The following is a 71,610-nucleotide window of genomic DNA, read 5'->3' as shown; positions in this document are numbered from 1 at the left end:
AGCCTGCTTCTCCCTCTCCCACTCCCCCTGTTTGTGCTCTCTCTCTCTTTCTCTCTCTCTCTCGCTGTATCTCTCTCTCTGTCAAATAAATAAATAAAAATCTTAAACAAACAAACAAACTGTAGCATACTACTGCATGGAGAATCAGTTTAGCCAGATTCCTATTAATAGGCTTTCAGGCTGTTCTCAGTCTTCTGCAGTGTCCAACAATTTTGTAATGAATAATTCTCTGCATTAGTTATTTTGCACATATATGAGTACATCTGTAGAATCTTTAGAACACAACTAGATCAAAGGCTAGGGGGATTTGTCATTTTGATATTGCCAGATTAGTCTTCAGAATTCATTATTAGCTATTTTCAATGTTTCATGCTTCCCTTTAGGAAAGCCTGCTACTCTCTCTGAGTTAGTACTGAGAAGGGAAGTAACTGGTAAGGTCCCAGTGGGAAACTCCATGTTCATATGCATTTGCTGGTCTCTGCAAGGGGAGTGGATTGTGGACATGGCGGTTGATGGTGATTGGGAGAGGCAGGGGTTGTAGTCCATGAATTACGATCTGTGAAAAGCACAAAATGAGCATGGAGCCACAGTGCGTGATGACCAGCTGGAGGACCGTGAAATGCACAGGTGCAGTGCTCGGCAGATCCCTGAAGAGGGGATGTGATTCAACCCCTCCACTCCACCCCTTCCTCAACAGATACACAGAAGAAAAACACAGCTTTGAACTATTAATAGTTGTTACCTCTGGCCTATGGGATTGGAAATGGGAAGAATTCAATTTCAAATTCAATTTCTACTTGTGTACGTTTCCAGATTGTCTATTTTTTTGGCAAAAAAAAAAAATTAGTACTTTGATCCTGATGAGGTAAAGTGTGCTTAAAAAAGCAAAAGGAAGGGGCACCTGGGTGGCTCAGTGGGTTAAAGCCTCTGCCTTCGGCTCGGGTCATGATCCTGGGGTCCTGGGATCGAGCCCCACATCGGGCTCTCTGCTCAGCAGGGAGCCAGCTTCCCTCTCTCTCTCTGCCTGTCTCTCTGTCTGCTTGTGATCTCTGTCTGTCAAATTAAAAAAAAAAAAAAAGCAAAAGGAAGATAAATTCATAGAGACAGAAAGTAGAATGAAATGTAGGGGTTAGGAGGGGGAAGTGGGAGACTGTTTAATGGGTATAGAGTTTTCAAGATAAAAAGTTTTGAATAATGGTTGGACAGAAGTGTGACGATATTTAACACTACCGAACTGTACACTTAATAATGGTTAAGATGGTAAATTGTATGTTATGTGTATTTTGTCACACTGTTAAAAAAAGGTAAAGGGATTTTTTTTAACAAGTCAAGATGCAGAAGTTATTTATTTCTTTTAAAAGATTTTATTTATTTGACAGAGAGAGAGAGAGAGAGCACAAGTGGGGGGCAGGGAGGGGATAAGGGAGAAGCACACCCCCCACTGAACGGGGAGCCAGAGAGACATGGGGCTCAATCCCAGAGCCCTGAGATCATGATCCAAGCCAAAGGCAGATGATTAATCGACTGAGCCACCCAGGCGCCCCTGAGAGGCAGAATTTAATTCACCGATGGACTGTAGCCAAGATCCAGGTAAAAACCCTTGCAAACGTTTAATAAGTATATATGGTCTGGCTCTGGAATATCATAATCATCTGAAAATTGGGACCTTTATATTTCTCAATGAGGGAAAAAGAGCCAGTGAAAATATTCCTGGTCATTGTTCATGAAAACGCTGTTTGATACTGATCACAGTTTTAGGATATAGAAGGCAAAAAAAGATCTAGCATTTGTTCCTTAACATGACTCTCCAACAAAATGCTGAAATCATTAAATCAGAAAAGCTCTCATGTGCAAAACTTCTTATAAGCTTATTATTATGATTAACCTACTAAGTAGATTTCTGAGCAAAGATTATATTACCAGAGATAAAGAAGGCTAAAGGTCATTTGTAATGATAAAGAGGTCAACGACTCAAGAGGATATAATAATCTTAGATATTTCTAAGGGTCGTGTGTCTATCCCTGATATTCTAATTGGGAGGGAGCCTCCAACAAGTGGTGAAGGTTGGGGCAGTTCTTGCGAGACTGGAGAGGTCAGTAGAAAACACAGTAGATCCCCATTACAAAGACACTGGGTTTGCATCCAAGAATATATACAGAGACATGGTGTAAAATATTTGACATTGGAATGTTCTGGAAAGTCCAGAGGATGCCTTAAACAAACCGGTACAACATCCTTGCCTTTCTGCTCTCAAGGATATTTATTATTGGCATTTGCACAAGACTAGAAGCTGTCAATTACACCTACAACATAGACATTTTTATTGATTTAAATTTTCAGGGACAAGCCAAATCCTTTTATGATAGAAATATGGCTGATAAATGATACAGTGCATCTGGTAAAGCTAATACGTTTTTCAAAATATACATTTGTACATTTACTAAACAATAGACAACATATTTTCTACTACTCAAGGGAAGTGACCTTTTGCAAAGTATAGCTTTTTGATACTTGATTACTTCCCATTTCCATTACTCTAAACCTACAGCTTCTAGGCTTGGTTTGCACAGCAGACTGAAGGGAATACACAAGTGTGTAGTAAAACAAAGAGGGCAAAAAATGACATTAGGTTCTATCTCTGCATTTGTCTTACAACGATTGCACAAATTTGTCTTTTTTTAAAGATTTTATTCACTTATTTGACAGACAGAGATCACAAGTAGGCAGAGAGGCAGGCAGAGAGAGAGAGGAGAAAGCAGGCTCCCCGAGGAGCGGAGAGCCTGATGCAGGGCTCGATCCCAGGAACCTGGAATCATGACCTGAGCCGAAGGCAGAGGCTTTAACCCACTGAGCCACCCAGGCACCCCTTCTCTCTCTTTTTTTTAAAATTAAAATTCAGTTAGCTGATACACAGCACATCATTAGTTTCAGATGTAGTATTCAACAATTTGTCAGTTCCCCTTAACACCAACTGCTCATCACATCACGGGCCCTCCTTAATGTCCATCACCAAATTACCCCATCCCCACACCCACCTCCCCTTCAGCAAACATCCGTTTGTTTCCCATGGTTAAGAGTCCCTCATGGTTTCTCTCCCTTTCTCATTTCTTCCCATTCAGTTTTCCCTCCCTTCTCTTATGATCCTCTGCACAGTTTCTTAAATTCCACATATGAGTGAAACCATATGATAATTGTCTTCTCTGACTGATTTATTTCACCTAGTATAATACCCTTCATTTCCATCCATGTTGATTTAAATTCATCCTTTCTGATGGCTGAGTAATGTTCCATTGCATAAATGAACCATATTTTTTTTTAATCCATTTGTCTTTTGAAGGACATCTTGGCTCCTTCCACAGTGTGGCTATTGTGAACTTTGCTATTACGAACATTGAGTCACAGGTGCCCCTTCGGATCACTACATCTCTATCTTTGGGGTAAATACCCACTGGGTCATGGAGTAGCTCTATTTTTAGCTTTTTGAGGAAACTCCATGCTGTTTTCCAGAGTGGCTGCACCTGCTTGATTACCCTCTTACACAAATTTGTCTCTACATTAATTTCTCTGCCTTTAACATGGCTTCATACATCATACATGATCCCTTCATAGTTTAATTCAAAAGGTTTTCTGCCACCCCATGTTTGAGGAGGCACCAGGCTTACCCCACGGGGATCTGGTAGAGGAAGTGTGGGTCTGATTATAGACTCTGATGTAAGGGTCCATCATCCATGCACAAACAGGGTACTTAAGGAAATCCTCTGCATCACCCTTGTGGAATTCTAGTTCACAGGAATGATCTGGAATCATTTTTATATTTCATATTTCCTTGAGGGTTTAATGGATCCCTTGGGAAAAATTAAGAGGAGGTATTTAGAACTAAGGGCTGGACTTGGAAACATTTGCTTTCTTCTACAAATACTTTCTGACTCTTTCTCTTTTTTTATAAATACCCCCCCCCTCCCCGGTTCCAAAATAGACTATTTGCCCTTGGGGAAAAATTGTCAGAAAAGTTTGATTCACCGAAGCAAATGTTTTATTTAGAAAAAAAAAAAAGTTGTCTCGAAAGTGGTTTCAGCCAATTTCCATCCTCTCTAAAATGATAATAAATTTTTGGCAAAACCTCTTTTTTACCACTTGGTCACTTGCTGTCTTTGCATTATTACAGAGCTGTGTCAGGCTTGTGTATATTTTGCTCTCTAGCTCCAGGGGAGAAGGTGGATTTTATTCTCTTTGAATATCCTTCAGTGTTTAGTACATTAGCCCACAGATAATATATATGCAACGAGCGTTTGCCAAATGATTGAATAAATGGATGAATTAATGACTGCTGTGAGAGTGACTGTCTTGAGTTTATCTGTCAACTGTTTCGATTTACTATGAATTAACTTATAATTTGTTTTACAATAAAGTAGTCTTTAAGGAGACGCCACTGGCGTCTCATGGTTAGGCATCTTTACATCTTGCAACTATTCATGACAGGACAGAGGCAGGACAAACTTCCTGGACGAGGAGAGGCGGGGTCTCCCAAGTAAAAAATGTGAAGAGTCTTTGGGAACAAAGGTGGAAAAAAAGAAAAAGAAGCTTTTCATTTATTCATTTATTTTATTTAAAGATTTTGTTTATTTGACGGAAGGAGGGACTATGCACAAGCAGGGGGAGCAGCAGAGAGAGAGAGGAAGAAGCAGGATCTCCACTGAGCAGGGAGCCCAATGCGGGGTTCAATCCCAGGACCCAGGATCATGATCTGAGCCAAAGGCAGGTGTTTAACCATCTGAACCACCCACGCGCCCAAGAAGCTTTTGTGGGTGACCAACAGGCATGGCACTTCAATGATGGGGAGGGACCGCATTGACCTGCTGCCATGTGCATTTTAGTGGACTCTACAAATAACAGGAAATTCCACTGGGTCACAGTGGCAAAGGAACCTGCTCTTTGCTTCCCAGGAAAGCCCATAAAGAATGGTCTTGCGTTAAATGATGACAGAAGCAACTGGATACCTAGGAAGTAACATGGAGAATTTCCATAAAGTCCTGATCGTTCTGTTAATTTATAGTATCACAGAAATTCAGAGGTAGAAGAGACCTCAGAGGTCATTGTAATGTAATCCTTTGTTCAATGGGGAGAAAATGAAGGCAGATTAAGGTATTGTAACTTCCTCAAAATAACCCAGACAGCACCAGACCTCAGCCTATAGAGTCTAAGTACTTTGAACTCCTTGTTCAAAACTATCTTCTCTATACTGGGTCTCCTATGGGGAGCAGCAAAATCACTTGGGCCACTGGCTAAAATTCAGGTTCCTTCGTCCAGTACCCAACTTATTGAATCCTTATTTCCAGGCGTGGCTGCTGGGAATCTGAAGGCTGACCTGGCCTGGAGTAATGCTCTGATGGAGGACCCGAGCTGAGAATCATGTATGCTTTCCTCAATTCCAACCTGCAGGACTTTCTGTCCTGAGATTTGATCTACACGTCCGCTGAGTTGCTTTCATCTCCAAATGGCTGATGTATGGCAAGGTGTAGGGCCAAGACAATGGCATGGAGGAGGATGAGAAAGAGTACAATGGGTCAGAGCTAGTATCCCAAGGTGAAAATCTGAACAGTAGAAGATTCTTGCTCTTTCGGCTGGTGGCAGTGGGATATTACTACCGAAGAATGTTAAGGAATGTTCCATTTGGGGCTGGCCCAACCTATTTCATTAAGACCTGTATCAGAATGGTTTTCTGCTTCCTGACCTGTAGCATCATGGGTTGCATGCACACTGCTGGGAAAGGCCTGTCCCGGTGGGCTCTACCTTACCACTGCAGCTGCCCGACCTGGCTGAAGCTGACATCTGATGACATAAGGAGCAGATCTACAAACTGGCCAGGAAGGGCCTGACTCCCTCACAAACTGGTGTGATTCTGAGAGACTCACATGGTGTTGTTCAAATCTGTTTTGTGACAGGCAGTCCAATCTTGAGGATTCTTAAGTCCAAAGGTCTTGCTTTGCTCTTCCCGAGGATCTCTACCATCGGATGAAGAAAGCTGCTGCTCTTGGAATGCATCCTGAGAAGAACAGAAAGGATGCTAAATCTGACTGATGCTGGTCGAGAACTGTATTAGCCATCGGCTTGATATTATAAGACCAAAGAGTCTTCCCCTCCAGCTGGAAATATGAGTCATCAACAGTCTCTGTCCTGGTTGCATAAATTTGTCTATATCCTTAAGCAATAAAGTCATTGTCTAACTAGAAAAAAAAAACCTATGTTGAAATGATTGCAATTCTTATTTTTTTTAAAGATTTTATTTATTTATTTGACAGACAGAGATTATCAGTGAGATCATAAATAGGCAGAGAGGCAGGCAGAGAGAGAGAGAGAGGAGGAAGCAGGGTCCCTGCTGAGCAGAGAGCCCAATGCGGGGCTTGGTCCCAGGACCCTGAGATCATGACCTGAGCTGGAGGCAGAAGCTTAACCCTCTGAGCCACCCAGGTGCCCCTGAAATGATTTCAATTTTTAACCATAACACTCAGTATGTTGGCCACTGACAATCAGATGTTTTCAGGAGGGAAACAAAGCAGTAAAAATTTTAGCTTGACTTATGGATCTTTTCCCTGAAAGCAGTGAGATGAACTACTCTATGTCTGGGACATACACGATGATGAGTAGGAGCTTAGCTTCTCCGTCTGTCTTCCCAGTAAAAGCAGTCATAAGACTTTTTTTCTCCCAGAGCTATAATGTTTCCGCTCTCATTTCAATGTGAGTTGTTTATTTCCTCATCATTTATTCTCCATTATTACTTTCTGAGCAACTAAAATGCTAGCAGGTGTCAACATTGCTTGGAGGCCTGGTATTTATGGGATAATTGGAAGAATTTGCATCTTGAGGGAATGCGGAATTTCTTTAATGAGAAATTAAACTAATGGACTTTTATCTCATTTGCCTGGTGCAGTGGTCCCTGAAACTGTTGATGATCAGAATGCTCTGGAAAGCTCTTAATATATTTTCACTGTTGATTAATTAATTCCAGAATATAAGAGTTGTTCGTGCTCTTCGTTAGTGTGATAATAATTCAAAGAACTGTGCCAAAGGGTAAAAGTGGAAAGTAAATTCTGTCTCTTCCTCTTTGTATTTCCTAGAATAATCCCACCATCAACATATTTTGTGTATTGTCTTCCAAATCCTTTTACACGTAATACAATCATATGGATGCTTATATCTATTTTTCGCAGATGTGATCATTTCTGTATCTATGGACCTATTGCTTGCTTTTCCTGGCTGCAGTCTCTTGGACACCTTCATATGTAAAAAGTGCAACTACACTTCAGTCTTTCAAATGGACATGTTTTCCATTAAAATGACTAATTCATTGGATCAGGTGAAGCCCAGGGATCTGTACTTTTTCAAGGAAGCTCCTCCATTATTTCTGACGTAAGTTAGTCCCTGAACTCGCATTTAGAAACCACTGTCTTAGCTCATGTGGCAAAATATGTTTTAAGGATTACCATTGCCGTGTTTGGCTGGAACTTTTCTTCATCAGGATTAGAAACTGTGTTTTCCTTCCGACTGTCTGATAAGAATGAGAAATAAACAATTGCCCACAACTTTTTTTTTTTTTTTAAAGATGATAAAATTCTCCTTTATGCACAAGGCAGGAAAGTTCCATTGGTAACTGGTGGCAAAAATGGAAGATAATGTGTGAAACTTATCATAAGAATAAGGCAACATTTCTACTGGGAGAGTGGCAGAAAGAAGTCACCTAAACATGGTACTTATAGGTCTGCAGGAAGCACCCAAAATAAACACCTGATGCTAATAGATAAAGAGATGAAAAATGGCAAAGTTGTTAAAATTAAATACCCCTCCCTCTCCTTTCAAGCTGGAAGTATGTATCTTCTGTCAAAATCAACTTTACTTTGAACTTGAGTCCTGGTGAATTATCTTAACCATTTTTTTTCCCCCTATCAAGGGATAAAGACTTCATTTTTGGAAAATGCTATCCAAAACCATGGGGGGAGAGAGAGGGAGGTTTTGAATAGTCTTCTAGGAAACAATGACAAGTCAATCAACCTGCCAGGGAGCTTCTGGGCCTATCAGCATTTAGCAGCTTGTGGTTCCCCAGCAGTAAACTGTGTTTTTCTGTAGGATGAATCTTGGCTGGTCAAATGAAACTTGCCAAGAACACTACTTAAAGTAATACAAGTTAGAGTCTATTTTATCCCTTAGGAAAGATTACAAATGGTGTGGGGCAGGGGACTTGACACAGTGGGTCTATGAAGTTCCTTAGCTTAGAGGAAGGGACCTGCCCCTCCAACTTGAACATCTCTCCAGTTTGTGACAAGTAGCAGAAATGATGAGCTCCCCAGGCGTGAAGATTCAACTTTATTTGAACCACATTCTATTTCCCAAATGAAAAACAGAATAAAAAAAAACTCATAAGACCTTTTAGGCATATATATATATATATTAGGCAAATATATATATATATGCCACACACACATACACACACACACATATATATATATATTTATATATTTGCCACATATATATAGTAACAACTGGAATAGAAGTTGATTTTTTTTTTAAGATTTATTTATTTTAGAGAGAAAAAGCATGTGTGAGTATGGAGGGGCAAATAGAGAAGGAGAGAATCTCAAGAAGGCTCACGTTGAATGCAAACTGGGACACAGGGCTTGATCTTATGCCTATGAGATCATGACCTGAGTGGAAAGAGACTGTGAGGTGCTCACCCAAATAACTGAGTCACCAGGTGCCCCAAAGCTAAAGGCTTTCAAAGTTAGACATTCCAATTTGGATTTTATCAGCTATGGGACTATCCTTTTGGAAATTATCACCTTAAGAAATCAAACTGCATTTGAATGCCTATTAAACCTTTGAGCTTGTACTTTTAAGATGATTTCCAAAGGAGCATTCATCGATTACTACTTTTTTTCATCACTCTATCGGTTACATTCCTTTGGTTACAGACACAAACCAAGTCAGGTTAACCTAAGAAAAATGGGAGGTCCTGAGAGGAGATGGTATAGTTCTACAAAATCCAAGGAGGAGTTTGTCATATAATAGATAAATAATGGCAAAGTAATTAAAATTAAACTTTGTTTCAGGTTAGAAATATTATCTTCTTTCAAAATCATCTTTATTTTGAACTTGGGCCTTTGTGAACTGCTTTAACAGCAGCTAATATTTTAGTTAACAGTAAGCCTTAGGAAAAGAGTAACCAGAAGAGCTTTGGAGATTCCATGAACAGGCTCTTTTGGACATTGCCATTAGGGTGACAGATTCAACTGCTTTTTACATTGTGTCACTCTGCTCAAGGGTCAGAGTTATGAGAGAGGGTTGGATTGGCCCAGTTTGGGCCAAAGTCTACTTCTCCACCAATCCTTATGCTTGATGAACTCTCACGGCTCACAGTCCTATCAGGGCCACAGGAAATAGGAAATAGAGAGTTATCAAAGGAAAGTCAGATTCTTATGACAAGAAAAAGAGGGAAGAAATGCTAAGCAAACAAAAATCAGAGCAGCTCCCCACTGTCATCTGCTGTACTGATTAGGATGAGTTCAGTGGCAAGTAGCAAAACCTAACAGTATTATGATCAGGAGACCAGGAGTGAGACAAGTATAAGGTGTTTCACCACCTTCCAAGAAGTCTAGAGGTTGGTGGTTCCAGAAGATCCTCAACACATACTCAACAAATACCCATGATAAACAGACAGGGAGCTCGTGGAAAGATAGGAAGCAGACCATACCCTGGGGAAGTAAGAGCAACTAGAAGGAGCAGCAGGGAGAGAATCAAAAAGTAGAATTTATTTCTATAATTGGGAGAGATCTTTACATTCTCAAAGCCAGTGAAGAGGTGAAAACCGATGTTCCTTGTGGGAGAGATTAGAGGAATAAAAGTGAATTCTTTTTTTGGTAGCATGGAGTGGAGTCTAAGATTCAGGTAGTGGGATACCCACTTGCAAAAAAAAAAAAAAAAGTGGGATGGGGTGACAATGCCTATTTCAATTTTTCATGGTCATGGCCACCTCTCAGCACCATGCAGTGTGTGATCTGAGGGCCAGGTCCCTGCTTCCTTCCTTCCTTCCCTTCCTCCCTTCTTCCTTCCCTTCTTTTTAAATAAGAATTTTATTTATTTGACACAGAGAGAGAGGGAGAGAGGGAGAGAGCAAGCACCAGCAGGGAAAGCGGCAGGTAGGGGAGAAGCAGGCTCCCCCTGAGCAGAGAGCCCAATGCGGGGCTTGATTCCAGGACCCTGGGATCATGACCTGAGCCAAAGGCAGCCACTTAACTGACTGAGCCACCCAGGAGCCCCCAGGTCCCTGCTTCTAATTGTAGAATCTGAATTGATCTCATGTATGTTCCTGGCAAGCTATGGAGGGTAAGAATAGATGGAAATCGCTTCCAACTTATTGTGCAGGAAATCTAGACCATGATCTCTAACAGCTGATGAGAGCTCACCGGATGGCAACAGAGGCTCAGATACGAGGACTATACATTTCATGGGGACACGGGACTCCCAAGGGGTAATTTCTTCCAATTCCTTTTTTCCTATCAGCTGTACATTTCAAAAGCAAGCACTTGGGAGACTAAGGAGAAAGAAGGTCAGAAATGGTGCCTGATCTTCCCCACACAAAACTGCTGTGAACAATTTCTGCTCTGGTAGACTGGTTCCTTCCTCAGCAAGCTCTGCTTAAACTAACTCTGTGACTCAGTGAGTATTTGCTCTGCGTCCTTCGGAGAAATAATAGCTCCAGTTTATCAGGAGCTCACCACGTGTTTGGCTAAGCCCTAGGAATGCAAAGTCAAATAAAACCTTGACCTTGCCAAATTTGTATTATAGTGGGGGCGTGGGGGGGAGGGGGAATAAATAAGACATAATGATACAATGTGTTAAAGAGTGCAGCTAAGGTAGAGGGAGGAGGAATTATTTCTTCCTGGGAAGAGAGGAGTAAGATTTGTCAAGGAGGGGACATTTGATGGGCCTTGAAGTTGGGGTGCGAAGGTGCAGGACAGGGGATAGAGGAGAGGGAGGAAGAAGTGCCATACAGGGGCAGCTGCTGAAAGCCAGAGTGGAGTGCTCAGAACACAGTGCTCATGAAAAGGAGGGGCTGCAGATGCTTTAACAAAGCAGGTAGGGTCAGATGATTAAAAAGGCTTTGTTCAAATGCCCACTGGAGAGCTTACCCTTTGTCACCTTGGCAGTGAGGGGCCAAGATGCAATGAGAAGGAGGGAGTGACAGGGTCAGGTGTGTTGGGACAGATAGACCCCCTGGCGGCCCCGTGGGCGTGGCTGCTTCTTCCCCTAGAAAGCCCCTGGACTTCTCCATCTGGCTGGCACTGCTCCTGTTTAAGAATTCAGCTCCAGGGTCTTCTCCTGCAGGGAGCCCTCCCTGATCTCCCTGCTCTGGAGGGAACACGGATCACAGCACTGGAGGCACCGAATCATTGCACATTCGTTTCCCTGCTCCCCTGTGCGTCGTTGGGAAGTGGCCTCCGGCCTCTGCTTCTCCGTGTAGTCCGCACTCAGCCCAGTCCCCAGCCGCTCACAGTTGCATGCTGGAAATATTTATTGTCCCATGAAGGACAATGAGCATCCCAGCCTTGGTAATTTCTGAAGCAGTGAGAGACAGTAAGCACAACTGATTGAATACTTCCTCTTTATGAGGCATTTTGTGATCTCCTTCAGTTCCCATACAATTATTTGATGACAGTGACAATAACATTTCTATTACTACTGATTTTATCACCACTACAACAACAACAACTACTGCTGAAATCACATATGGCTCTTACCACGTACCAGATACTGTTATCAGTTACATATATTAGCTCACAGCAACCTTCTCATACAGGGGCCATTATTCCTTCCCCCCACCGCCCTTGTTTTTGTTTTTGTTTTGTTTTGTTTTTTACAAATAAGGATACTGAGACAGAGAGTGAATAAGTAACTGGCTGGTAAGTGATGAATTAGATTTGAATCCAGGCAGTCCGGCTTTAGAATCTGGGTGCTGTCTGTTGATTGGATTGCATACAGAGCATAGGTTTGAAGAAGTCGGGGGGCTCCAGGCTCTTCGGTGATCAACATCAGGAAATGACCCCATCTCTATCTGGTTCCTGAGTCCTAAAGCTCCAATTCTCTGCCTTGTTCCACGGCAAAGATCCTATGAGTGCTCACCGGGGTCATTACTAAGACACCTAGAGAACGGAGTGTCTGCAGAATTAAACACAGCATTGTAGGGAGATGTCTGATTCATGGTGGGATTAGAAGCAGCCTCTTGTGGGGGCGGCTGGGCAGACTCGAGGTGGGTGGATGGAGAGTCAGTAAGAAATTGGGATTCAGAATGCAGCTTGGATCTAGGAAGTTTCCAGCATGAGGCACTGTGTCTGAAATCACTGTTTAAGATCTTTAAGCTAGGAACAAGTATATGAGTTTAATAAAAAAATTTTTCTGTCATCCGTTGAAGCATTTAAGATCAGAAAGTGATGTCCTCATTATCTCTCTGACTCCTGGCGGATTTTCTCTACTAAAGGAGCTTGAATCTGGAAATCACTTCCTTTAGAAATCCCTTTGAGTCCAGCCAGACACAGGAGTCCAAATTCCATGTGCTTTAGGTAATGATTAAATGCTGCCTTTTTTACCTTTCAGTTTCCTCCCTCTTTTCCAGGCAATTTAATCTTAACTGTTCTTGTGTCTTGTTTAGTCAGTCATGGCAACGAAGCTGTTTGATCGACAAATTAATAACTAAATTTAGACACGATATTGACAGTCCAGCTGTGTTGGCCACAGTTTTGAGATCCTAATGTAAGGGTTTAACCGATCTTCATGCATTGACAATGCACTTGGAAATGATGGTGTGGTAACCAAAGAAGTTTCTTTGAAGTGTGAGAATACATCATTTTGGCTTTCAAATACATGTATAAAGCAATCACAGGGATGAAATGTAGCTCATCTGGTTTCAGAGAAAGCAGTTTATGAAAAAAATAATCGCGAGGGGAGAGGAATTCCTTTTGAAGAAAAGAACTTCTCAGGAAAGATGTGGATTTCAGAATTTCAATATCAAGCTTCCTTTTATTTTCCTATTGAGAGAAACAAATATGAAGTTGTTAAAATCCCATTTTTAAAATTGAATTTATAAAATAACAGTCTGTTGCAATGAAGACTTCGTATATAAACATCTAAACCATCACTCCTGGTTTTCCCTAAGACTTGATTGTATTTCATAATTTAAAATATGTGATCTTCAGCATAATTCAAGGGAAGGAGCATTTACAAGTTTAACATTAAATTTGTAAATGAATATATAATATTACAAGACTCTTTCAAGCCATCAAAGATGATTCAGCCATGTTTCAAATGTTCAAAAATAATATGTTAAAAACATACAAAGGAGGCCCTGGGTGGCACAGTCAGTTAAGTGTCTGCCTTTGGCTCAGGTCATGATCCCAGGGGCCTGGGATCGAGCCCCTCATCGGGCTCCCTGCTCAGTGGGGAGCCTGCTTCTCCCTCTGCCTGTGGCTCCCCCTGCTCCTGTTTTCCCTCTCGCTCTCTCTCTCACTCTTGCAAATCAATAAATAAAATCTCGTTTAAAAATACAAAAAGACAATTTCAGGCAAATCATTTCCTGCTCGTGGTTTGAATTCCCAGTTGAGCTCTCACCAATCCATCATCCACTCCACACAGGCCAAAAGATGTCTTTCACATTCTGAATGTTGTTATATCCAAGGAAAATGCTCTCTGTTGCCCCAAGGAAATGAGGCTCTTTTAATAGTTTGCTTCAGAGAAAAGGACATGACATTATTTTTTTCACATGCGCGTTCGACTTTCATCATAGGGCTGATTAGGTACCAAGCAACAGGTTTGTCACTTGCCTGCTGTAAATCTCTTCCTTGTTCCCCCTCGTTATTGTAAATAACCACTGACTTCTGAATAAAGCCTTTTATCCTAGATCTCAGTTACAACTAGCTTGTCTCTAAGTTCACGGGAGCACGAAACAAGGTACAAGCTTTGCTAATGTAAGAATACTCTGGAACCAGCCCCAGTTTAAAATGCAGTCACCTCTCCATTTGTATGAAATATCCCGAAAAGGCAAATGCGCAGAGACAGGAAGCAGATTAGCTGTTGCCAGGGGCTGGGCGTGAGGGTAGGGAACTGGGAGGGACCGCTCACCAGTGCAAGGTTTCTTTTTGGGCTGAGGAGAACGGCTTGGAACGAGATCGTGGGGATAGAAAGGCTAAATGCCACTGAATTAAATGGTTTAACATGGTTTATTTGTGCTAAGTGAATTTTACACCCTTTTTTTTTTTTTTTTAAATGTAATAGCATCAAGTTGTGAGAGTTGGCAGTGATGAGTGGTGAGGGAAAAGGGTGCTTTACAAGGAAATTGAAGTCACTTTTGGCTTCCCGTCCCTCCACCTCCCTTTAAAAACAGCAAACTAGGGGTGCCTGGGTGGCTCAGTGGGTTGAGCCTCTGCCTTCCACTGGGGTCATGATCTCAGTGTCCTAGGATTGAGCCGGGAGTCCGGCTCTCTGCTCAGCAGGCAGCCTGCTTCCCCTTCTCTCTCTGCCTACTTGTGATCTGTCTGTCAAATTAATAAATAAAAAAATCTTTTAACCCCCTCCCCCGGCAAACTAACTAGATGTCAGTCCAGAGAAAAGGGAGTGGATACATTATGTGAGTCCTACCATTGGGTCCCACCAGAAGGGCCCTGGACCACATTTCCTGGGGGTCCATGCTTGTTCTGAAATCCTAGGAAATGTACTGAAATTCCCCCTCAATGACTGGTTCCTGGAGGAGCAGCAGGTGAGGGAACCCTGGCTCAGTCAGCGTGACTGTGGGGCATTTAGCGGGAATTATGATGGGCTTTCTATTTGGCCTTGAACCTCACTCAGCACACAGGAACAGCTGCTACAGCTGCCTCACCAGCATGAAGTGAAGAGTCAGTCGGCTGCTACCAGGGCCGATGTATGGGACCTGAGAATGAGGCCAGGCAAGAGACGGTGCAAACCTGAGTCCTGCTGCCTTTCTGTATCTAATCAAAGCATGGCTAGAGTTGTCCTTGCTTATGTACTTTCTGATTGCATGAGCCAATGTTTCCTGTTTTGCTTTTGCACACCCCAAAGAGGTGAGGGCCGGTGGGCAGTTAGGGGAGCATGAAAGCAGTCTCCATGGGTACAGGCCCACCTGCTGCTTTAGGACTGTGGGAGAGACAGGAATTCCTGATTCAACTACTCCTGCCAAGCAGAGCAGACCTCTGAAGTGGAGCGGGAGAGAAATGGTCCCCACTGCCTGGGAAGATGTACTTTTGAGGATCTGAAATTATAATCTAGTTAGGAGAGTTGGTGTGAATTTACCCTTCCTGGGGCTCGAAAAGGTACTTTTGTCTCTAAGGTTCCTAGTAAGGTTCCTTTTGGAAGCTTGGGTCTACTCTGGCTGATGTGAAGGGGAAAGGGAGGGAGTCAGGGAACCAGAAAAGTCAGAAAGCCATGGAAGCTGCAGGATGGAAAAGCAGGGGTGTGGCAGCCACTGAGGCCAGGCTTCTTCTCCAGGGAGATGTGCCTGTGGCCATGCCCGGGGAAGGATGTGATCATCCTTCTCTCCCACCCAGGGTGGGGGCACCCTGCTGAGTACCTTTCACCACTGCCTCCCCAGCCAGGACTCTGGGCGTCTCAACCAACTCTCTAGGTTTTCAGAGGCAAAGCCGTCTCCCAAACTAGATGGTTATTTGACGTCTGACGATTGACTTTCCACAATCTCTCCTTCTCCCAAAGGAAGAGGAGAATCTGCAAGGGAGGAGGACAGTCAGGGAGATGCCCTTGGCTCTGTGTCTTTCAGGACTCTCATCGAGAGAGGAACAGGAAATGAAAAGCTATGGGTTTAAATTCTTACTCTGATAACTAATAATGGAGTGGGAAGCTAGGTCTGTCTGCCCTGTTTCCTCACTCTCTAATGAAAGCATTGGATTCAGTGTCCTTAAATCAAATGCTTAACATGTTACAGTGGATAACTGCCTTTAAATGACCCAGGAAGTGAACCCTCTCTTAAGTTTTGGAAAGATCCCCTGCTGTTTTAGTCCCGATGGGAAGCAGAGTTCCCCACTTCTTGCTCAGCTGAAGAGAGGACAGCCTCTCCTATCTCTGACCCTACGTAGCATTTGACCTTGGATCTTTCCCCCTGGGGCTTTGGATCTTGACAGAGGGACCCATGGTTCAGTGAGGGTGGGGTTAGATTTGGGAGAGCAGCAGTGGCAGGTAGAGGCAAGGCAGGAGCAGTGGCATTGGTGGACAGGCACCATGCACTGTGGCTGCTTTGTCCCCAGTGCTGAGTCTCCCTGCTTCCTGAACACCTTACAGGTGTGGTTCCCAGCCTTCATAGTAAGTCTGCAAACCACGCAACAGAACTGAAGCCCTGGAGGTTTTATGAGGATTAAATGAGATAATTCATCGAAGGAGTCAGCATTGTGCCTGACTCATGGGAAGAGCTCAAAACATTCATTATTCTTGTTTTCAGAAAGATGATGCAAATTGTCCTGAAAAACCAGCTCTGGGATTAATAATGGTTGTTGAGCTAAGAAATGTTTTTATGATTCTGTCTCTTACTTCTCTCTGTTTATACACACACAATGACATTTACTTGCTCTCCTAGTGCAGTAAGGAAGGGGAGTTTAGGACACCATCCCTATCCTCAAGGAGCTAACAGTTCAATCAGAGATACACAACTTATGTGTATTTAATGTTGTCTGTTGAAAAACATTATTTGTGAGCTGAATAATAACACGTGCCAGAAGAAAATGTGTTGAAACATGTTCAAATGTTAAACATGCAGAATGGCAGCGGAAGTCCCAATACATCTCTGAGCATTAATTTCAGGGCAACTCTCTCCAAGAGCAATGAATATCAATAGTAAAAATATGGATACATTTAAAAAAGAAATTCACTTGGTAACAAAAATGTCCTCAATGATTCATGGGTTAACAGGTAACAGAAGTTGCAAAGAATTTATAACTGAACAACAGTGAAGTTAGTGAAATATCAAAATTTTGGATGTAATATAAACTGTATTGAGAAGAAAGAAAGGAAGGAAGGAGGAAAGAAGAAAGGAAAAAAGAAAGAAGGAAAGAGAGAAGGAAAGAAAGGACTTCAATGATTTTGGTGTTTAACTTAAGAAATTCTATAAGTAAGAGTAATCTCAATGAAATTAGAAAGAAGAAAATAATAAAGATAAGGACTAAAAGTAAACAAATAGAACATAAAACAAAAAGATGGTCAAAAAATTAAAAATGGATTCCAAAACTCCAATAGAATGGACAACTCTATAGCACAAGAAAGAAAATATGGAAATCAACAGCAAAGGAAGGCAGAAGGGGGCACCACCACAGATATGAAAGAGATAAAAATCACCCCGAGAAAATACTGTGGTTAATTTTATGACACTTGAAATTAAATGAACATGAAAGATGTCTGTCGTCACAGACATAGGTGGCTGTCACCTCTGTGTTAGGATCCACTGTGAAACTGACTCCAACATAAAATGAGTTGAGGTGTTATGGTATGTTATGATGTTAGGACGACACATCTCGGTGCTTATGCACAACAACATCTCAGTGGCTTAACATAACAAAACTTCCTTTTTCCCTTATGCTTTGGTGTGACTTAGGGATGTGACTTAGGGATCCAAGCTGGTGTGACTTAGGGATCCAAGCTGATGAAAGCTGCAATTCTTCCACACATGCTTCCAGGGTCCTGGAAACTGGAGAATCTAGAACTCTCAGTCAAGAGCTTCTCCTGGTGCGGAGGGGTTGGTGATGCCCCCGTTAGATCTCCCTTGGAGAGAATGTGCTGTGAGGAGTGGAGTTGGCTGACAGCCCCCAACTGCTGACACTTTAGGTCTGTTGTTGTGTTCTAGCTGAGGCCAGGCTCTCTCTGGGCAGCTCACAGCCCAGCCATGGTACTAGGACCATGTCTGCCCAACAAGAGGCTATCCCACAGGCAATCTACATTTGAAGTTCTGTTTGGCCTTGGCCGAGACTTTTCAGAGAGGCTTTATTGTCTGAAGTTCTTCCTACCCAGTCCTCTTTATATATTCTTCTTCTGATTTCTCCCATGGGTATGAGACCTGCAAGGCAGCCTGAAGGTTTCCCCTGCCTACCCCCGATCCCACTCCCCTGGATCTTTCAGGAAGTACCCATACCAAATCTCCTGTACGCCCATCTCCTAACTGCCAGCAGACGGGAACTCACAGAGCCTCTGAGTCATCATTTCGCTTTTGTTCACCTTTCATTGGCCAAAGCCAGTCATAGGTCTGTGCCCATCTCCAAGGGGGTGGGAAGCCTAATCCAGAAGAGAACTAACTCAGAAGAGTTAGTACAAAAGGGCTCATATGTACTAGGACTATGACTATCTGGTTAAACAGCTACTAATTGCCTCCCTTTCCTCCCGGGGCAGAGCCCCAATTTGTTCAGGTGTCTCTCCTACCCTCCCTGTCATGACTTGGGGGTGAACTGGAACTTGCCGGAGCCAATTACAGCACTCCTCTTTACCTTCCCAGGGACCGGGTCAGGACAAGCCGCATGATCCAAATCCTGGCCAAAGAAATGGGAGAGGAAGTGTTCCCAGTGCCTCTCAGCTTTCAAAAGGGACCCAAAATGCAGGGGGTGGGGGGAAAGATCCCCCTTTGTTGCTGAGTTCTGCTGTGTGTGGAAGAGCTACCCAGAGCTGAGGCAGCCATCTTGCAGCATGTCAACAGGGAAAAGGAGAAAAACAAAAATTAAACTCAGGCTGCCAGACACTTTGTGGGGAACCCTTTATGGAAGAAAAACCATGAAAGCTGAGACTTATTTAGCTCCATGTTCTCCTGTGTCTTGGTTTCCTTTCCTTGCCAGATCAATTTCAGTCATGCATACCGTGTCTCTCCCTCGTACTGTATCAATTCTTGTCTGAAGAATGAAAACAACAGCTCAATGGTGTGATTTAACTAGGACCAAGATAGAAGCCCAAACTGACCAGTCAGGAAATGAGACATGCATTAATGATTTTTCTTTTGACTCATTGTTTTTGAAAACACCCAAATGCAATTAGCTGTTATTTATAAAAATAAACTAAATTCCTAAAAAGGAAAAAGGAGATGCTAGACTTCTTCTTCTTCTTCTTCTTCTTCTTTTTTTTTTTTCTTCACTCCACAACAGGGAGAGGACTGACATTTATGGGGCACTTACTAGGAAGTTTGTTAGGAACTTTGCATACTTTGTCTCATCAAATGACTTCTCATTGTCCTTTGAATAAAATTTTAACTTCCCACAAAGCCCATCATACCCAGTGTGATCTGTCTTATCTCCCCAACTGCCCTTCTCCATCTTTGCTCTAGTCCTGCCATCCTGGCCTTTTCATCTGTTTATGAAACATACTCAGCATGTTCCTGCCCCAGGGTTCTTGCACTTGCCAGATCTTTGGCCTGGGATGCCCTTTGCTTGGCCTTCAGATGTTTGACTTCTTCTCAACAGTTACGCCTCAGCTAAAATTTCCATTCTTCAGGGAGATCTTCCTTGATGCTCCTACCTAGAATAGTACTTCTCCTTCTACCCCTCATCACTTATTTCAGTGCCAGGCTTTGTTTTCTTATCTTTTGCTTGATTTTGATCTGTCTCCTCTCACTAGATTTTGCCTCTGTACCTTGCTCACTGCTCCATCCCAAGCATTTAGAAAAGTGGTTAGCACAAAGGAAACACTCAATGGTGTTTGTTGAAAGAATGAATAGTTAGCACATTCTATAACCTTAAAAAGCTGAGTTCATGTCATTTATGAGGGTCAGTGTCCTCCTGCCAAAGACCACCAGGAACATGCCAGTTAGTTAGGCAAGTTGGGTTTATTAATTTTTCAGTGAAAGAGAATGTGCACTACAGGAAATCACGAGGTATTTCATTCATGAGGTGTTAGAAAAGATTCTATAGAATTTGGGCTCAAGTTAGGTGGTTATGGTTGGGGTTTAAGAAAGCAGGACAGCTTTTTTTTGCCTGAGCCGGGTGTTGGCAGGAAGCACGGACAATTCTATGGTGGGAGAGTCTTAATAAATTTCATCTATGAGGCAGGGATCCTGGGATGAAACTGTAACTGGTTAAAACAAAAACAAACAAAAAAGCAGATCATTCAAGTTAGCCAGGATTGAGTGATGCTCTGTGGTTTGCCAGTGAGCTTGTCTTATCAGACAAGATTACGAACTGGTATTATTTCTGGTATTTTAACTGGTATTATTTCTGGTCTTTCTTCCTCAGAGTCAGAAAGTGGCCCTGTCTGAGATTGGTCTTCTGTGTAGCTATGAACCCAAAGGCCTCACGGTGTCAGGCTGCTGACTGGATGTCAGGGTCTGTTTTTCTTTTTCCTCCAAGTCTCCTACGGCTGGAGTCCAGTGTCAGCCCAGAAGTAAGCAAGAGTATTTTGTTTGGTTACTTGATAGTCTTCCTCTCTTACTCCCCTTACCCCCCCCCCCACCCCTACCTCCAATTCTGGATTTGTAAGAAGGGAACCACTGAGCAAAGATGGTGGAGGCCAAGATAGAGAATCAGGGCTTCTAGAAGTCAACTCGGAAATACCCTTATTTGCCCAAGAACTAATTCTTATCTCAGGACATGCCCAGATATGTCTAATTTTCAAAGGAGGGATGGTGTATCCTGAATGAGATTACCCCGTGCTCTCCATTGCCCCAAAGGTCATGATCAACAGTTCACCAGGGACTCGGTTCAAGTCAAGGTTTTCTCCAAATACGACTGTTTTGTTTTAGAAAAGTCTTTTAACTGGGATCCCAGCATCCTCTGGGCTCCTGGAGCACCCTGTATTCCTTTGTTAGCATCCCTGCTATACTGTAATTAATTTGTTTATAATCCGTCTGCCTGGTTAGACTGGCTCCTACATGTTTGTATCACTGGAACTTAATTTTAACAAAGGACTTGGCACAGGCTAGGCTCTCTATAAATATTAAATGGATTTAAAATGGAGATTTAATTCCTGGCTTGTATTCATCTCACAAAACACTTACTGAGTCTGTACTATGAGCCAGGAGGACGCTAGGATAAATCAGATAGTCCTTACCTTCAGGGAATTATGTTCAGTTCTAAGAGGACTTAAGAACAAGAATGGCTAGCATTTATTTGGGATCAGGCACTGTGTTAGGTGTTTCCATGTGCTCGAGTTATTACTGCCATTTAAAAAAAATTAATTATCTTTATGAACATATAATGTATTATTTGCCCCAGGGGTACAGATCTGTGAATCATCAGGCTTACACATTATTACTGCCATCTTGCAGGTAAAACAACGGATACACTAACGGGTTAAGGAACTTTACTGAGGTCACGCAATTGTTAGGGGCAGAGCAGGGGCTATAACTCAGAGTCTGACCGCAGTAACAGCTGCCAAAGTGTTAGTTTGAAAGGTGCCAAGTGAATTCACAGTTCCGTCTCTAAATGAGCGAAGGTCCTGCAGGCTATTGAAATTGCAGCAAATGCAATTAAAATGGGGTAGGCTAGTATGACCGACCTAGGGAAGACTTCATGCTCTTTCCTAGCAAAGTGTATCGGGGAACAGAGCTCTATTAGCTTTCTGTTAAGGAAGGAACGGATTTTGGGGTTGACTTCAGATCTGAATATCATTCGATAACATTTACTGGGCGCCCATATGCAAAAGAGGTGTTTCCGCCCCCTCCACACCTGCCCACATCCTGAAGCAGGGAGGGGAAGCGGCGAAGAAAAGGCAAAGAGGGCCTGGCGGTGGGTAGGTGGGTATCCCCAGACCTCCGCCTCGCCCCATGCCCGCGCCGGCCACGCCCCCAACCTCGCCCTCGCCCCCAAACCCACTTCAAACTCCCGCCCCCTCTTCACGACGACCAATGCCCGGCCGGAGAGCCCGAAGGAGGCCGGGGATTGGGCGTCGCCGCGGTTGCCGAGGTGACGGGTGGGTCCGGCGGGGACCCCGACCGCAACTAGCAAGAGGGGTGCCGGGCGGTTTCCGTCCCGGTCCGCGCCCGCCCGCCGCGCCCTGGCCCACACCCCCCGGCGGCTGGAAGGGGGAGGCCCCGCGCACCGCCCCCCATCCCGCCCCCGGCCCCGCGCGCCCCCGCCGGCCTCCGGTTCGGGGCGCGCCGCCCTCCGCCTCCGTCTCCGCCCCCAGGACCAGCGGCAGCCAGCTCCGGAGCGCGGCTTCCCGGGCCAGCAGCGCGATGGGCTGCGGGAACTCCACCGCCACCAGTGCGGGCGCCGGCCGAGGTGAGCGGGGGCGCGGGCCGGGGACTCGGGGGCGGCGGGGAGGTCTGCCGGGCGGGCCGCAGCTGCGGAAGAGGCCCGGAGAGCCGGCGGGGACCCGGGGAGGGAGGGCGCGCAACCCCGTCTCCCCGTCCCCATTTTCGGGACGGGGGTGGGTGGGTGGGCCAGACTGCCCGCTTTTGGAGGGACCCGCAGCGGGGCATTTCCCCCGCGCGGGGGCGGTCACGCCTGGACGAGGGGAGCCTGCAGGGCGATCCTGCGGAGGGTGCGCGGGGAGGACGCACGGCGGGGCTCCCCTGCGGCGGGGCGCCCGGTGCCCTCACGGGGGCGGGTGGGGAGAGGATTCCCGGCAGTGGCCCGCATGCGCTCCCTCCCCTCCCACGATCGCCCCGCAGACCTCGGCGCCAGGCCCTCGGAACCCTGACGCTGCAACAGGAAAGTGCGGCAGAGCAATTCAGGACTTTTTTGGTGGTGGCGGCCGTGGTTGTGGTGGTGGTGGTGGTTGTGCCAGTGGGGTTGGGAGGAACTGCGAGCCGGGCTCCAAATTCATCTGAGTCTGTCCTGATGCCTGAGAGCGGCTGGGCTGCGTGTAGGATTTCCTCTGAGAAGCTGCAGTATTAAGGATGTTTTAGATAAGTGTGACAGAGTTATATCAGCAGTGATCTGTTCACATGTTTTTCATTAGAAAAATAGACTAGAACTTCTTTTACACCACTTCATTTTGTTGATTGGCGGGCGAGATCTCCTATCCCCCAGTCGGCCAGGCTTTGTGTTAAGTGACTTACTCCAAAACTCAGCCTTCTCTCTTAACCCAGCTCGTGTCTCCTGATTTAAGAATCAGGGTCAGTTTTGAGTAGGATCTGCTGGCCTCTGTTAGTATCCTTTCGGGTAAAGAACTCCCATCGCCTCCAACTGAGATCAATCAGATGCGGCGTCCTATTCCCACCCCCAACCCCCCAAACCCCAGCAAAGGCAAACAGCAGTCTCTTGCTGCAGTATTTCCTAGCAGACTGGCATGGGTGCCCTCTCAGTCTTCGTGACCTTGGACCTGTCACTTCCCTTAACCCAGACATCTGTGGAAGATGGAGCTTAACATTCAAGCCTTATTCGTTTATTTATTTTAAAGTTTATTTTGACGTTTACTTAGTGGGGTCAGATGTGGAAATCTGCTCTGTGGTCTGTGAATCCGCCAAGTTTCTTTTTCCTCTTTGTCTGTAACCACACAGAATATTTTGCTTTTCCTGAGAAGACACTAAAATATGTGGGGTTCTGGTCCTAGAGCTGTGAATGAACCCAGGTGATGATTCACCAAAAAGTTGATCTCTTACAGATAATCTTTATTATCTTTTTTTTTTAAAGATTTTATTTATTTATTTGACAGACAGAGATCACAAGTAGGCAGAGAGGCAGGCAGAGAGAGGGGGAGGAAGCAGGCTCCCTACTGAGCAGAGAGCCCAATGTGGGGCTTGATTGGGGGCTTGATGCGGGCTTGATGCAGGGCTTGATGCAGGGCTTGATGCAGGGCTTGATCCCAGGACCCTGAGATCATGACCTGAGCCGAAGGCAGAGGCTTTAACCCACTGAGCCACCCAGGGCCCCTAATCTTTACCATCTTGAATGAAATTCTCCTCCTTGATATATGCAGAGAGCCACCAGAGAAGAAATCCTTTCTGTTCACTTAACAGTGAGATATGTTGGTTATCATGGTTGGTGTCTTATGCCAACAAGGGCAAACGAGATTCTGAGAGCAGCCAGAAAGCTCTGCATGGAAACCTACACCAGACCTCGTGTTTCTCAATCTAACAGACACTGGGGTCCTACACCATCCACTGCAATGGGTACCCTCTCTTTAAAAAGGCTAAGAACAGGGGTTCCCCGGGTGGCTCAGTGGGTTAAAGCCTCTGTTTTCGGCTCAGGTCATGATTCAGGGTCCTGGGATTAAGCCCCACATCAGGCTCTCTGCTCAGCAGGGAGCCTGCTTCCCCCCTCTCTCTCTGCCTGCCTCTCTGCCTACTTGTGATCTCTGTCTATCAAATAAATAAATAAAAACCTTTTTTTAAACAAAGGCTAAGAACAGTTATCCATATTAAAAAAAAATCATGGGAAGGATTTGTAACATTTCCTTTCAAGTGGAGCTAGGTTAGTTCATTTACATTTTTATTTATTAATGAATTGCTTGTCAGATCTGGGGATGGAAGGGGCACTGTTGCTAAATCAGTGATGATAAGGTAATTTGGAAATGGTACTATCAGAAAATGAGAAAATCAGGGGCTCTTGGGTGGCTCAGTGGGTTAAAGCCTGTGCCTTCGGCTCTGGTCATGATCCCAGGGTCCTGGGATCCAGCCCCACATGAGGCTCTTTGCTCAGCAGGGGGAGCCTGCTTCCTCCTCTCCCTCTCTCTCTGCCTGCTTCTCTGCCTACTTGTGATCTCTGTCTGCCAAATAAATAAATAAATAAAATCTTAAAAAAAAAAAAAGGGAGAAAAAGAAAATGGGAAAATTGGATTCTCCTTACAGATATTTGGTTGACCTTTTTTTTGTTTTACTCTCGAAATGCACATCCCTTATACCCTACACAGTTGCGTTGAAAAAAAACTACTCCAAATGCATGCCTTCTTGTTGGGCAGCCTGTTTATGAAGGACAGTTCACAGAAGAGCGTGTTGTTGTGTCCTCTAGCTTGCTCTTGGCTAAAAATTGTGTTTTGTTCAGGGAAATGGCAGATAGAGAGGGCAGACTGTGAAACATTAAGGAGGGAACGTGATGAGTGGGGGACTTATCACATCACCTCGTTGAAGGATCTGCCCTGGTCTTTGAGAGGTCATTCCCTAAACATGCCCTACTAGGGTGCAGCTGGCCAGCTGTGGGATGCGGTCATTGTTATTTGGAAATTTTTCTGTCAGCTCGTGGTAGGACTTTAGTTTCAGAAAGGAAATATGTAAAATGAAGAAAAGTAAGCCACAAGGCAAAGGTATTTGAATATTTTTCAGTTGTGAATGTTGACATCAGCATGAAATATGCTGTTGACCAAGTTGCAATCGTGTGGTCCTGAACCCAAGCAGCATGAAATAAATGCATTAAATAGATGTTGTCACAGGGTGCCTGGGTGACTCAGTGGGTTAAGCATCTGACTGTTGGTTTATGTTCAGGTCATGATCTCAGGGTCCTGGGCTGGAGCCCGACATCAGGCTCCATGCTCATTGTGGGGTCTGCTTGTCCCTCTCCCTCTGCTCCTCCCCCTCCTCCCCCGACCATAAATAAATAAAAAATCTTAAAAAAAATAAATAGATGTTGTTCCTGTTCTCCAGGTATTTACAATGCCCAACTTTCGAAATTTCCCAGGATCATACAATTTAATAGTTACACTCAAGCTTTTCAGCAATCAGTGAGTCCATCCAGCCAGCCAGCCATAGATACATGAATAACAAAATACAAAGAGAAGGTGGGAAGAGCGCTGAACTTGGAGCCCGGAGAGTGAGGCTCAAGCCTTGACTTCAGTTCTGGGCTTGTTGCTAGGAGCATTTCGTTTCACATTTCTGAGTTACAGAGGGAAAGCGCTGTGTAAACTGTAATTATTATAGAGTAGTGGAATAGTACCATGTTGAAGGTGAAATGGCTTTCCCTGATCATTTTTCTCCAAGACCATGGCATATCTACTTCCAAGGGTGCATCAGGACATTATAATATGACCCTTAAACCTGAAATCTCTATTATAAGCCCTGTTTTACTCTGTAAGAAATTCAGGTAACATGAGATCATTGTTTGCCCTCTCCCTGAGCGATCTGAACAACTGCCTTTCTTGGCTTTCGTCTAGAGAAATTGGTTAATATGACAAACGGATATTTAGTAGTGTGCTTGAGTAAATTTAATTCTGTATGTCCAATAGGTGGAGAAACTGATCTGCCGTAAAATGATCCAACAGTCGTAAGAAATCAGCCCCAGATCACCCAGACCCTAGATAATTCTGGTTAGATTTCTCCTGAAGATTTCTAACTGTAAGCTTACACCCAGTCGACCTCTCCCTGCAGAGAATGGCACTTTGCTAAGAACTTGTAAGGCAAGCCGTGGGCAGCCACCAGTGGGTGGTTGAATGAAAACAAATTTTTCATGCTCTCGAGAAGCCGATAGTCTAGGTAGGAAGATTAGCCATTGGAGAACAGCGGCAAGGCAAAGTATGACAGAATACGCAAGCGCCCGGGACATGGTGAATAATATTGTTCAATCAAAGGAGGCTTCGGGGACGAGTGGAGCTGTAGGTCCAGATGAGGTCTTGAGAACAATTTCCATTGCATGAGAGCTCTCTCCATTTTCTTGTTTTAGTAAGAGCACTCTTGCAACCTAGGAATTTGATTTCCCCAACCTAGAACTGTAGTGGGAGGATTTCTTATATTTTCCACTCAGTGAAGATTCAATATGTTTGTCCTGAATAGATTCTGGCCCCTCCACTATAGAGAAACATCTGGCTTAAATACCCAATGTAAAAGTGTTCCATTTTCTGTATCGCAGGGAGTTCTTAATCTATTTCTCTCTGCTCTCCAGCGCCCCCCTCCCACTCTCTCTCTCAACAATCAGATTCTCTGTCCCCTGGTTTTTCCTTGAACATAGTTTTTACCTAGGCAGAGAAATGAGCAGCCCTGTGTTTGAGCTAATGATCTGAACAGGGCAGCCATTCCCTTTTATACCTCATCCATACAGATGGGTAAGCAAGTCTGTAATGTAAGCCAGACGATCTCTTTTCAGGTAAATCAGAAGATCCCTTAAAAAGTTTGGATGGTTCCCAATATCTACAATAGCCTGTATCAGTGCAGGCTAAGGCTGTAGACATTCTTTGCAGCAGAAGACTTACTTCAGAACTGTTCTACTCATGATAGCTAACTAAATTTTTTAGTTGTAGTTTTTCTAGCAGGGATATGTAACTGGCAACTGTCTGATCATAACTCCATGGCGGTTTATTATCAGAATGTTTCTGTAATGGTTCTTCTGCTATTTATATAACAATAGTCTGAAGAGGAGGATTTTAATAATTATTTATCCTATTTTGTCAGTGTACCCAGGGAGTTAGTACAATCCTTTTGGGTCCAATTATTTAGATTAGTTTTCTTTTCATCTTCAATTAGGTAGATAATTGCATTCCCTTCTTTTGCTGTAGCTCTGTGGTCCAGCCTTAATTTACATCTATAAATGGTTTTGTAGGACCGAAATGTTGCCACGGTGCTTAGCATGAGCTGAGGACATAGTATAAAATTTTGTTGATAGCATCCTAGGAGGCACGTGTGTCTCCTGCTACTTCCCTGCCACTGCCCCCAGACTCCAACCCCACCATCCTTCTTTCAGTTCCCCGAACTGTGCTGAACTGACTCCTGTTGTTTTCTCTGTTTGAAACTGTCTTTGCTGGAGAGCTGATTTTGTTTATTTATTTTTCGCCTCTTCTGTTCCTTTCCTCCAGATGCCTCATTAGCTGTACCCTCAGCCTCTAGACTAGGATCCAAACTTTCAATGGAATTTCTGGCTTGCAAACAATTTTTTTTTTTTTTTTGTTGTTGTTCAAATAAATGAACATACTGGGGAAACAAAGATGCAAAATGAAGTCCTAAATTGTGTCATTGATATAGCAATGGAGAGAATAAAATAAAACTTCAAGCAGTCAGGGCAGACTGCTTGGAAGAAGCGGCACTTGATTTGTTTCTGAAGAATAGGTAACTGTTCAGATAAGCAGGTAATGGAAGGAAGGACATTCTTAGTGTTGTGTGAAATCACAGGGACAGAAATGGGCTCTGTTTATTTCAGGGCAGTAGGTCTGGCCTGGCTGGCTTTAGTGGTTCATGTTGGTTATAGGGTGTTGGGAAGGAAGAGAGGGTAGAATGGAGGGTGAGGTGGACAGACAGGCAGGAAAGCCAAGCCTCGGAGTTGAGGGTGGGTTCTGGTACCAAAAGACCCAAGTTTGAATCCTGCTTTTGTCATTTATCAGCTGTGTGACCTTGGGCAACTCAACTTGAACTATATGTTGGTTTTCTCAACTGTAACTGGGGGAGTAAGAATAGAATTGACTCCAACATAAAATGAATTTATGTAAGTAAAGTGCTTAGAACAGTGCCTTGTCTATTTTGTGAGTACTCACTATGCTGTTTATTGTAAATATAGGGGAAGACTTTTGTAACTAGTGTAAAAGGAAAGAGTGGGCTTATAGCAGTGGCTGTCTGGAGTCAGGGCAGTAAGAATGGCCTGGAAGCATTGATGCCAGAGACCCCTAGGACAGCCAGGCTTAGGATGGGCTGCATGGGAGGGTGAAATAAACATGAACCCAAACTAATGCCTCATTAACTGGAAGATTCTGCTGCCTCTAAAGGGAAGGTAGGAAGAGGCAAGTGATCAGTACACTCTTGGGGGTTCCACATTGGAAGTGACTGTGAATGACTGGAGATGTGGAAAACCTCTGTCCAGGCACTTTTCACTGGTGAGACAGGATCAGGACGTTCATGTGTCCCAGCTCCCCAGAAGTGACCTTGTGCAGGGGTCACGAAGGTGACCTCTTGGGGCCACGTGCAGGGGTCACGAAGGTGACCTCAATGAGGTATTCAGTTCAGCCACAAACCACTTACCGCTGAGTATTAGACGTGGCTGGAATTATAATATAGCAGCCAGATGTCACTACTTTACCTTATGCCCGTCCTTCTGTGGCTGTCTTTATTTATTAATTTTTAGCTCCCTGAAGTGTAGCTGTTCAATAAGAACAACCTGCAAATGAAGAGATTTTTCTGCAAGAGCTTCCATATTCATGAACAGAATTTTATATTTCTAGGACACATTGACCTGAATTTTTTTCTCCTTTATTGAAAAGAATGACTTACAAATCTAGTTCTTTTGTTGGCTTCTTGAAAAATAACTTTGCTTTGGGTGAACTAAGAGCTGTTGTTGTACTTCTTTTGGCCAAAGTGAGACTATGACATCGTTTTGGAACTATTATGGGTCAGAGGAGACATCATGAGCTGTCAAAATTAAAGAGAATTTTGTTTATTGTTCTGTAGTTAAGTTTATACAGTTCTCAAAGGGCCTTTTCTTTTCTTTTACAAAACAAATAGAGTAGGACATTCCTGCATATTTTTATTATTTCCCACAAGAGCCACAATCATTTATGTTTCTGATCATTTATGCCAAGAGAAGAGTGATCTGAAAATCTTTAGTGCTTTTTAGAAACTCTCCGTGTACATAATTTTATCTTTTGACGCATGTGTTTAAATTATCACCACTCAGTCGGAAGATAGAAATACAATTTAATATGTAACTTAGCAATTCATTTACTTGTGACTATTTCCAGTCTATTACATAAATTCAATATAGTGCAACAGGACCGTGATGAAGAAAGGCGTCAGAAGGCTAGTTTTTTCAAGTGTAGAAACGGATGTGTCCTTTCTTTTAAGAAATAGATATCTTTTCTTTATGTTAGACCTTGGCATGTGGGAGGAAACTTGAAATGGTAAATGTACAGATCGGAACAGTACTGAAAACCTACTGGGCACTACAGCTCACTCTTCTTACTTTGTAAGAACAATTAGATGGCAAAGAGACATCTTCTATAGAAGCCAAGATGTTCTCGCTATCCACCTAAAACTACTGACCCTGTGTAGTGTTGTTGTTTTTTTTTTTTTAAAGATTTTATTTGTTTATTTGACAGAGATCACAAGTAGGCAGAGAGAGAGGAAGGGAAGCAGGCTCCCTGCTGAGCAGAGAGCCTGATGCGGGGCTTGATTCCAGGACCCTGGAACCATGACCTGAGCTGAAGACAGAGGCCCCAACCCACTGAGCCACCCAGGCCCCCCCCCACCCCCGTGTAGTGTTTTGAAACTGGTTGGCTTTATCGTGCACTAGGAATATAGGTTTGCCTATGTTTGTGGGATGTAGGATATGTTACATTAAATTTAATGCCTCCCCCATATTAATTTTTCTATATATTTCTTTTCAAAAGATAATTTTAACTTTTGGAGGGATGGGGGGGCGGGGACCGGGATAAGAAGGTTTAGCGGGCTGAATGGTGGCCTCGAAACAGAAGTTTCCGTCCTCATCCTTGGAATGTGCGGAATCTTATCTTGTTTGGAAAAAGGGTCTTTGCAGATATAATTAAGGATTTTGAGATAATCTGGGTGGGCCCTAAGTCCACTGGTAAGTGTCCTTACACAGAGAGACAGCGGTGGTCGGGGGGACATGGGTGGAGCAACAGTGTGCACTTGTGGCCATGGGCCAGAGACTGCCAAGGAACGGATGCTAAGGGTGTGTGGCAGTTTGGACCTGCGGACCCTTTGTTTTTATGCATCTGTCCTCCAGAAGGCTGAGAGCATCGGCTTCTCTTGTTTGAAGCCACCTAGTCGTCGGGGATTTCTTACAGCAGCTGTATGAAACTACCACAGGTTTTCCTGTAGTTCTTTGGGAGTGGGAGGTAATTAGAAAATTTGGAAATACAGCTTACAGGCTATACCCGGGGTGCAGAATGATTTGCTGAAGCAAGTGCTGTGCAATCCTGTCTTGGTGTGTGATTCACAGAGCACGTCAAGGTTTTTTGGAGGCTCAGTGACTTCTCAGGACACCGCATTTTCATAAAACACGTTAAAAAACATGGAGACTATCTGCGAGGTTTTTTCCCTCCTGATACAATCCAACTTTCCGATTCTCTGACACCCGCTGGGAGTCGCACAATCTGCTTCACTTCTGGCACTACCTGGAGGCTTAAGGACAAGGTTGCGCAAGGTGGCCTCACCTCTGACACCGGTCGCGAGCACTGGGTCCCCAGATGACTCCCACTTCTATCCAACTTGGCAACAAATCTGGGGGTTCCCACAGCACCCTTTCTCAGATTGGATGATTTGCTAGAATGGCTCAGAATTCAGGAAGGCACTTTACTTTTGGATTTAAATTCACCAGTTTATTTGTAAAGGACACACATGAACAGCCAGATGGACATAGAGTGATGTCTGGAAGGGTCCCGAGCGTAGGAATCTCTGTCCCCATGTAGTTGGGGTGTGTCACCCTCCTGCCGCATGGATGTGGTCACCAGCTCAGAAGCTCTCAGAGCCTCATTGTTTAGGGCTTTTTATGCAGGGTTCATTACATGGGTCTGTTGGTGGAATCACTGGCTATTGGGGGTTAACTCAATCTCCAGCTCCTCTCCCTTCCCTGGGGACAGGGACAGGGACAGCAGTACCAAGCTTCTAACAACACTTGGCTTTTCTGGTGACCAGTGCCCCATCCTGAAGCTATCCTGGGTCCCGTTAGGAGTCTCTTCACTGGAACGGAAGAGGCTCCTATTACCCTTATCACTCAGGGAATTCCAAAGATTTTAGATGTTTTGTGACAGAAAGAGGGGGCAAAGCCCAAATATCTCTCTATAGCCTCACAATATCAGATTAAGTTTTTTGAATATTTGAATAATTGGGTTTGCTGTGCCTTTTTAAGTGACGGAGACTTTTGACTTTGAGACTCATAAACAAAATATTAAAATCTTCTGAAGTGTGTAAAGTTGAAGGTCTACACAGTCTTGGTTTCCTTCTGAACAGCCAACAATGTTTAACTGTTTCCTACCTTCAGAAGGAAATGTTCTTCCTTACAGACCCTAGCCATTTATAATTCCTTTTTTTTTTGGTCACTGAAACTGCATATAATACTTTTCTGAGAACAAGCCTTCCCCCTTCTCTTTTTTAGCATGTTATTTAAAATTATCCTCCTTTATACGGTTTTGGAAACTAGTCATCCAATCGTTAGTCTTATGTACTTTGTGGTGCTTTCATTCTGTAAGAAGCATTATTGCTTTTCCCCCTTCTCTGCTTCTTCTGAGCCATTATGTGAATACATCACGGCTACATTTAAACAGTAAAGAGTCATTTTGGCAGGAAATGAAGTGGTGATATCAGGAATCAATACTCTATCCCAGGGGCCCGGAAAGAATTAGATGACATTATAAATAAATGGTTTAGCAAAGGCTAAGTCACGTAAACCATAAACACAACTTAAAGCAAATGGGATTTTGCTGCTCTGAATTGTTCGAGATAAAGTGTTTTTGTTTTTTGTTTTTGTTTTTTTTTTTTGCATGAATTCTCTAGAGATCTCCATCTGGTTAATCAATATATAGATGAAGTGTGATTACAAGGTTGTAGTGAAGGTAATATGATTTTTGTTCTATTTATTGATTTTATGATTTTATACTTTTGCAGAACGAAAAGCTGTTTTACATTTTATATACCTACATATTCCGATAGTTTTGCCAAGGGTTTCCAACAGTTGCACATTTTTTTTTCCCTACTCTGACAAGTTGTATTTTGGGGAGTCATGTTCTACCTATCCTGATTATAAGCTTATCCTTAATGATACCATGCTACCTTCCTTCTAAGATGCACATTTCTGTCCTTTAAAAAAATGGATATTACAACATATATTACATACATATTACAACATATTACATACATATTACAAGACCTGCATACCTGATGTAGTGTTTCTGATATCTTTGCCCACCCCACCATTGCACGTATTAAGTAGACAGTGCTCTTTAAATGAAGGACGTTTGAGAACAGAAGTAATGGTGTGCAGACTTCCTATTGGAAGGTAACCCCAGGCATCTGCCAGGGTTCCCGCTGGGATGCTGCATGGTGATCCCAGCAGGGAAGAGGCTCTGAGGGTGCCTGGCACCCGGAGCAATCATTTGAAGTGGATGGAGGGTTCCTGGTGGCTGATTAAAATCAGCGCTCATTAGACAACATGTTGCTGTTTTGAAACTAGTTACATGCACATTACCCTTGCGTTATCTTCTCAGCTGCCTTTATGTGCCCAGTATTAGAAACCGAAGCAGTGATTTTGTGACCTTTGAATGAATGATCTGAGCAAGGACTTTGTGTGTGTCTTTGGCTTCCCATTCCCTGCCACTCTGGGGCCCTCCCTGAGACGGAGTGGGATGGCTTCTGTCTCCTCTGCTCTCTCTGTGGATTCTATTCGGTGGCCCTTCCTCTCTGCAGAGGACTCAGAGTCCCATTATGGTCTCTGCTTTCTTCTCTCTGTAGGACTTTGCAGAATCAAAGTTTCTGACCCCTCTGGTTCTCCCATCTCCTGTCTATGACAAAACCCCGAAATGTTCTTTGTACTTTTCCATGAACATGAAAATACGGAAATCAGGATAGTATTTTCTTTCTAGACTTTCTACCAGATTCCCATGCTTTTTTTTGACTCTGGAATAAAACATTCACTTGCATGGATTTTCGGGGGCACCCATCCTTTGCTTATTTTTTCCTATTAAAACACTCCTCTGTTCTTATGTTAAGATTTTTTTTTTTAATTTTAGGATTTTGTTTTGTTTTATGATCTCAGATTCCAAAGAAGTTATTTATTTATTTGAGAGAGAGAGAGAGACAGACAGACAGCGTGAGTGGGAGGGGCAATCTCAAACAGACTCCATGCTGAGCACAGAGCCCGATGTCGGCCTCGATCCCAGGACCCTGAGATCACGATGACCTGAGCTGAAACCAAGAGTCGGACGTTCAACTGGCTGTGCCATCTAGGCACCCAAAAACAGTTTTGTTTTTGTTTATACAATTTTAATGATTGTTGTGACATAGAAATGTTAATCTTTCCTTAAAAAAAAGAATGAGGTTCATTATGAAGTTAAGGTTTGGTCAGAGCCTTACAAGAATTTGTTTGAGGGTGAAATCCTGCTCTTTGCTATGACATGGATGGACCTAGAGGGTATTATGCTGAGCGAAAAAAGTCAATCAGAGGAAGACAATTATCATATGATCTCTCAGACATGAGGAATTTGAAAGGCAGAGCAGGGGTTCATGGAGGGGAGGGAGGGGAAAATGAAACAAGATGGGACCAGGGAGGAGATAAACCGTAAGATACTCTTAATCTCAGGAAACAAACCGAGGGTTGCTGGGGAGTGTGGGGGTAGAGAGAGGGTGCCTGCTTTATGGACATAGGGGAGGGTATGTACTATGGTGAGTGCTATGCAGTGTGTAAGCCTGATGATTCACAGACCTGCACCCCTGAAACAAATAATACATTATATGTTAATCAAAACAAACAAACAAACAAACAAACAAAAAACCTAAAAGGCAGCCTACAGAATGGGGGAAGACGTTTGAAAAAAAATTTTGTTTGAGGCATACTGTTCATTATCTTTGTCCTCTGCTTTGAATTTACAGGATTAACAGATTTTAAGTTCATATCACCAGGGTACAATTGTTGCAGTTTTGGCAGTGACCTTTCCTATAGGCTTATTTGCTTACTGTGTAGCACATCTTTCTTTATTTTCACCTCTGTGTGACTTAGGCAGAGATTACTTTAATTCCCATTTCATAGATACAGAAATTGAGATATTAATTTCTAATCAATTTGACTGCTAATAATAACAATTTAGTGAGCTACGTTTAGGTACCAGACTTTGTGCTAAGTGTTGACATGCATCTTTAAAAAAAAAAAACAAATCTTCACAGTCATGTCAAGTAACAAAAGACAAAACTGCAAGCTGCAAAATTATATTTATGTGGTCGTTTGGGGTCTTAGTGGATTGCAATCCAGGAGACTATACTGAAGCTGAAAACATGCTCTGGAGAGACAGACAAAGGAGTGTAGAATTTTTAAAGAGGAAAGAGAAGACGTACATAAATCGATGTGAAGAAAAGGTGTTTGGTTCTCGTTTAAATACAGTTATATTAAACTACATGTGATTGGTTGTAACGCTCGTGTTAGAAAGTCTGTTTATGTCTGTTATGACGTAAGTAGGTGCCTTGGCTTTCAGCTGAGTTCAGCAAAAAACTTCTGAGAATTTGGGACAGAAGATGGGCACGAGCCTTGCCTCCTCAGTGTCCTCCCGGCTCCACTTATTTTTTTATTTTTTAAAAAAGATTTTATTCATTTGTCAGAGAGCAAGAGCGCACAAGCAGGGGGAGTGGCAGGCAGGGGGAGAGGGAGAAGCAGGTTCCCCACTGAGCAGGGAGCCCGACGCGGGGACTCCATCCCAGGACCCTGGGATCATGACCTGAGCTGAAGGCAGAGGCTTAACCGACAGAGCCACCTGAGCATCCCCCAGCTCCATTTTCAATAACTGTCTCACCAGTGGTCATTCCATTTATTCTCTCTGTTGTATATTAACTCTTATTATCCTCATTTGACACAAGGGAGGGAAGGGGGGTTTTAAGAGGTTAAAAGACACTAAATACTACATGCCTAGTAAAGTTAGAACCAAGGGCTGTGTTGCTCAGATGAGGCTAGTGGGAGGAGGAAGCGTGGAAACGGGACCGACTACATGTGGCAGAGAATCTGTGATGACTGCTAGGCATGGGGTCCGAAAGAGACAGGGTGTTTTTGGCACGTGGGTGGGAAGCAAAATGTGGGGGTGGGGTGGGGCGGGAGGGTTCAGGAGCAAACAGGAGCAGAGCTAGACGGGCAGGTAGCTCCCTAGAGCTAGGCTGGTGTCCTTGAGGCTTCTCATTGACTGAGGATATCACCTCCATTCTGTCTTGTAACTTCGCTTTCCAAGTTAGTGCCCTGGTTAGTGCCCTGTGGCCCTGTGGACACCGGCTTAGAAGGCGGGTGACTTTGAAATAAAAATACTTCCCGACTCTGTCAGTTTATCTGTAAAACAAAGGGATTGGATGAGGTGATCCTTTCCAGAACCGACACCTTAAAAATTAGAGGAATTGTTGAAAATGGGCAGAATAAATTCAAAATGTAAAATTTGAATGTAATTTTGTGTGAATTGATTTAATGTGATTTTCCTACTTTCTCCTTTCTTTCTTTTGAGATGATCTTTTTAAAAGGCATATTTTCAACTTGTCTCTTTTAGATTATTTTAGATGGGTATTGGGTTTCACATTTTTGTTATAATTCTGTCACAATAATGCAAACCTTTTTTTTCCCTCCCTAGGCCCTGCAGGAGCAGCTAAAGATGTGTAAGTAGTTAATATTATGATTTTCTAAACTCTTTTTTGAGGAAGACACTGTTGTTCATGATTGTGGTCTTTCTTTTTTTTTAAATTTTTTCAATTTATTTATTTTCAGAAAAACAGTATTCATTATTTTTTCACCATACCCAGTGCTCCATGCAATCCGTGCCCTCTATAATACCCACCACCTGGTACCCCAATCTCCTACCCCACCACCACTTCAAACCCCTCAGATTGTTTTTCAGAGTCCATAGTCTCTCATGATTCACCTCCCCTTCCAATTTCCCCCAACTCCCTTCTCCTCTCTAACACCCCTTGTCCTCCATGATATTTGTTATGTTCCACAAATAAGTGAAACCATATGATAATTGACTCTCTCTGCTTGACTTATTTCACTCAGCATAATCTCTTCCAGTCCCGTCCATGTTGCTACAAAAGTTGGGTATTCATCCTTTCTGATGGAGGCATAATACTCCATAGTGTATATGGACCACATCTTTCTTATCCATTCGTCCGTTGAAGGGCATCTTGGTTCTTTCCATAGTTGGGTGACCGTGGCCATTGCTGCTATAAACATTGGGGTACAGATGGCCCTTCTTTTCACGACATCTGTATCTTTGGGGTAAAACAATGTGGAGATTCCTCAAGAAATTAAAAATAGAACTTCCCTATGACCCTGCAATTGCACTCCTGGGTATTTACCCCAAAGATTGTGGTCTTTCAATAGGTGTAGGTATGCCTGAAAAGATACGGGAATACATTCTCTGTTATGCAAAAATCAAGATTAGCATCTAGGTTATAACTAAAGCGCTATTTGAAGAATATCACTGTGTTATTATTTATTCCATTACTATTTATGTTGCCTTTCTGTAGCCCTAGCACTGTAAGTTAGAACTTTAACCGAGGGAAACATTTAATTGTGCTTCCTTCCCAACTTGTGCTGAGATTTCTTCTCATTGAAAACAAGCGGATATGGGAGAATTCATTAAGCACATAGCTCCTGTGACTGTGTTAGAGTGAGCCAGTGGGGAGAGGCTGGGGCACGCAGGTACCAAACACACATGGGATTGGTTTAAATCTGGTGACCAGGTATTTGGGTGAATACGTATGACCATTCAGTGTAGTCAATACTGAGTTGATATTTATACCACGGGACATTAAATCAAGGGCAGCTGTCTCCCAGAGGGCGGTTTTGAGAGCTCAGGAGCCCTTCCAGAATTTCCGTCATGGCCCATGTCTGCATCTTTCCATATCTCATCTAGAACAGTAAGGACATTGCAGTAGTTCTCTATTTACTCTGTGGAGAGTGGATGGACCCCTGCCCCACCCACCCACGATGGGAGACGATGCTTAGTTGGTTTGGACGTTAAGACTGATAGTGTGACATACACACACACACACACACACACACACTAAGGAGGGCAAGACGATTTCTCAGTCACATGTAATGAGGCTTTCTGGGGGAGCAGGGCAGGCACCCAACTGGCCCATTCATCTTGAGTGAAGGAAGCGGAGGCATGAGTGGCTTTGGTTTTAACTGAGGTTGGGAGTGGGCCTCCTGGAGGGGTCCTATGCATGGGGAGAGGTTTGCCTGGTTTTATCGTTCCCACCAGCACAAAGGAAGGAATTCCCAGGCTTCCTAATCAGCTTGCACGGCTGTGAGGCAGAAGGGGGAGTGGTTGGACTTGAAAGCTGTCAGTGGTCAAACATCAAAAACAGAGTCAGATTTATTATTATGACAAAGAGGAATTCAGGGAAGATGAGAATGGCATTGGAAGGTTTTCCAGGAGTTAAATATGTATTTTCTATGGGACTTTCTGTACCCAAGAAGCAATATTCATTGTTTCAAACTCCTGGTTGCAGTATCTGAGTTTATTACCAAAGCATGTAACAACCACAAGTTCATCATTGTCTTTACCTTGTTTCTTTCATTGTGTATCTGGGTCTCTCCAGGCCTCCTCCTTCCATGTCTCTACATGGTTGCCAGATTCATTACCTCAAGCACTCCCCTGGCCTTGTAGGGCCTTTGCTCAAAAAACTTAAAATTATTCTTCATTGCCCGCTAGACTGAGCCCAAAATCCTTTGGGAACAGGAAGATCATTTATGTTTTTAGCTTTTCTCTGACGGGCTCTGCATGAGTTGGAAGGAAGCCTGCATTTGGAGTGAGCAAGGCCAAGGATGAGAAGTGAGCTGATGTCCCGCCCTCTGAGACCTCGCGCAGGGGCCCAGACTGACCTCCCATGTTCTGCCTCCGTTTTTGCTATTCCCTCTGCCTAGCATGGCCTTTTTCTCAATTCTATTTGTAAAAAAAAAAAAAAAAAGCTAGTTGTTCTTCAGGGTTTCTGTCTTGTTCTTTGCAAGAAGAGTTTCTTGGATCTCTCAACTGGATAGAATGTCTTTTTCTTCTGAACTTTTAGAGCATTTGCCCCTTTTATTTATTTTTTTACTTTGTTACTTTAAAAAATTTATTTATTTGGCAGAGAGAGATCACAAGTAGGCAGAGAGGCAGGCAGAGAGAGAGAAGGAAGCAGGCTCCCCGCTGAGCAGGGAGCCCAATGTGGGGCTCGATCCCAGGACCCTGCGATCATGACCTCAGCCAAAGGCAGAGGCTTTAGCCCACTGAGCCACCCAGGAGCCCCTGCCCCTTTCTTATGAGACATCAGATGGGGTTTGCATTGTGGTTATTTATCTTCTTGTCCCTCTTGGGCACTGAGGGAAGTGAAATATCTTACTCCTCTGCATGTCTCCCGGGGTTATTAATACCGTGTTTTGAATGTGGTGTTTAGTGAATAGTTGCTGAGGGGTCCCATCATTCCTATTCAGGGAGAGATTGATATCTTGGCTCCTTTCTTTTAGAGGCATGGAAATTTCTAGTAGAATTTAATGATGCCCTTGTCAACAAAATTAACTATTCCACGATGTGAGATGCTGCTTAATTACTTTTTGAAATCCCGAATTCTCTAGCTTTAAATTTTCTGTAACTGTATATACCTCAATTTATGTCCTAGAAAGATATAATTTTATTTAATAATTGACCCTTTTAGAAATAAATGTAATAAACTAGAAAAAGTTGAAAGAATATCATAATGTTATTTTTCCTTGCACAAAAGCTATATTCAAACATGTTCTTTTTTTTTAAAGATGACGGTACAGATTTGTAAGTCTTAACTATGAATGAACAGCTAAGGAATGAAGACAGTTTACACTTTATTATAAAGATCTAAAATTTCTTTTTTAATCTAGAGAGACTGATCCCAACCCAAAGAAGTGGCCAAAATCACATAATGGGTGCTAAGAAGTACACAACTTCACATAGAGCCACCACTGAATTATACAGGCGACATAAGTCTTTTGCTGGGGGGAATTATGGTTATTTTCAGAAGAGAGAAATACTGTAGTTACCCTCTTAATATAACACAAAATCCATTCTGTAGGGAAGGTTGGTGATGTTTACTACCGCTCTCCTCTTTCCTGTTTATTTGCCAATTTTCTGTAAGCAAGAAGCCAGGATATAATAACAGATCAAATGACACTTCTGCCCTTAAGTAGGTTAGTGTCTACTGGGGACCAAAATACAGTGTGATAAGTGCTAATTATTGAGATAGTCAGAATTTAATGCCAGTTTGGGTCTTGAGGGATGAATAAGAGTTCGTGCAGAGAAAGGGAGAATGGCAGCCTGGAGCAGAGGAAAGAGCATGGCAAGAGGCTCATGGGTGTAAGGGAGCCTCAGCTCCCCTGCAAGGAGCCTGTGGGTTTGTTCTGGAGACCTTGGGGCATGCTCCGCAGAGATGAGGCATGAGGCCACAGGGCTGAAATTGGCTTGTGAGGGGCCTTCGGCGCCAGGTCAGTAATTTCATTCGATACTGTATGCAGTCAAGAGCCATTAGAGATTTTAAGGTGTGTGTGTGGGGGATGCGATGATTCTATTTGAGTGTTAGGGCGCTAACTGCCAAAGCAGAGCAGTGTGTGAGGCGGGGGAAGGGAGGAGACACAGGGAGGGAAGGAGGTGGTGAGGCCACCAGAGGGGCAGACTGCGGACAGTAGCAATGGGAGAGAGAAGGGCCGAGCGTTCGAAGTACACTTGTAATATGACTGAGATTTGTTGGATGACAGAACAGGGAAGGAAAGGAGAGGAAAATCTGAGGCTCACGCTGCAGTTTCAAACCTTAGCCCAGGGAAGGGATGGGGGATCATCCCAGGAGGTCAGCCGGGCTGAAGCGGGGAGAGAAGCCACTGGCATGGTGCGATGCCCACACGGGCACTGGGGGTCTGAGGTTTCCCTCGAGGGGTGTGAGTAATAGCTGAGTGAAAATGGAAGTGGGCGAGGAGCGGGGAAGGGCTGCGTGGCCTCTCTTCTTACCATGATTGCCAGTAGGGGAGGGAAGGATGTCTGCAGGTTAGAGATGCTGATGTACGAGGGTACCGAATCCTGGTATCGTGCGCCTGAAACTCATATTACCGTATGCTCACTGACTGGAATCGATGTAAAAACTTTAAAAAAGCTAAAAAAAAAAAAAGAGGAAACATTAAAAAAATATATTTCTGTTAGAAAAGAAGTACCTAGAAAATTTGGGAAATATATATATATATATATTTTTTAAAAGAAGACATAGGCTCTTATCTACCAGCAGAGACAGGCGCTGTTAACATCTGACACGCTTTTCTCCCATTTCTTCATTTCTTCTGTTTCTGCCCAGGTGAGTGTATGGATGATTTTGTATATGGAAGTTTGTTTTGCTCTTTCTATTTATTTTTTTTACACACCGTGGACTCGAGGGTAGGAATGGGTGGAGTTAGCCAGGCTGTGGGTGGCTTGGGAAAGGGTCTGCTGTGAGGGAGGGGGATCTGTGATGGACCAGAATCCCAGAGTAGGCGGGAGGGCCCAACTCGAGAGGAGGAGGGAAGCAGGGGTGAAGATAACAGGCACCCCCCCCCCCCATCAGCCCCTTTTACTGTGCCTGGCTTCATTGCCCGTTGTGGATAATGCTTTTTTTTTTTTTTTTTTTTTTTAAACAAATTGAAGCTTTGTGTCAGTCCTGCATCAGGCAGATCTATTGGAGCCTTTTCCCCAATAGCATTTGCTCACTTCGTGTCTTTGTCACGTTTGGGTAATTCTCACAATAGTTCAAACTTTTTCATTGTTAGGCTTGTTACGGTGATCGTTGATCGGTGATTACGACTTGCTGAAAGTTCAGATGATTGTTTGCATTTTTTAGCGACAACGTATTTTTAATTAAGTTTTATACATTGTTTTTGTAGACATCATGTTATTGTGCACTTAATAAACTATAGTATTGTGTAGTTATAAAAACATAATTTTTATAGGCGACGGGAAACCAAGAAATTCATGTGACTTGCTTTATTGTGATAATTCGTTTTATGGCTGTGGTCTGGGAGCTAGCCTGCATCATCTCTGAGGTATGCTTGTATAGAAACTTAGTCATCATAACACAGACTCATGCATATCAGTGAGTGAGTCTTACTCTCTCTGTCTTTTCAAAATTAAATCATAGCGCTGTAACATGCAAAATAAAACAGATGTGAATCAATGTGACGACATTTGGCTGCTTTCACAGACCTGGAAAAATCAACCATGCTTTTATTTTATTTCAGTGAATTATCTTAGCTATTTGGCACAAATAGGTTGCATTGGGATATTTTTGGTTGGAAATGGCAGAAATCCAGCTTAAACTGGCCTAAACAAACAAACAAAAAGGAATTTATTGGCGAGTGTAATGGAAAAGCTCCAGGGGTTTGGCCCCAGTCACAGCTGGATCCAGGTGATCCAATGACAGGAAGAAAGTGATTGCTGCTTTCTTATCTTGGGCTCCACTTTAGAAGCTTTCCTCAAGTAGCCATGGAGATGGTCATCTTTTATCTCTTATCAGCTTAATAACTCCTGTGGAAAAACAGCTTTTCTTTCCCAGTGGTGTGATCCAAAGTCCTATGGCTTGGGCTCTCCGTGCCACAGCATGAGGTCATTTGCTTCCCTCTGAATCAACCAATGAGCCAGGGGAAGGGGGGTTTCTCATTGGCCAGGTCTGGGACACGTGCCCACCACTGGAGTCAATCAGCAGGGTTCGCTCCACCTGACCAGGTAGTCAGAGTCTGGGGGCGTGGCTAAAGACAAATCCTGAAGCTGTTACCCAAATGGAGGGCACTTAGATCTGGGCGTGCAGAAACAAAGTATGTCCTGCTGTAGGTCAGTTTTCATGTTATTAAAAAAATTTCTTTATTTAAATTTTAAGCAAAATTTATGGGAATATTACAAACATGTTTTAGTAAGAAAAAACATGAAATAAGTTGATACTAATTTAATGTTTGCTGTTGAGAATAAAAGATCATAGCCACTCCCGTTTAAACAAGGTAATTCAAACATGTCTTTCACTTAACACTTGTATAGTGACATTTCATAAAGACTCCTTCCTTACGAAGCTATTTTATTGTTATGGAAGGTAGTAACTATAGAGAAGAGTATCTAGGAAGGAATGAACAAAACCCTGTGAAGCACCACCTCTTAAATAAAATGAAATTACGAGTGTTTCATCTTGAGTGTCCTTGGAATCCTTTATGGATTTCTCATGCCCAATACACCTGTCAGCTGAGCCCTCTCTAGTCCTCGTTACAAACCCGAGGGCTTACTCCTCCCCTGTGGAGTAGCAGGAGGTTGAGGAGGATGGTGTGGAAATAGCATTGAAGAAGCATGCGTTTTGGAAGCAGGGAGATCTGCCTTTGAACTTCCTACCACCATTTACCAGCTGTTTGATACTGTGTCCTCAGTGATCTTGGCCATAAGATTGGGATAACAAATGTACAGGGCAACCATCTTTATCCTTATCATCATCATTCTGTTTCTAGAGCTCCTCCATATATATATATATATATGTATATATATACATATATATATAATGATTATGCATTATGATATATTATTTTTATGCATTCTCTCCTTCTGTACCCATGACAGTCTGATGGAAACAGTATGATGTTTCATTTTACAAATGAGGATATGGGGCATAGAGAAGTTAAGTAACTGCCCAAGGCTTGTGATGGCTATTGGTACAGTATATTTAGTATCTCGGGATAATACTTGGCATTATGCTTTCCTGCTGCCCATAAATAGTAGCTAGGATTATCAGATGTTCGCAGTGTTGTTGAAAAGACTTGGCAGAGGCTCTGTTATGAACACCTGACAGTAGAAGAACCAGTCCATCGCTGAAGTTAGGAAATACACAGTCCCGTTGTCGGCCCATCAGTACACGGTCAGATTCTCCTTAGGTAGGGAGGGCCAGTGCACTGGGATGAGGAGGAGAAAACAGGTGGGTGTGTTCCTCCCAGGGCAGACGGAGATGGTGGTGACCAGCAAGTATTGCAAAATGTTTGGCTGAGGAATGGGGGAATGGGGAGAGGGGGAAGAGTGGCTTCTTAGGATGGCGGCGGGCAGGAGGGGGCAAGAGCAGAAGGATGATTTTTTTTTTCCCCTCCAGGGAGTGAGATTGTCTACTGTAAAATGTCAGAGGTGAAGTAGTTCCAGGAACTAAGCTCCTCAGAGCGGTCATGGGAGTGAGTTATTAACGTAGCAATACAAGTTGTTGGAATAGCGCAAGTCAGCAAAATGTGAAACGAATGTTAACTGGGTGATGTTCATGGAATTTCAGATCATTTAAGATAATGACGGTTCAGAAGAAAACCTTGGGGTCAGGGCCAAGGACCTTTAAGGTATTTGGGGCTGCTGTCGCAGGGTTCCAATTCCCAGAGGAGAGGATTTCAGTGAATGTGAAACGGGCCCCATCTGAAGGAGCTCAGAGGGGAGGTTGGGAGCCTGCTGGCTTCATCTTCTGTTTGGAGACACTGGGATATTTCGAGCAAAGAGTTACCATGAGGGAAAAGCAAAGTTTCTTAAGGTAAGGAGGTGGAGAGAACATTCCTGTCTTTAGCAAATGACGCCTCTACAGCCAATGCCAAAATAATCCTGAGCACTGCGTGCCTCTCAGGAGAGCAGAAGGAGGGTAGGGAAATTGCAAATTGGCTCTTGGTCCATTGCTTCCAGACAAAGAGTGAATGTTATTCATATTTTCTGGTAGTACGTTCTGGAAGAAAGGAAGGGACCCCTGTTGGCCAAGGGCTCATACAAAGAGAGAGATTTGAAGATGACTGTCCAAAGGAACTTTTGAATTTTGAAGAAATGAATGAGATTACATAGACTCCAAAATAGTCAATGATAAAATATTAATCTGTCCAAAATCACATGTAATTAAGTGGTAAAATTGCTTGAAATTATCCTAAAAAAGCAGGAGCCATCATAAGAACGTATTATAAAGAAGATTAAATGATTATACTTTATCTGGAGAGCTGTAGTGTCAAGGAAATAAACATTGTGCATTAATAAGCCTGTTCCAAAATATTATTGTGAATGGCAGCTAAAAATAGATAATTAGAGTTATGCACACGGTCTCCAGACGTTTCCATATTTAATTTTATTGTTTACAAACCAAATAAGTTTGGCCTCTTCAGCGATATTGCAGATACGGTAAAAGAAAAGACTGCATGCTGCTTTTCTACTTTTTAGATCATCGCTAATAAGAACAGTTCTATATTTAGAACGTTTTTCTTGATAAATAAGTAAGAAATAAATCTTTTCTTTGCCACATAGCTATGTTTATCTTGAAAGGCCAGGGAAATGAGAACTTTGTGAATTTTAAGGCCTGCTGTAGCCAGGCTGAGGCAGGAGATGCCAACTGGAGTGGCCGGCTGCTGGCTAATAGTTATCATCTGTATTTGTTCTTGAAAGTGCATGTAACAATCAGTGCCATGGTTTCATCATTTTATCTTTGAAACCTTTTTTTTTTTTTTTTTAGTTCACTTGAGATAGCTATTTTATTTTATTTTATTCTATTTTAAAAATGGTTTATTATTTATTTAACAGAGAGAGACACAGCAAGAGAGGGAACACAAGCAGGGGAAGTGGGAGAGAGAGAAGCAGGCTTCCTGCTGAGCAGGCCTCCCCACCACTCCCCGATTGTGGGCCTCTATCCCTGGACTCCGGGATCACGACTGAGCCAAAGGCAGACGTTTAACAACAGAGCCACCCAGATGCCCCAAGGGATAGCTATTTTATGCAACCCAGAAACCAAGCAAATACAGCGACATAAATATTTTGACTACCAGGTATTACTGAGGAAGAAAAAGTAGTGGCTTATATTTTATAGAGTCACTCTAAATAAGGTTTCTCTCCATCGAAGTGATAGATGAACGTGATAAGTGATCCTGAAGTGATAAGTGGAAAATTACAGTAGAATCATCTAGAAAGTTGAAGTGTTCTATTTGGATATTTGGTTTTAAAGAGGCATTCGCAGCTATATTCATGCAAAAAAGGAGAGGCCGAAGGGAGCCAGCCTGCCCCAGAGAGCAACCACAGACCCATAGCTGGTTTTGAGGCAGCCCATTTTCTGGAATCTTGACTTTAAAGAAGTCAGAGCTTGTTTATATTTAGAGAGAAACTCGGGCTCTCTGGTTCATTTAGGAAAGGTCTGCAGAGCTGGTCTGAAGCAGATGGGTGTGCAGTTGCCTGGATCAGTTAGGCATTCCGTCTGAGAAGGGCGGGTGCCTGCAAGCTCACAGGAAGTAGGCTAGAAGTATTCGATGGAGATGCTGAGACAGAAGAAAGCAGTTGTGAAACCTCAAGTTATACAACCACCAGCTTAATTGTGGTGGTTGCCGTTGGTCGGTTGGGTTTTTTTTTTTTCCCCTCTTTTCTGACGTGCCTGTGGGAGGGCCATGGGTTGGGTCAGTTTTAGTGAGACAGAGATCACCAAACAGTCTACTACTCTGCAAGGGTGTGTCATTTTAAACTATCAACCGAGAGTTTATCTTTTCAACCATCTCCAAAGTTGGAAGATACGTTGACTTGTAGTCCACCCTCAGTAACCCTTGTGTCTGCAAACGTTGTTGTTGATGCCATGACCTAGAGCCTGGGGTCAGCCTGTGAGCATGTCCTCTTACTCTAAGAAATTATCACGAGTCTCAAAGGGACACTTTACCCTCAACACAGGCTTTCCCTGCGAGTAACTAGTCTTTGATAAAGAAGCTAAATCTTTGCCAACAAAAGGAGACCCAATTTTGGGGCTCCTGGGTGGCTCAGTGGGTTAAAGCCTCTGCCTTTGGCTCAGGTCATGATCTCAGGGTCCTGGGATCAAGCCTTGCATTGAGCTCTCTGCTCAGGGGGGAGCCTGCTTCCCCCTCCCTCTCTCTGCCTGCGTCTCTGTCTACTTGTGATCTTTGTCTGTCAAATAAATAAATAAAATTAAAAAAAAAAAAAAAGGAGACACAATTTTGATGAAATGCCCACTGTATTTCTTAAACCTGGTTCAAAATTGTTCATATGTGTTCCACATGTCAGTTAGGAAGGTTCCTGTGGCTTAAAAGGTTTTCCTCATAAGATGGGAGGTAAGCTTATGATTAAGATGATTTCACTGTTAACATTTTCTTCTCGAAGATTACATCACTTTCCCCACATTTCCAAATGCTGTGTAGGATCAGAAACAAACAAAACACTGTCTTGATACCAGAGAAAGCCACTTCCCTGCAGGCTTTCAGCCCTGCTCCCTCTGGAGAACACCAGTGCCTCCCCCAAGTGTGCTCTGCAGAGAGTGGCTTACCCATAATCGGAAAGTGGAGCGTGTACTCGTTAAAATTAATTCGAGTCTGTTAGGCCTACTTTGCTCCTTTGTCCTGGGCACAACTGTGTGATGGACCCTGTTGATACCCGAACCCCAGCTCCTGGTTCTAACCCCTTCTCTCCGATCCCCGTCCATTCTCTCTCATGTGCCTTCTCCCCTCCCCCCGACCAAGGCCGAGGCCCCTGTGACTGATAATGGAGAACTTGAAATCACAACTTGAGCCAGTAAACGAAACTATATTTAAATCTTGGCCTTTCCAGACCCTTAAAGGTATTCAAATAGGTGTTTGCTCACAGCACTGAATAAAGAAAAAAGTGCCTGCCTCTTCACACTTTTCCTTCCCTGCCATGACTCTTGACTGAGGTGGGGAAACATGGAATGAAGGGCGCCATGACTTTTGTTGTGTTGGGCATTGAAGCTCTGTCAAATGGAAGGACATTTTTCTCTTAGCTGTTTTAGATTCAGTTCTACACTGCAGGGAGCACCTTGTAGCTCTTCGGTCCCCGGCTTGGCTAGAGATGGCTGTTTCGGCCTCTGGTTCTCACGCCTCTCACGAGGGCACTAGACTGGCCTAAATTAGAATTGAGGTGAAACGAAGCTGGCTTACTTTCCCCGTCTTTGCCAGCCAGAAACTTCCAGTTTTCCCAGGAGTGCCTTTGGGAGAGGGGTAGGCCAGCTGGGTGGGAAGGCGTGGAGTTGGGTTCCCTCACCTTGTTAGCCAGCCGCGTCCTGCCTCTGGACACGCAGAGAGAGTCAGAGCTCCATGTGCTCCCAAGGGACAGACATACACAGTCTGGCCTGAGAGGAATGAGCTGCTATTGCAGAGCAATTGCAGGAGTTTGTAGTTTATGTCACCAGAAGCCGAAGGCATGCGTGTGGGACTGGCGTTCTCAGGGTAGGAGACCAAGGAGGAAGGAGTATATATACTGAGTCAGACTGAATTTATTGATAGTGTCGTATTTAATGGAGGTTCTGGATTTAATCATTTAGGTGCTGGGAGGGACCCTAACAAGTTAATTGTCCTGGTTGGCGAAACTCAAGACGCAGTGAGCTTACACTCTAACCAGGGGTGGAAAAGGCTAGAACTTTTGCGGGATGTTGTAGGGGAAGGAGTCCAAAGGCTTAAGGAGAAGAGAATGTTGGTGTGAATTTCTCAAGTATGACCTGCTCCCCATCACAGATGATGCTCCCTCCACTCAGGCTTTGAGAAATTTGGGGAACGCACAGTGAGAGGGTGTCCCCGTTAAGCTCTAAGGTGGTGTGGTCTTCTGTAAGGGCTGTGGCAGAGGAGACACTGGCCCTGAGGTGGGTGCTTTATCTCACAGGCATGATGGGATCCCAGAGGACAGGATCACATTTCTACCAAGCGATAGAACTTATCCCCCCGAGACAAGGTGGGCACACTTAGTGTCGTGGAGAAAGTTGGGATGAAGGACAAAAGGGCTTATCCTGGAAGGAACTTTGATGATGGCTGGTTGGTTATGGTCTCCCTAGGGATAAATGAAAAGGACTGCCTGCTATTTATTTATTTATTTTTTTTAAAAGATTTTATTTACTTATTTGAGAGAGAGAGAGACAGAGAACAAGCATGAGCAGGAGGGAAGGGCAGAGGGAGAAGAAGTTCCCCACCAAGCAGGGAGGCTGACGTGGGAACTTAGGACCCCGGAATCATGACCCAAGCTGAAGGCAGACGCTTAACTGACTGAGCCACTCAGGCACCCCTGAAGGACAGCCTTCTAAAGGTTCATTTTCTCCCTCTCTGTATTTGTATAAGAGGAAAGCTTCTGTCTGTAACCAGAAACCTGCCTAACTTGAGTCACCACAGTGGAAAGGCATAGCCACTTAACCCAGTTTCCAAACCCAAGTCAGCCTCCCAGTGATTGAGGCCGTGTTTCCTCAAGGGAACTTTCAACACTGCCTCCTGTAGGTACTGTAGATACCTCTCTACATCTTCCTCAAAGGGACGTGTGTCCATTTACTAGAGCAGTTATGTTCCTTCCCTACCAGAAAAAGAAATAAAAAGGGATACAGCATCTCTAGGGGGAGTTGTAGAAGATAGTGCTGGCACCAAAGACTTGAAAAAATGAAAACAGGGAGAAACTTCTCACATAGCTGAGTTGATTATTTTCAATAAAGACCCTACAGCTTGAATAGCAGCTGAAATCACCCCTTCACGAGGTTTACAGTAATCGAAATTACTCTCCAAAATAAACCGGCCTTTTGCATGGGCCACAGGCAAGTTAAATGGGGATGTCTTGGTAGAAACCTCATTCTTAAGGTTTCTCTCCCATTTCTGGTCCATTTTCCAGTTTTCAGTGCCTTTGCTTGTAGGTTCCTGGACATTGACTCCAGAACTGTTACAAAACTATTCTTTGAGAGCGGCTTATTGTGATAGGAGGCTTATCCTGGTTGATGTGTGTACTTGCTCCTTTTCGAAGGGAGCAAGGTTATGGGTAGGCTGACTTCGTAGAGATATTTGGACCAGTTAGCTCGTGAGAGGTGCATGTTTTTGTTTTTGTTGTATGAGAGAGAGGGAGAGACAGACAGAGAACCCAAGTTCAGAGGAGGCGAGGAGGGAGAAGGGGAGGGAGAGAATCCCAAGCAGGCTCCGTGCCCAGAGTGGGGCCTGACACTGGGCTCAAGCCCACGACCCCCAGATGGTGACCCCCGCTGAAACCAAGAGTGAGACGCCACCCCAGCACCCCCTGTCAGGTGTTTTTAAATGCAGCAAAGCAGACCGCCCTCTTTTCCAGGTCACGGACCATGCGTTGGCCTTGGTTTCACTCTGTTGACAGTTCGTTCAGTCTGCAGGCTCTTACCTCTGAGGGGAGTTCTGAGGCCAGAGTCATCTCCGTCTTTGTCCTTCCTGCCCTGGGTCAGTGCTGGCAGGAGATAAGGGAGTGCTGCCTATTTCTGAGGACCTTTGGGACCATCTGTCCACGGCTGCTGTTCTCACAAAGCTGGGGGAGGTGTGGCTTCGTGTTCTGCCCTCCCTCCGCCACCCCCACTGACTCGGGGCACATATTTAGCAACTGAGCAACAGTCACAGCGGCTGGCCTCCCAGGAGCCCCTGCCCCTCTCCCTTAAGCTGTAGTGACCAGAAAAGAAACATAATCAAGTCCTCAGTGAAAACCAGAAATACCTCCATGGTGGCGGGATGCTCTGACTGTAGCATGCTTCCCAGCCTGGCACTCCGCAACAGCTGGGTTGAAGAAGGGCCACAGACTATTTTCATTACCTCAGAAACCCGAAAGGAAATCAGCATGTGCCAGAAAGGAGACTGCGCAGGCTTATCAAATGTAGAATTTATTCACTTTTGATTCAGAGGACACAGGACCCCCACCCCCAACCCCAAGCTCATCAGAAGCTCTCTTTGGCACTTGAATGTCTAAGAAAATATCTGCCAGTGAATTATTAAGGTGGTTTGATAACAAAATCTTTCAAAATATGTTTTATGAGGAGAAGAAACCTGCAGTGAGTCCTTAAAATGGGGTATAGGTGGGGCAGCCCTGATATTCTGACAGCATTCTTCGAAACTTGAGAATTTCCCCAAGAATTAGAATTTGGAAGGCTTGGTAAGCACTTAGTAGTGTGCTAAGTTCAACAACAGCCCAGGATAACATCCATTTCTCTTACCAGTAAGAGATAGCCTTTCAGGAATCTTTACTGCTGCTTGGTGAACCATTTCTGTTCCTAATGCAGTTGGGGCAGGACCTATCACCCCAGATGGTAGGATACTGTCCTCTGGGACATGGATGAGGTAGTGCTTGGTCCCCAGGCAGATAAACATACCGGTTTGGACCTATCTGTTCACAAGGAGATTGATTTTAGACCAACCACTATTATTTTCTGATTTAACCTCAGTCTGGACTTGGGTGTCCAGATGAAAAGATTCTAACCTAACTGTCCATCAGAACAATTTTTGTACTTGGATAACAAATGAGTTCCAGCAATCCAACAAGTTCTACATAGATTGATTGTCCCTGGAACAGTTGGACGTTTCTTCTAATGCTAACAAAATATTGACTAAGACTCTTAACTATCTCGCTTCCTTCTTTCTGTGAGTGGGATCAAAAACTGAAGAGATCCAGCTGGGGAGATGGGGTGTTTCTCTCATGCACTGAGTGTGGGCTCACAGTTTATGAAGCAGGAGTCGGAATCACACAGAATGGTTACCCACCTGTGTAACCTTGGCCGTGTTACTCAACCTTTCAGAGCCTCAGCTTTCCATTAAAATGTGGCTGGGCCGCTTGCTTGGCTCAGTTGGTTAAGCATCCAACTCTTGATTTTTGCTCAGGTCATGATCTTGGGGTCCTGGGATCGAGCCCCATGCTGGGCTCCACAATCAGTTGGGAGTCTGCTTGGGATTCCCTCTCTCTCTGCCCCTACCCCGGCTTGCTCTCTCTCCCCTTCTCTCTCTAAAATAGATAAATAAAAAATTTTAAAAAGGTGGCTCATCCCTGCTGTGCAGGATGGTGATGAGGACTGAAGGAAACCATACCATAGCGCTAGAGGTGCCCGTGCAGCTCCCCGGGAGGCTGTGAGAATGCGGGGATGCTCGAAGCTTCTGCGGGCGTGGTGTGAAGGCATCCCCAGGTCAGGAGCAGCCAGCAGGCTGGTTTGTCACTGGCCGTGTTTTTACTGTTCCATCTTCCCGTTTGAGAGGCAAGTGGTGAATTCGAGTGTGGAGCACGGTTTTGGGTGTCAGATGGGGTTTAAATGTCAGTCTTACTTGTTGGACTCGCACACTTATTAATTACATGACTCTGTGGACCTATTTTCCCAGGTCTAAACTCTCAGAGCTGTTGTGAGAAATCACACTGATGCCCATGAAGTATCCTGCCCTGTATCTGACATGCAGGAAAGACTCCATGATGCTGCCATTTTTACCCATGTGGTCTTCATACTGTAGAACGATTATTTGTGGGGGGCGTATATACAAAGGCAGGCATTGTAACTTATTTGAAGGCTCAGAAGAGTATATGTCCAATGAGTCTTTATAAATGGTATTGTTAATGATTTAGTAATATATCTGAAGCTTAATTTATTACCCAATACATATGGCAGCTATATCATCATTTCCTGCAAGTTAGATGTACAAGGTTGTTGATTAATTTTACAAGGGACACAGAGTGGGTTTCAGGGTATTGAATACTTTATAAGAGATAGCAGGTTAAAAATCATTTATGGTTTTGTTACATTTGGGGGAGTTAAAATATATTTTAAAACCTTTAATAATATATCTTTAGGCAGAATTAGGGAAGGGGAAAAAGAATTAGAATAAACAGAGTTGGGGGCGCCTGGGTGGCTCAGTGGGTTAAGCCTCTGCCTTTGGCTCAGGTCATGATCCCAGGGTCCTGGGGTTGAGCCCTGCATTGGGCTCTCTGCTCTGCGGGGAGCCAGCTTCCCCCCTTCCCCTCTGCCTGCCTCTCTGCCTACTTGTGAGCTCTGTCTGTCAAATAAAAAATAAAATCTTAAAAAAAAATAAACAGAGTTGGATAGGAAAAGAAAAGCTATGCCAGAAAACGAGACATTGTATGTGTCCAAAACTACCAGTGACCTGTAGCTTCAGAAACAATGTCATGATGGCATTAACCATTTGGGACTGGTGGTAGACAATCCTAACGTACTCCACCGAGTCAGTCACCATCATTTTCCTGTTGTCTATCCTAATGGGTTATAAATCCATTTTAATTAAAAGTAGTGAACAACCACTTCAATAAGCATACCCCCACTTCTAATACAGTATGACTTTGACACCTTTGAATTAAAAAGATCCAACTTTAGCAGGAGATGAGGGAAGTTGACAATTATCGGGTGAATTTAGGTTGTGTGCTTGATTGGATAAATTGGATCTCAAGGTGAGTTTTGCACTTGATCGGAGTATTAGCTCTGGGCGCGGCCAGGGTTCCACGGATGATTTCCAAATTTGCACCTCCCTTCTTTGTAGACTGGAGACTTACCGGCAGATGCAAAGAAGCAAAATCTCTCGTACTTGTGCATTGGAAACATTCACAGCTTTTAAATGGGTAAAACCATGATTAGACAGTCCCTAAAATGTATAGATTCAGAAGCTGTTTCGATTTTTTTTCTTTCTTTTTTTTTTTTGGCTGAAGCCCTTTAGAATTACATGTTGGGTTCGGCCAGATACATTTCAATCTTGGGGTTTTTTCTTTAAGAAAAGTAACTTATGTATGCTAACTAGTGCTTGAAGGAAAGTTTCCCGATCCTTTTAGAAATATGCCAAGGAATATCAGTAGAATATGAATTCCTCTCATGTAAGGAAAGAAGCTGTGCATTTTAAAAATAGTGATTCCCTCTAAAAATTTCCTTTTAAGCATTTCCTCCTTCTCTGTGCACATCATGTATAAAATGGCTTTTTTTTTTTTTTAGATAGAAGGAAATCAAATGGACACAACCTCTTCTGCACTAAAGAAATCTTTCATACATCGAGTGGTGTCACTGAGTAGCAGGAGGATCACAGAATCCGAGTCCCCTAGGACAGGAGGGAACCTTAGGAATCATCTGGTTGACCACCTCATTCTGTAGATGAGATGCAGCCAGGCCGCTTGCCCACAGCCTGTCTGTGCTGATAGCACGCCCATCACAAGAACCTCGGCTTCCTGACGCCAAGTTACTGTGCTTTTTGCAATCTTGGTTGTCCTGTGTATGTCCTTTCATTTAGCACTTGGATTTTTTGGCATTTGCTGGATTTGCACATTTTGTTAAGGAGAAAATGACTAATTTTTTAATGCATGAATGATTGAGGTGGGAAGGGCAGTGTGTTACAAACATACTTGATGTCAGAACTTGAATAGACTCAATTGACTGTTGCTTAGTTGCTCTCTTTTCCTCATAACCAAAAATGAAGTGTCTGACTATGGGACCAGATGGCTTATAGCAAATATTTTTGACCTTTCAGAACAGAAGAATCGATAACAGAAGACGACAAGAGGAGGTATGTTTGACATTGAAGCTGGCTTTAATTTGAATAATTTTGGCCATCGTCCATGGATTAATTTAATGCATGGATATAATTTAACACTGTATGTAGTACATGATCAATAACACAGATTATACCCAGACAGCTTCTGGCACAGAGAATACAGGTAGGAGTGTGTGATCTGAAAAAGAACTTGTCCTGGGTTCATAATCTTCGCCTTTAGGCAAACTTGGGTTTTGTCCTGTGCACATGGCCTGTGCTAGTTTCCATCCCGTGGCCTTTGGATGAGCTCTTCTCCCCAACGGATGATTTCATTCACTCTCCCCGTCCACTCCACCCCCCTCTCCTCCTCTGGTGGGCTGCATCCTACTCTCACTACTCATTAGCTCTCTCTCCCCTCCTTTCCTGTTTCTCTCTACCTCCAGGGACATGTTCCATGTGTCCATAGCACCTACTACCACGCTGACCACTCTGAATTCTTGATGAACGTTGATGGATTAACTGTAACATGTTACTCTATGGATATTTGTTACTTTACGACATAATAAACATCCTGATTTCTTTTCCTCTTTCTCATAACAAGTTAAATATCTAAAAATTCTATTCACTTAACTTAGCTTTTTTTTTTTTTTCTTCATGTAGAGCTTCTTTTTAACATAGAAAAAATTATATTTCCAAGGGCAGGAATGTTCCAAATTCTACTTTTGAAAAGTCATGAGTTATTTTAATAATTCTGTAATAGTTGGCAGTACTCCATGCTTCTATCATTTTCTGCAGATATAGAATATCATTGATAATGGTCTGATTTTTCTGTCTCTGCTTGTTTTCTCTAAGAAACTACGGAGGGGTATATGTAGGGCTGCCATCTGAAGCTGTCGATATGGTGTCCAACCAAACAAAGACTGTACGAAAAAGTAAGTAAAATGGTGGGATTTACTTTTTCTTCATATTTGTCTTCTTGTTTTGTGAAAAAAATATGAAATTTATATTTTAGCGTGCCTGACTCAACCTACATATTACTCAGTTGCTGTTAATCCTATAGAAGAAGCCATTGTCTATTCATTGTCATCATTTGTTGAAATTGCCACCTATGTGATGAGAGAAGTTCCAGAGCAAAATTAAGCTTCTGTTTGCGGTTATGTTCCATGGATGAAACAAATTTTTCTCCATGGGTAAATTTACATTTGTTGTTAATTTCAGGGACGATCCGTATGACAATGAGAACAAATGTTTCAGTAAGTTTATGGAGTTTTTGTAGAAATACAGGTAAATTCTTATAACATATTCCTGTAATGTACTGATAGATGTCTGATGATTAGAGGGAAATCAAGTGCATATTGTATAATTAAATGCAGGGAGGTCCCTCTTTGTTTCAATAGGTAGTAATTGTGAAGCTAATGTCTTTTTGGTAATAGGCTCCCTTAACAGTAGCCACAGAGCTAGCTTCTGGCTTAAATGTGGGACTCCTGGTAAAGAATGCTGGTTTACCAATCGCTGTACAGTTGTCTGATGTATAGTTTGAAAGGACTGTTGATATGTTTCATTTACACACAGGCTGTATTATTGTCTTATTTCAATGTACTATAGTTCTTTGTTTCTCACGCTGTTTTTCTGCATTCTCATCTGGACTAGCAAATACATATATGTCACTACTATTTGTCATTTTATAGGCAACTAGACTATGATCTTCATAATCTGAACATTTAACTTTTCTTAATTTTCTCTTTAAGATTAGAAGAAAATATGACTCCATAACCAAGAGGTACTGTATTTTTTCTAAATAATTTTACATATTTAGCTTTGATGATTAATGAGCTGTAGATATTGTTGCTAGCTCTTTCTGAGAAATCTTGAACTTAAAGATTAAGAGGGGTCTCGGGCGCCTGGGTGGCTCAGTGGGTTAGGCCGCTGCCTTCGGCTCAGGTCATGATCTCAGGGTCCTGGGATCGAGGCCTGCATCGGGCTCTCTGCTCAGCAGGGAGCCTGCTTCCTCCTCTCTCTCTGCCTGCCTCTCTGCCTGCTTGTGATTTCTCTCTGTCAAATAAATAAATAAAATCTTAAAAAAAAAAAAAGATTAAGAGGGGTCTCATCTTGTAGTTGAATCTATGAAATGGAGCATGTAATATTGTAAAGGGGTCTTTGATAATTAGATCAGTTTTCTTTGCAATTAATTTTATTTTTCGTTTTATTTTGCTTCAGATGCAAACTCATTTAATAAGTAAACCTAACTCATTTAATAAGAACAAGCTTTATGTGTTTGCCTAAAGCCTAAAGGTTTCACTTTTCACTGCCAGGAACTGAGGTGCTAAGACTTTGGAAATGACAGATAGGGAGGTAGAATTATCCCAAGACAAGTAGGAACAAGGACAGGGGAAAACAAGCTCTCCTTTATTAACCCTCTGTGTGCCCATTTCTAAAAGATCCCATGCAGGATTTTCACAGAGGCAGAAAGTCTCAGTTCATCTGGTCCAGTGATGCACGTGATGCTTGGTTCCCCACTGCCTCTCAGTCTTGCTGACTGACATCTGGCCTCTTGAATATCCCACCATCAGGAATGCCCTATCTCCTGAGATAGCCCATTCTCTTTTTGGGAGCCAGACAACCTTGGATATGAATTCGGGCTCTTTCACTTACTAGCAGGGCAAGTTACTTCCCCCTTGTCGCCTCCATTTTATAATCTGTAAAATGGCACCAGTACTTAGCTTGAACGGTGCTGTTAGGATTCCCTATGAAATGAATGACTGTTTCTGTGATATTGTTAGGATTTGATGTGATACAAATGGTAGTTCGGTGATTGTTGTTTTCATCATCCTACTCTTCTGTTTTGTAACAACAATCCAGGCTTTGGCAGACTCAGAGCAAAACCGACTTGATACCGAACCTACTTCTTGCTAATGGCCCATTACTGGAGCTGGTGTTTGGGATGGGGAGGGGTCATAGGATAAACTTAACAGGGGGAGACAAATGAGCTTTCCCACTAGGGGAGAGGGACAGAGACTGTAAGCAGTTTCTTCCTGACAAGAGGTACAACAGTCTTGGGTAGCCAGTTCTTTGAAGACCATCTCCTCAAGGTGAAGGCTTTATGGAGCTTTATTCCCTAGTGCCTATGACCACATTGTAGAGTTTGAGTTTCTGTTTGGACATTTGCTTAGATTTTCTATTTCTAGTGTTTTTAGGAGTTCTAACCCTCTAGGTTCCCTGCCAGTTTTCCACTGCAGAAGTACTTTTGTTATTTGCATCAAATAGAAAAGACAGTCTAGTTGAATCAAGCATATGTTACCCTCCTGAAAATAGGTTGTTTTTCAAAAAGCGTTGGAACAGAGTGGAAAGAGGTATCCCGTAGCTAGGTATCAGGAGGTGTGGTAACTCTGTCTCTAACACAGGACCTCGGAGGAATCCCTAACTTTCTCTCAGGCTTTCTCAAGATTGGTTTTCTCATGGGATGGTTGGACAAGATGGTTGTTCAACTTTGTGTGTGGATCTCAAATTGCCTGATAACAATTTAGCAATCTTGCTGGTAAACCAGCCCACAACTTGAGACTGCTAGCTAAAATATCTCTTTATTGCCCGTGACTATAAACATATTTTATTGCCATCCCTGTCCATGTGAATTGCCTGAAAAGTGCTCTAAGTTGAAAGGCTGTCCTTTTTCCATAGTTGGTAAGCATCTACCATGCTACTTGCCTGTGACATGTCTGAGCTCATGGATTTGGGGGCTTTAATTATTGGAAAGAGGGGCACCAGCGCTGGTTCAGTCTAAGTGTCTGCCTTCGGCTCAGGTCATGATCCCAGGGTCCTGGAATGGAACCCCATGTTGGGCTCCTTGCTCAGTGGGGAGTCTGCTTCTCCCTCTCCCTCTGCTGTTCTTCCTGCCTGTGTTCTCTCTCTCTCAAATAAATAAATACATAAATAAATAAAACCTTTTTTAAAAAAAAGTAATTGGACAGAAACACTGAGGAGAAGACTGTCCTTTGCAGAGGAAGCTATTTTATGGAAAGGATCGGAGATACTTTTTTTGACCTAACATGTCAAATCTCTCACAATAATGCCACCAAACTCCCTTATTGACAGGAGTTCAAAGTTTTTTTTGGTGAATTTTTGAAGCAAATTGAGGAATGACTTCAGAATCTGTTACAATACTTACATCACGGTACAAATGTGTAGTTTCTTCTACAAATGACCCTCGGCTGAGTGTTATGCCCACCTAGATGTGGGGGACACCCAGGGCGGGGGGTGCTCTCAGATGCCGTTGAGGGACTGGCTGGAACAGGTTCTCCTGAGAGAGCTGGAGAGAGCGTGGAGGGCTACCCCTCTCCTAGCAGGGTCTGACCCCGCAGGGGAGGGATGGCATCACGACTGAAAGTCTGTATCTTTAATTTGGGTGATGTTGACGCGCAGCTTGGCCTGGCCATTGTCACATCATATTTTACTTCTAAGTTCATCAGTCTCTCTCCCCACGGCTCTTCATTGCTTTTGTAAAGTGTCATCAGTGCCTAGCACTGTGCCGGCCACATATTCAGTCTTAAGTATTGAGTGACTCTTGGATGTGTGTTTTACTGAAAAGAAAATCAGTTAATAATTTGTAGGTTTAAAGCTGATTTTTTTTTTTTTCTAAGCCGTCCTTTGTTAAGCTTGCTAACTCTTTTTCCTCTTCTGTTTGTGGTCCTCACAGCTTGCTCATTAAGACTTGGAAGGAATTGCACTCCATGGGCCGTCCTGACGTGCACCGAAGTTTCCAAGGAAATTCTAACTGGCCGCCCTCTCTGCCTCCCCTTCCCACCCAAATTCTCAAGTCTGTAGTTGAACCCACGGGTACATGTTGAATGTTGTGGTCCTAGAAAGGAATCGGATAAACAATGCACGGGTGTCTGGAATTCTCTGGGGTCCTCCTGACAAAGACAGGCTGACAAACCTGGTGTCTGAAGCCAGCCTGCTGCGTCTGGCGGCATTTTTTCCCCTGGCTATTCAACACAGCTCATGAGAATCATGTCTTTTCACTGATACTTTTTTGATAGTTTTTATATAATGAGATCTGTATTCTATTTATAACTCCAGCGAAGAAGGCACTATAAATGAACTCCCTAAAGTAATATATTTGTGGGTTACCTTTCACTATTTTTAGGTTACATTGCTTTTTAGCTGTAAAATGGTTAAATTGATTCTTACTTCTCTCTTTTTCCCTTTTTTTACTTTGGGTTTTTCTCCTTTCTGTAAGTGTCAGAGACTGTCTTCTGTTAGGAACAACGTATGACCTTGCAATGTTGAAAAAAGCCACCGAAATCTGCATGCCCTACGCACATTTGGATCAACTTTCCATTTTCTGTAGTTGAAGGCTGATGTCACCACGGATCCTTCACAGTCATTGATCCTCCCACCCTCCTCTGTGGGGTCCTGGCCTCCCTTCGTGGTCATCTATACTCTTTTCAACCACTTGTGACTGATGGGTTAGTGGGGTGTTTGGAAAGCTCTTCATCTGAGGCCGGCCGCGTGTAGCCATTTGGTACTGCGATGTAGATTACTCCGTTTACCAATATATTTCAACAATTAAAACATTTTTATCCCTCTTTACCTGGATTTCGTCATCGTTTTTTTGAAAAAGTTCACTTTCAAAGAAGTCACCCATGGCATTGTGTATAGATACTCTATCAGTCTCTGGAAAGCTAGTGAGTAAATAGGTTACCATGAAAAACCAAAATTTTTCATAAGAAGGAAAAGATTATCTTATAAATCTGGTCCATAGGGATATCCAATTTATAAATGATCTGAAGTGATTTTCTGAGCCGGTGGTGAGAGCGGAGTCTCGGGTCTTGCTTGCCGTGGCTGCTGGCTGTACCTGGAGTGTGGCGAGCCCTGGGACCCAGCTCCGAGGAAAAAGTAAAGCACACCTAGGGGATCTGCTTGGTCCTACTAGCTGTTGTCAATATTTTATTAAGATGGTTTATTGGGAGGAGGTTCAGGATGGCACCATAGGAGGAGCCTAGCCTCGTCTCCTCCCACTGACACAAAACCTACAGCTACATATGAAATTGTTCCCTCTGAAAAGCGTCTGCCTGCAGGCGGAACAGCAGCTCCACCACAAGGATAAAAGGGCCGCATGGGGATGGGTGAGAGGGACAGAGGCGTGCTCTTGCAAGAAACCTCAGGCTAGGCGCAAAGACCAGCAGCTGGGAGGAATCTCCTTACTACAGAGCGTGTCCCTGAGGAGGGAGACCTTTGTGCTCCACAACAGACACCCCAGCCCTTGGGAACCGCATCAGAGGGATGAGCCTTCAAAGCACCCACAGGCTTATGGCCAGGGAGACCACAGGGCTTTAGGGAGTGGAAAGTCCACTCTTAAAGGGCCCATGTACAGACCCGCTTATCCCAGGACCCACCACGAAACCCCGACCATATACTCAGGAGACTCATTTGTTAACCCTAACCTGTCTGCCAGAGCGACAAGAACCTGTTGGGCCTCTCTGGGGACAGAGGTGCTTGATCAGACACCAGTTTTGCATTCTCCTTCTGCCTTGTTGGGACTAGTGATGGGGGGGGTTGCCATTTTTATCCACCCCTTTCTCCGCCCCAGCCCACTTCCTCTGGCGGGGGTCCTGCCCCTGTGCAGCACAGCTGAGAGTGACCCTGCCCTGGGGGTTACCTTCCCCCACACCCACTCTGCCAGCCACAGAACATGAACGCTCCATACCGGTGAAGCCCCTTGAGCCCCGGGCTCTGGTGGCTGAGGAGGATTGTTCTCTGGACCCCGTGGACCTGACACAGACAGTCTTTGACAGGTCAACATCCCCAAGCCACTGTACAAACAGTAGATGGAAACACTCTCAGCCTTCATGGGAAAGAAGCATAGTTTCTCATCCTGGAGATCCTGCCTGAGGGACAGGTCTGGCTTTAGGTCTGGCTTATAGTCCTAGGCCACAGAGGTGCCCCCAGGGAAGATGGGCAGGGAGATAACCATATTTATTCGTGCTCTCCCGTGGCCACACATACCACCCCAAAAGGAGCTTATATACCTCTAAAGCCACAAGCTTTGCAGTTGTCGCCCTGAGGACACCTCTAGGCTTCTTGGTCTGGAAGTCTGCAGGGTTTAGGATTGTAGACCCACAAGACTGTGTCTATTTACACACCCTGAAAGCTGCTGGTTGTATATCTGGCTTGATCCATACCTAAAAGAACTAGAAGAAGAACAAATGAGGCCCAAAGTTAGTAGAAAGATGGATGCAATAAAGATCAGAGTGGAAAGAAATGAAATAGAGACTAAAAAGATAACAGAAAAAGATCCGTGAAATGCAGAGTTGGTTCTCTGAAAAGATAAAACTGATGAGCCTTAAGGCAGGCTCACCAATTTAAAAAGACTAGTCTCAAAATAAAAGATGAAAGAGAAGGTACAGCTGATACTATGGAAATATAAAACATCATAGCAGACCACTACAAGCAATTGTATGCCCCAAACCTGGACAATCTGGAAGAAATAAATAAGTTCCTAGAAACACACAATCTTCTAAGACTGAATCTTGAGGAAACAGAAAATCTGAATAAACCAATGCTAGCCAGGAGATTGAATCAGTAATCAAAAACCTTCCAGCAAATGAAAGTCCAGGACCAGATAGCTTCACTGGTGAATGCAATCAAACATTCAAAGAAGCTGACATAACTATCCTCAGACAAGGATGCCACAGAGAAGAACATTAAAGTTCAGGCCAGTAACCCTGATGGACATAGATACAGAAAGTCCTCAACAAAATACTAGCAAACCAGGGACGCATGGGTGGCTCAGTCAGTTAAGCGGCTGCCCTTGGCTAAGGTCATGATCTCCAGGTCCTGGGGTCAAGCCCCACGTTGGGCTCCTTACTCATTGGGGAGTCTGCTTCTCCCTCTCCCTTTGTGCTCTCTCTTTTTCTGTCTCTCAAATAACGAGATAACATCTTTAAAAAAAATTCTAACACACCAAATTCAACCGTACATTAAAAGGACCATACACCGTAATCAAGGTTGATTGATCTCAGAGATGCAAGGATAGTTAATGTCCACACGTCAGTCAATAATGTAAATCACACTGACATTTGCACATAAGGATGAGCTGTTGTGTGGCAAGAAGCACGAATGAGAGGCCAGGAGATTCCACAGCAAGTGCAAAGGGAGAGCTGCCTCTGTTCTCAATGACTCAACAGCCCTGGCCCCAGTCTGCCCAGGCCGTGTGACTTGGCTACTATGAAAGAAATTCATGGCGCTGTGATAAATTCTCCCCTTTGCTTTAGCTTATGTTGGTTTCTGTCCCTAGATACTAAGACACAGTCTCATTTTTCCATTTACACGGTCCACCACCTCAGTCTCAAATCTCATGAACCTAGAATTTTATAAAAGCCTTTGGACTTTCAACATGAAAAAAATATATATATATTGACATAAGACTCAGTAAGACACGACTATAATACACATGCTCTTGTCCCATAATGGCATGTAGGTGGCACATCAGCAGTTTATCCAACTGAGGTTAGCAGGTTACTTTTTGAAAATTTCTAATTTTGAAAGAATTTTAGATTTACGGAAGAGTGCGAAGTAAGCACAGACTGTCCCTATATGCCCTTGACCCAGCCAGCTTCTCCTACTGTGAACATTTTACATAAACTTGCCAAAACTAAGAAATTAAACATTAGTGCAAACTAAACAAGATTTTCGTTGGACTCCTTTAGTTTTTCTATAAATGTCCTTTTTCTGTTCTAGGACCCAATCTGAGATTTCATCACAGTCCATTGTTTTGGGTCGTCCTGTCTCCTTAGTCTTCCTGTCCAGATGTTCCTCAGTCTTGCCTTGTTTTTCCTGACCCTCATACTTCTGAAGCATCCTGATAGATATTTTGTGGTATTTCCCTCAATTTGGATTTGTCTGATGTTTTCTGATGATTGGACTGGGGTTATAGACTGAGCGGAAGAACACCGCAGAGGCGATGTTCCCTGTCATCACATATCCTAGCTCATGATTTCACCCTGACTTGTTGCTGAAGGTACTGACCGCAATCACCCGCTAGGTTAGGGGGCATCTGTCAGATTTCTCCACTACAAGGTTTCTAGTTTTTCTTTTCCAAACTCTGCCCTATCTAAGTGAGTCACTAAGTTTATAACATACTCAGAGGAAAGAAGAATGAAACTCCAGCTCCTGGAGGAAGGAACACCAAGGGATTTTTAGACACCCGTTAAAGCATGAGTATTTTGAGGGAGATACTTGGAGACCCTGACAATGTCTAGTTTCTTCTTCCATGAATTTTAGCATTCACCCCTGGAAGTTGCCTGCAGCATTGAACACTGTGGTGTTCCGGTGGTCCTTTTCTGCTTCCCTTATTCCTTCATATGTATTACTCAGATTTCTTCTCCAAGAAAAATTTATCCCTTTCCCCCTATTTACTTATTTATTCAATCACTTATTTATATCAGTATTGACTCATGGATATTCATTTTGTTCTTTAGGTTATAATCCAGTTCTGTCACTGTTTCATGGCTCAAACTCTTTGAGGTTTGACCATTGGTCATTGGTTCAAGTTGATTCTTGACATGACCCAAGCTTCCCCCCAACCACCTGCCTTAGGCTGACTTTTAATAGCAAGCTGGCCTATAAAATAAAAATCCTATTCAAAAGTTAAAACATATTCCTAAAACTTCATCAAATTTTATTATAAATGAATAGTGTTTTCCATATTATGACAAGTCTTCAACTAGACATTATTTAAATTTAGAACCTTGTGATTCTGACATGCTAATAATACTTGCCACCCACTTACCTCTGTATTAAGGTTAATGCTTATAATCTTTATTAAGTACTTCAAAAATCTTGAGTGAAAGAAGGAGAAACATTAACATTAAGATCTTTCAAAAGAAAAGTGAAAGAGTAACGGAGCCTTGAAAATGCCTGAAATTTAAGGTAATGTCTTTTCAAACACTATATCCTGGCTCTGTGTAAGATGCTTATTAAAAAGATACAGATGAGTTTCAGAGAATTTCTGATTAATAGAAAATGTTTTCTTAAGCATCTTTCTAAGCTAGGAGACGTTTATTCCTAGTCTCTGTTAAGAAAGATGGCTTGAGTTCAGTGTTGGAAGACACTGCTCCAATCTGGAATGGAGAAGTCTGGTTTTGGCTAGTGCAGCCATCTCCTGGGGTGGAAGGAAGAATGGCGGGCCTGATAAATTGCGTTCTCCAAAGTGATTTGGAGTAGGCTTTAGGGATGGAGGCAGAATGATAGACGATGCTAAGTCAGCACAATAGGAAAGCTGTCTCTGGGTGTTTGAGTTGGCAAGAGCTTGAAGAGGAAGAGAAAACAGGTTGAGTTCTGCAAATGAGAGCAGGGTTGTGAGGAATTTCTGGAGGGAAAAGTTACGTAAGAGGCCTTCCCAGGAAGATATTTGGTTATTTGCTTATTTATACTTGATGTGTATGATAAATTCAAGCAGTTCAAAGTGATGTGCTTCTTCTATAGCTTGCGTCCTAACACCCAGTTCTGATTTTCAGTTGCTTATCAACAATTGCCAGTCAAGTTCTTTTTGTGTCTCAGGTGGGTACTAATTACTAAGGGTACGGCTGAAAGCCCCAATCTCTGAATTCTTGTTTTTTTTTTGTTGTTTTTGAAGATTTTATTTATTTGTTTGAGAGAGAGAGAGAGAGAGAGAGAGAGAAAGGGAGAGAACATGAATAGTGGGGAGGAGTAGAAGGAGAGAGAGAAAAGGAACCTCCCTGCTGAGCTGAAAGCCTACTTCGAGGCTCCGATCCCAGGACACAGAGATCACGGCCTGAGCTGAAGGCAGATACTTAAACCTCTTGAGCCACCCAGGCGCCCACACTGTAGGCTCTTTAGAACAGTGGGGGATGTACTGGGTAACCTGATATGTATGTACAGAGCAGTGGCCAGTGTTGGCATGGATTACTTTTGAGGCACAGACCAGGAGCAAATAAGTCAGACCTGCAGGTTAGGAAAGACCCCCATAGGGCATCCCCTGCAGAACCACATAGGAGAGTGTGAGTTGGTCAGCTGGAGATGGGAGAAAGAGACTTCAGGCAGAGAACCTCAGGTGCAAAGAAGGTCCTGAAGGCCCTTGGAGTGTCCTGGGAACTGCTAGGACTTCATCTAGGTGGGAGCTGGTGGTGATGGATGGGGTGGGGGGGTGACAAGATGAGTTGGTGAGGGGCTTCCTGAGCTACGCTGGAACTTCTGAAAGCAGTGGGAAGGCCCTGGGGAGAGGCAGTCATGGAGCTTATGTGCTGGGTTCTTTCATTTACCCCTTGTCTGGGACCATTTGAAGGTTTGCTCTTGCCATCTGTTCCAATTCCTGGTTTGTGGGTCCCTTTGTGGAAGCCATGAGTAATACTATTAATAGTACTATTACTCTAGTACATAGTATTTACTATAATAGTAATTTATAGTACTATGGTTCTCTCTGTGGGAGGCCAGAGTAATGTACTATTAATAGTATTTACTATAGTAAGTAGTATTGAATAGTATTTATTAGTAATAGTAATACTATTAGTTCTACATGGTGAAGGTGGGGCTTCCCATTTAATCTATAACACAAAATACTTGGAGTTTTCAGACACAAACAGTGCAATTCATAGAAAGGTTGGAAAGATTACTAAGAGTTTGATAAGGTTTGTCTCCTACACGAGACCACATCTTCAAGACTGGAAGAGGTGACTGTTTGTCTAATGTTATCTAATGTATAGAAACCAATGTAGGGAGTCAAGAATAATGAAGAAACATAGGCATCTGTTCCAAATGAAACGTTCCATCAAGAATATTAGAAACATTGGGGCACATGAGTGGCTCAGTTGGTTGAGCATCCAACGCTTGGCTTTGGCTCAGGTCATGATCTCATGGTTGAGGGGACGAGCCCCATGTCCAGTGCTGTATTCAGCAGGGAGTCTGCTTGCGATTGTCTCCCTCTGTCCCAGCCCTTGCTCTCTCTCTCCAGTAAATCTTAAAAAAAAAAAAAAAGAATATCAGAAACATTGCCTTAAGACAGGGTCATGCCCCTCCCAACACCAGATATAACCAGATGTCTAGTCATTAGGTTCTTGGTAATGTTGAGGTCATCCTATTGTTTCATGCATTTCTCTCATTTCTTTTTCCACAAAACCATTCCACTAAATGAAGTCAAACTTTGTTGTCCAGTGGAGACATTAACTCTTTGGTAACTTAGCACTCAATGACATATTTTGCTTATTCTCTAAATATTTAATTTTGAAGTACTGAAGACTCCTTAGAAGACAAGTATATTCTTGTATATTTGTATAAAATTTTATATTATTTTTCATTATTCTTAGAATTGGGTCCCCTAGAACCACACTGAAGAAATGGCCTTATGTTGGTAAGTGAAAGCAAAATAATTTGTAGCTCTCTCCCAGACAAGGTACAACTGTGGTGTCTTCTCTAGAGCAGTAGTACCTTTGAGACGATTTCAAAGCCTTTGGCAACTCATTTGGTATTAGTGACAACATTTCCTTTTTCGTGAGTGAAAAATATTCCGTTCAATTTATTTATATATAATCCTATAAAAACATAATATTAGCACAAGAAATATAATGGAATATTATGTATTATATAAACTATATATCATTATTATATATCTTCTTTCTTCTTTATGCCCTCATCTATTGATGGACACTTGGATTGTCTCTATGTCTTGGCTACTGTGAATAATACTGCAATGAACTTAGGAATGCAGCTATCTTTTTGATATACTGATTCCATTTCCTTTGTATATATACCTGGAAGTGGGACGGCTACATCATATGGTAGTTCTATATTTAATTTTTTGCGGAATCGCCATATTTTTCCCACAATGGCTGTGCTAATTTATATTACCATCAACTGTGCACAAAGGTTCCCTTTCTCCACATTCTCACCAACACTTGTTATCTTTTGTCTTTCTGATTAAAGCCATTCTAACAGGTGTGAGGTGATATTTCATTATGCTTTTGATTTACATTTCCTTGATGATGTTGAGTGTCTTTTCATGTATCTGTTCATATATCTGTTGCCATTCATATGTGTTCTTTTGAGAAATGTGTATTTGGGGTTTTTGCCATCTTTTAAATTGGGTTATTTCCTATTGAGTTGTTTGAGTTCCTTATATATTTTAGACATTAACCCTTTATCAGATGTATGGCTTGGAAATATTTTTCCCATTCTGTAGGTTCTCTCTTCACAATGTTGATTGTTTGCTGTACAGAAGCTTTTTAGTTTGATGCAATCCCATTTGTCTATTTTTGTTTTTCTGCATGTAGATCGTTGGCTGTCATTCTGTGAGGTGGGAAGCCCTTGGGTGGTTTGGAGCAGAAGAGTCATGTGGGCTAAGTTTTAACAGAATTAGAGGCTTCTGTGTTGTGTGTGATGAGGATGGAGGCAGGGACGTCAGTTGCAAGGTGGTTGGAATAACCTTGGAGAGGGATGATGATATTTGGGAAGAGGGCGAGAGCTTTGGAAGTAGTCAGATTCTAGATATATTTTGAACGGAGAGCAGATAGAATTTGCTGATGCATCAGATGTGGGATACAAGAGTAAAACAAAACAAGAATTAAGGAGTTCTCCAAGGATATTGGCTGAGCAACTGGGAAAATGGAGCTGCCATTTGCTAAGATGGGGAAGATTTTGGGAGGAGCAGGTTTGAGGGATAATCAGGTGACAGGGCACATGGGCACATTAACTCTGAGATGCTTCTTCCACTTCAAAGTGGGGACATAGAAAAGGAAGGTAAGATGGCAGGAGGGAGGATGTATATATACAGTGCACTTATGGAATTTATAGCCATAGGGTGATGGGATCGCCAGTAGAGTAAGTAGATGGAGAAGAGATTGAAAGGCTGAATCCTGGCCACTCATTGTTTGGGGCTCAGAAGATGAGGAAGGACCAGCCAAGAAGAGTGAAAAGGTGGAGAGGGGGTGGGGTGGGAGGTGAGAGAAAATGTGGGAGTTTGGTGTCCTGGGAATCACACACAGAGACCACTGAACAGGGTCCCGTGTTAGAAGCGCCCCACAGTGGCAAGTGTTTAGGACAACCATACTCTCACAGGCACAGGTTCCCATAGAAACAAAGCCATTAGGAATAGAGAAGAGAGTCTGGAGGTTCTGATTTTGTTTTAGGCAAATGGTCTGTTAAAAAAAGCAACCCTCTTTAGATCCATTATCATTGTTGACTTAGGTATATTTTCAACTGATGTACGTTCTGTTTGGAGCTAAAGAATGAAATCCGTAGTCTGGGATTTCCTAATTCTGTGCACAAGGGTGGTATATTGAGAGGGAGTGATCGAAGGAGATTGTGTCTTTTGTGGACAAATTATTGTCTTTCCATAATTGCCTGTAGCTTTAGTGCAGTTACAGTTATTTAAAAAAAAAAAAACATGTAAACTGGCAAGTGATGAGTGGACCATGAACCTGACCTCCTGGATCTCAGAGCACTAATAAAGCCACAACAGCCACAATAGGGCTGGTCCAGGAGTAGATAGATTGATAGAATGGAAGAAAAAAACACATCCAGATAAATATAAATTTTGCATATAATGTTTTAATAAATTAGTATGTAAAGGAAGATTATATTTTTAAAATGGTGCTGAAAACAATTTACTACCTGGGTGGAGAAACGGCAAGAGTCATCAAATAATCTTTCAATATATTTGAGTGCATGTGAGCATTATGTGAATTATAAAACCATACAAAAGGAAAATATTGGTGACTATTTATCTGACATAGACTGGAAGAGATTTATGTAAATGGCACATAACGCTGAGTCCATAAAGTGTTGTTGGATCTGCATAAAACATGAAAGCACGTGTATGTTTGAAAAAACAAGCCTGGGAACATTTAACAGCAAACAACTGAAGAAGACACAAGCAACATTTGTGACAGAGGGTTAACGAGTTTTGAAAAGTATTCAAGAAAATTATGAACAAAGAAACCAATGGCAATTCACAAAAAGAATACAAATGGCCAGTGAATCACTGCGGGGTAGGGGTGGAGTTTAGCCTCTTTAAAATCAAATATTGCTAATAAAAGTCACAATTTTTAACCTCTGAAACAGTACTCCCCTACACCCCCTTGTGGTCATCCGCTGTAGTGCAAGCACCTGCTGCTCCATTAAGATGGCGGGTCTTGGTCTCGTGACTCTCCAGCCTTCCTCCTCGCTTTCAACATCCCTGCGTGGTCTCCCAGCTCCTTGACCTTACCTTCCGCAATTAACTTGCTCTCTACCCAGCCTCTGACACTCACTCCTACCGCACGCTCCAACTCTTATTATTTATAACTACAACATTTGTTTTTGTTTTTTGTTTTTTGTTTTACAGTGACACTTTCTGACATTCACACTTCGCTCGCTATCCTCTCTTTCCACCTCCTGACTCCAGCAGCCTTTCAACCCCAGGGGGACCATTCATGGCTGCTTTCATTGCTAGCCTCTCTTGTGCCTTCACGTCCCTCTTAGCCCAGCTGAAACACCGAGGGTGATCCATATCACCACTCTGTTGCATACGTCATCAACTCCCTTGTTCCTGTCCTTGCTGCAGTCACTTGACTATGACCCAGGCTGGAGCCATTCCCCTGCCCGCCCAGGTGCAGTTGGATATAGGTACATACAAAGAGACCATCAGCTAGCAGAGACTTCAGATGGGTCCGCAGGGCTGCCCACCCTTCACCTTCAACATCCATAGTCCATTCATACTTCCATCCTCGTGGATGGCTACTTCATATTTTCTCATTTCTCAAACCTCCACCACATCCTCCCCCATCCTCGCTCTTAGCTGACATGATTGCTTTCTATTTCACCAAACAAAAATAAAAACAAAGAAACAGTCAAGCCCCCCCCCAACTTATGTACCCCATCTATTTTTTCCCTGGCAACTCCAAATAACCCCGTTCCTGTCCTCTTAACCAATTAAAGTCTTTTCTCCCACAAGTGTCTCTAATTCCCCAACGATTCCCAAATCAATTCTCCACCTTTTACCCGATTATTTCCATATCATAAAAATGTGGTTTTATTTCTCCTACCTTAAAAATCCCTCTCTTTTGACCTAATACCCCCTTCTTCCCTTCCCTTTGCAACAGAACTCCTCGCAGTGTTGGTCTCTCTGCACGGTCACCAATTTCTCTTCCTATCCTTGAACCTACTCCACCCAGGTTTTCCCTCCTCTTTTTTTCCAACTAAAACTCATTCCCACGGTTAGCAATGACCTTGTTGCTAACTCTCACGGTCAGTTCTTGGTCTTCATCTTGTTCTCGATGTTCCCAGCCTTCTTGAAACACTCTGCACTTGGCTTCCAGGTCACCATGTTCCCCAGACTGCCTTCCTGCCCTTCTGGAGGCTCATTCTCAATATCTTGTGCCAATTCCCTGTTATGACCCCAAACTCTCCACTAGGTGTGCCCACCAGCTTGGTCTTTGGATTGTTCCTCTTTTCCATCTATTCTAAGGGCTGCTGATTCCTAAGTGTTTGTCCTCAGCCTTGACCTCTCTTGAAACTCCAGTCCTCTACGCAATTTCCTTCTATATCACTTGAATGTCTTAAAACATATCTTCAACTTAATAAGTCCAAATCTGTATTCTTTATCTTTCTTTCCAGTTTTGCCCCTGCCGTGGACTTCTCCAACTTGGTAAAGGGCAAGTTCGTTCTTCAAAAAGCTGGGTGTCATCCCAGACACTTCTCTTTTTCATCTATCTTCCTCCTGCTGCATCAGCAGATCTGGTAGGCAGAGGCACCACTTTCATGACATGTCTACTGTTCTATTTCTTTTCTCCATCGCCAGTACGGCTATCCCAGACCATACTGTTTCTCCCTTCTGGGTTATTGCAACAACCTCCTGAGTCCTGTCACAGCTCATGCTTCTTCCCTCAGCCCAGTCCAGACTATTGTGAGCACAGCACCCAGGAAGTTCTTGCTAAATGCCAAGTCAAACTCTCCAGTGCTCCCTGCCTGTTCCAGCAAAAGAGCCAAAGTCCATATAGTGACGCACAATCGGCCCCTTACACGACTCCTTATTCCAGCTACCTTTCTGCCCTCTCTCTTTGCTCTAGCCACACCAGTTCTGCTTTACCTTGAACTTGTCAGCTATTTTCTTGTCTCCCATTTCCACACTTGACGGCCCACCCATGCCTGCAGTCTTATCCTCTAGATAGTCGTATACCTTCCCCCTTCCTTCAGGGCTTAATGCAGATGCCTCCCCATGAAGGCTTTCCTTGCTCACCCCATCTAAAACCCACCTCCTCCTAAAACTCAACTCCTCCTTACCCACGCCTCTAGTCCAACTCCCTGGGGTTACGTTTTTTCTATTTTTAATTTTTCTCCTTAGCATTTATAACTAATACATTGTGCACTTTACTGTGTATTTTCCTTATTTATCTGTGCCATGCTTATGGGACTGGATGCTCCAGGAGGCAGAGACCTTTGTCCTTTTGGCTCACGGCTTTATCCCAGCACTCAGCATAGTGCCTGGCACATCATAGATGCCTCGTAAATATTTGTCTGAGTGACAGAGATGCCAGATGTGGTAACACTCAGCCGTGGCGTGAGTGTGGTGAGATGCACACCCCCGTCTTTGCTCGGGAGCTTCAATTACTAAAGCTGTTCGAGGGCAGTTTGGCTGTTTGGATCAAGAGCTTATAAAAATGCCCATATCCTGGATGCCAAACTTCAGGGTTTTAATTTTAAGGAAATAATAAGGGGTGCAGAGATTTACATGAAAAAATGTCCATCAAAATTTTGATAGTAAAGGGGCACCTGGGTGGCTCAGTGGGGTAAGCCTCTGCCTTTGGCTCAGGTCATGATCTCAGGGTCCTGGGATTGAGCCCCGCATTGCGTC

General features: G+C 43.3%; 1 protein-coding gene, 1 long non-coding RNA gene and 1 pseudogene across 4 annotated transcripts; 2 read left to right on the top strand and 1 right to left on the bottom strand.

Moving 5' to 3' along the window:
* The first annotated feature begins 5,741 nt into the window (after window positions 1-5,741).
* Window positions 5,742-6,186, top strand: LOC309868681 (small ribosomal subunit protein uS15 pseudogene; annotated as a pseudogene). Its single transcript has one exon. The product of its transcript is annotated as a small ribosomal subunit protein uS15 pseudogene (transcript).
* Window positions 6,187-11,639: 5,453 nt separating this feature from the next.
* On the bottom strand, window positions 11,640-13,752 carry LOC309868608. The gene is made up of 2 exons (XR_014313749.1): window positions 13,654-13,752; window positions 11,640-13,073 (listed from the first exon to the last, which is right to left on the bottom strand). It is a non-coding gene; the product is annotated as an uncharacterized lncRNA (long non-coding RNA).
* An 8,147-nt stretch (window positions 13,753-21,899) lies between these two features.
* On the top strand, window positions 21,900-59,354 carry LOC309869380 (overexpressed in colon carcinoma 1 protein). 2 transcript variants are annotated; one of them, XM_082740357.1, is made up of 6 exons: window positions 21,900-22,247; window positions 36,145-36,169; window positions 53,766-53,801; window positions 54,621-54,704; window positions 55,522-55,548; window positions 58,459-59,354. In XM_082740357.1, the coding sequence occupies exons 1-6, from the start codon at window positions 22,202-22,204 to the stop codon at window positions 58,607-58,609; spliced, it is 369 nt and encodes a 122-aa protein (XP_082596483.1). In that variant the 5' UTR covers window positions 21,900-22,201; the 3' UTR covers window positions 58,610-59,354. The 2 variants fall into 2 exon arrangements, with proteins under 2 accessions (XP_082596483.1, XP_082596484.1); XM_082740358.1 differs by having other exon boundaries at window positions 21,904-22,247; window positions 54,621-54,700; window positions 55,517-55,548.
* Window positions 59,355-71,610: the final 12,256 nt, after the last annotated feature.

Source organism: Mustela nivalis (genome assembly GCF_964662115.1).
Source record: "Mustela nivalis genome assembly, chromosome: 7".
NCBI lineage: Eukaryota > Metazoa > Chordata > Mammalia > Carnivora > Mustelidae > Mustela > Mustela nivalis.
This window is presented reverse-complemented; position numbering and strand designations above follow the sequence as displayed.

Bases quoted from the DNA above. Each gene is read 5' to 3' on its own strand.
- LOC309869380 (XM_082740357.1), top strand. From the start codon at position 22,202: ATGGGCTGCGGGAACTCCACCGCCACCAGTGCGGGCGCCGGCCGAG. The intron at 54,705-55,521 runs GTAAAATGGTGG...CTTTAAGATTAG, and splicing joins AAGACTGTACGAAAAAGTAA to AAGAAAATATGACTCCATAA. The intron at 55,549-58,458 runs GTACTGTATTTT...TGGTCCTCACAG, and splicing joins TATGACTCCATAACCAAGAG to CTTGCTCATTAAGACTTGGA.